Here is a 72,089-nt window from a genome sequence, read left to right on the forward strand (position 1 = left end):
ATTTTGAAGTCTTTTTCTTTTATAATCTTTCAGGTTTGCATTAAGGTATTTGGGCACACAAACTGCATTAGCCCATTAAATATGGCGATGCAGGAGCGTGAAGACAATTTTATAATGCATTATATTTTTTAACACACTACCGACATCCAAATAAAATAAAATAAATATTTTGTAGACTTCTCTTGAACTAAAAAAAAATTGGTTATTAGGTATGTGAAAGAATCTGCATACATAGTGAGTAAGGAAGAAGTGCATTTAGTAAATATTTAGAAGATATATATATATATATAAAGATATGTATAGATATATAAGTATATATCTATATAATAAATTTTTCTAAAGTGCTCGGGTATTTTGTTTTTCGATAAAGTGACTGGTTACTAAGATAGTGTGTCATATAGTGTGTGCAGCTTTGTTAGTATACCCTCAATAGTGAAAAGTGTTTCTAAATGACATTTAGTGATAGCTTTGCCAGGAAGAAAAGGAGACGTGATGATTTCCAGTACAGAAATATAATAGTGGCACTGTAATTAAAAAAAAAAATATCAACGTTTGACATCAAACAACAATGAATAAAAAGCCATAACTATTTTTTTGGTTATAAGCTACACAATTTTAAAAATATAAAAGGGTGCGTATAGTAAACGCGCGTTAGAAGTTATACTTTATTTGCTTTGAGACAATGAACTCTTTTGAAATTAACTGTCACCAAAATTATTTAAATAATTTCTCAGTATTCAATATCTTTGAAATGTGAGTATATAATAATACTATATCAATACGATAAACAAATAAAAAGTATTCATGTATTTAATTATATGTTTGCATAAAGCACAATTTGTAGAGTCCAGTAATTTGTAATTTAAAAAAAACTAAATTATTTTCTACTGGAGAATTTTGAACTACGCTCTTTTGGCTCGTTAACTGCACACTTTGACCACCGCACTACTATTTTTTTTATGTTATTTTTTTGTATGTTTGGCAGGCTGGTGATGTTCATCACCAACCAGCCAACCATCCCCCATTTATTTATTATTTCTTTTAGTTCGCCAGTTTAGCGTGACATTTTTATTGACGTTGACTAATCGATGAGAAATTTAAACATGTACAAATGTACACCCATGCCTTACCCGGCACTCGAACCCAGAACCCCTCGCACCGTAAGCCAGTGTTTTTTTAAAATTTATAAAATTTTTTTAACTAATTAAAATTTAATAATAATTATTTCAAAAGCACTTATGTCTTTGGTTCAAACCCAATGAGATCAAAAAATAAAAAAAATGGCGATATTCTTCCTCCATGGAAGCCGCCGGCAGACTGACCTCCCACCAATAATGTCAAGGTGTATATATATATAACATCGGTAGTACGACGTCACGTCCGTCATCTTGTTTACGTTTGCTGGAGACCAACATCTTGTTTACGTCTACTAGAGTGCGCTGCCGTCATATTAGTTTAATTCTTACCCACTAGATTGAAGTAATAATTTATTATTACTGAAGAACCCGCCATCTTGAAATTTGGATGTCAACTTGAAATTGTGTAATTATTTAGCTAGAAATTCGGAAAAATTCCAAAATACATTAAACAATTCTGCATTTAATATACTGTTCCAATCGATGGATTCCTGTCCTCGGTTTGATTCTTGGTTATTGACATGTGTAAACAAATATTAAATATATTTTATATTCTGTTTTTAATTACCTTTAGCAAAGTTTATTAATCATTCACTCTAAGAAAAACAACTAATGACAATATACCTATCCGACGAATTAAATACGTTGCCGACAAGCCTAACATTGAAGTCTAATTTTTTTCAATACTTAGATTAACTTCTAAACCTTTCATGTACAATGTCATACATATAGACCAATCGTCTTCGGACCACAAGACCGGGTCATGAACAATGTCAGACCTATATACCAGTCATTACCGGACTTCATAACATTCTTCGTCGCCAGCTAACATAACATATTTCGACAAGTCAAGACAAAGTCTTCAAACTGTCACACCTAAAGTATCATAAAATCAATAACAATCAATTAGACCAACGTAACATGTTTTATGCATACGAAATGACCAAGAGACCTTGAAATTATTTTACCAACACCAAGTTGCTTTGAACTAGTAAATATTCAGTCACTACAGATTTTACTACTCACAATCATCGGAAAGGCAGCACAATCAGAAGCACAATCGAAAAAAGGAAGCACAATAATAGAAAAGAAAGCACAATTGGAAGCACCATCGAAGAAAAGGAAGCACCATCAAAGAAAAGGAAGCACCATCAAAGAAAAGGGAGAAAAGGGAGTCGAACACAACTTATTTATTGTTTAGTGGATTTTTAACTCTGTCATTCTTCTCGTGTTTTCTTCCATTCTTTCTCAAGATAAATTCTTTGCTGCAAAACTTACACCTGTGTCCTTTCGATACAGCGACATACACCGAATCAGGATTCATATTAGTTACTGAGACTAATGCCTGTTGCAAACTGAGAGTTATGAATTAGATCCATTACTTAAATAGAATTTATTAAATATTTCATCAGCGAGAGTTAAGTTATCTCATACAAAAGAACTTGTTGCAAGTAGTCCCGATTCTTGTCAACAGATGACGCCACGAGTTGCTTGCAGGTAAATATCATTTAGTTATTTTATGTGGGATGTGGGATGCTCACTAACGATCGTAAAAGATAAAAGGCTTCGCTAGACCACAAGGAGAAAGTAGTTCGTCTTGCAAGTTAGTGCTTCTCAGTGGTACATGGCATATTATTTGACTGAGGACTGGATGTTTCATTACAATTTAAAATAATAAAAAATGTTGTGAGACACACAACACAAGGCTACGAGACTTCAAGGATACATGGCTCCAACTGGCTAAAATAGCTCCAGTCAGCGACGAAAGTTAACTTATCTCACACAAAAGAACTTGTTACAAGTAGTCCCAATTATTAGCATAAGATGTCGTTACGTGTTGTGTTGAGTTATAATTTATTTATTTTATGTGGGATGCGGAATGCTCACTAACAATCGCAAAAGAAGGATGGCTTCGCTAGACACCAAGGACAAGGAAGTTCGTCCTTAGTGATAGTGTTTCTCATTCGTCTTATCACATGTTATCAGACTGAGTAATGATTTTTTTTAAATTTCACCTGATAAAAATATTACAAGTGCTGATTTAGTGGCATAAATTCACAATTTAATTGCAACTCTGGATAAAATGGCATGTCTCATTAGGTACACAATCCTTCATGCAGAGATCGGTTTCTCATAAATAACCAGAAGCCTTTGGAGAAACCACGGGAATAATCAGAAGCACACGGAGAACACCATCATAATATGTACAAGAATAATTCTGGAGCACACGGAGAAAACCATCACACGTTTTACATAATAATATAAAATCACAGAAACGATAAAAAAAAAATTCTGGCTTGTGCTAGAACTCTATCTTTGTTCTACAAATGAGAAGTTCACAAATTATAATGCACCAAGTCTTCGCAAATTTCATGAATGGTGTTGAGCGTAAATCCTGGACTTCATTTGTTACAGTTATCGGAAATTTTCTGGGCCAACGAAAAGCAAGAAATAAAATCATGTTGAACAGGTAAACGATATGCTTAAAAATTTCAAATACCTTGGATGTAACATGAGTAATGAGGTGCACTATTTACACAGCCACCTGGACCGTTTTCCTGAAAATGTAGGAGACAGCAGTGAGAAGCCAGTTGAAAGAGTTCATCAAAATATTAAAATTGTGGAGGAACACTATCAAGGAAAATGGGATATGCACCTGGTAGCAGATTATCGCTGGAGTTTAAAAAGAACTGTTCGAAGATATATTCAAGAAGTTCACGAAAAAGAGACTTCCGTGGCTGAGATACCGATGGTGGCGGGCCTAACAGCTGCAGAGATTTTGGTTGATGGCATATATCGTCACCAGGAACCCTGATGGCAGCGACATCGACGATGGAGATCCCCATGACAACGACAAGGACAGCTCCAGAGGTCCTGATGGCATCGGAGCCAACAGCTCCCTAGAACCCGCTGTTGGTTGTACCTGTTGCCTAGTCTCTGCAAGAGACTTCAATGTCTGCATTACCGATAGCAGAGGAGACGTCGACACCTGTATTTACATAGCTTTGGCGAATTAAACATTTTGTGAGGCATTTTCAGCTCCTGCTTCAGCCGTAACTAGCTCAGCTTTTTCGTCATTTTGTACAGATGTTCTGTCATTGTCAACTGTAAAATCTCTAGCTCATTCAACTGTCAAGACCTCGTTGATTGAGCCTCCAGCAGTATACATTATAAGTACAGTACTTCCTGTGCCCATGATGAAGCAGAATCTACCGACTAGTAATCTGTGTAGGTACTGTGACAAAATATTTAAATATCGACAAAACGCAAGAAGTAATAAAAACCATGGATGCTGAAGGAACAATAATCGTGTAACATTTCCATGTGACAAATTTAGTGTAAATTTCACACGGAAGTGTAATTTTACTAGAAACTGTAGAAGCAACGTTCATTTGCAAGCTGTAAATCGAGGAATTGCTGGTAATGGTGAAGGACTTTAACATCTACAACAACTGCATCATCATATAATGAGTTTTCTAAAGACTTACTGAAATCAACTGCGGTTACATCTTCAGCGGGGGTGACGACATCGCAAACTACAGCTATAGCAACGGAATATGATGGTTCGCTGTTGTATCAATGCCGCTACTGTAGTAAACGTTTTGAACCATGATGAAATACACGAATCTATGAAAATTATGGCTGTAGAAGCCATCTTGACCGTGTTAAATTTCTGTGTGAGAAGTGCGGTGTACAGGTTGCACGTAAATGTACAACTACTTTTAAAGACGAAATAAATATGACTTACTTAATAGCATTCCTACATAGGTACATTAACAATTTTTGTTGTCAAAAGCTTCACTATGGTATAGAAAACATTAGCATAGCTGTCCTTAGAGTTAACATATATATTGGAGTAAAATTTCAATGATAAAATAAAGTTGTTGGAGTCAGATGCTATCGTATTCTGTCTTCGTAACCCAATCTATTGTGCCGATTGTATACTTTCAAGCCGAATGTTTAATTAAATGTATCTCATTTTCGTTATTTCTGTGTCATCAATTCTTTATACGGGACTGAAGATTTTATGGTTTAGACCCTTTCGTTCTGGATAAAATATTCCTCAGGGATTCTTGGTCCTATGGTAAGTTAATTGGTCTTAATGCTTGTAAATGTTTATATCCATACTATGGGTACTGTATTTTGGAGTTTCTTTTCTTGTCTGCTTGTAATAAGTCATAATGATTTTGAAAGATATGACAGGTATCGACGAAGGTCTAATGTGTTGATACACTTGGTTTATATGCCTCGCATGGCTTGTTTGAAATTAACGCCAAATATCGAAAGAGACGGACTCGTGGTTCGGATATGCTTGGTCTATATTACTAACATATGGCTTCGAGGTTCGGAGACACTTAGCATATATGCTTGTATTTGAAAGTCTTGTAATCATAAGGTACATCGAATACAGCCTTCATTGTAAGCATAGTGATATCCTGTAACATATTTATTTAGTCGGTAGGTGTCCTTGTTTGCAGCGAGGATGATTAATTAAATATTTAAGAGCATCAATTAATTTGTGCATCGATCAAGGGTCAAAACAAGTACGAAAATTGATGAATTAATAAATATATTAATAGGTAATTTTTTTAAATTATTTTAAGTGTTTTTTCCGCAAATATAGGCGAATAGTTACAGAATTTCAAGATGGCGGCCGAGACGAACGACAAGATGGCGGATGCCATGGGAAATTAAACTAATGTACTCGAACGGGTAATGAATAAACCAATATGTTGATAGCGAACGATGTGTGCACTAACACTCCTTGTAGCTTGTGCTGAAATCACAGGTGGTGGACATTACATTATTCAAGATGGTTACCTCAAGCACACGAAAACAATATGGGGACCATGATGTCGGAATCGAAGAAAGGGACTGTGATGCCGGCATTCAATATTATGGGCTTCAGGAGACGAAAACAAAATGGTGGTGGTGACATCAGAATCCTAGATGATGACCTAAGCAGATAAATACAAAATTGTTGAAATTATATCGTAATTAAAAATGTCGAATATCAACATGTCGGGATGTTCTTCAATAACGAAAAGTGCAACATAAAGTGTCGGGAGGTTTATGGGGACGTAAATGTACCGATAAATGCAATGTAAGGAAGTGGCACAGTCATTGGCGATGTTCCCATAACATAATGTGAAAAAATAGGGTTTGAGACACTCAATTACGTGATGGTAGATTTCAAGATGGCGGAACACATTATGGTAATCGAGTTCAAACATCAAGGTCAAAGGTCAAGTAAAATTTCAAGTTCAAAGGGCAAGTTCAAATTTGTATCTAAGGTCATGTTCAAATTTCAAGGCCAAAGCCATAGGTCATTGTCAACAAAGGTCAATGTTAGGTCAAATTTAAAAGCTCAAGTATAATGTAAATTTCAAGGTCAATTTTCAATTTTAATTTATAAGGTTCAATGTCATTTTAAAAGGTTAAGGTCACACTCAACTACAATGCCTGCCCAAGTACACGACTGATTTGTTTAAGTAATTATTTTAATTAATTAAAATTCCCATTAAAAGAAGAATAATTGCGGATTTTAAAGTGGTGGCCATAACGAAAATTGCAACACTAGGGGATTGGGCGCTAGATGTCAAGATTGCAAAATTTAAGGTCAAAGGTCAAGGTCAATATAAAGTAAAAGACAAGTTAAAAGTCAAGATCAAAGTTAAAGGTCAACCTAGATGGCCGCCATGACATCAGAGGTTGGTCATTGACACCATGTCCTCAATCCTAACCCTGGACCCTGTGCCCGGAGTTGCATTTCTATACTACTCATGAATAAACTGCAATTTGGTAAGTGGAACACATCTGAACAGAAGACGAAACCATATGCTACAATAGTTTATGCCAATGGTGCCGCCAGGATATAAACTGGTGGAAGTAACCAAAAGTATCGTTAAGGTTCCAGTTACTATGAAGTGCACACAGGAAGACGACGTCAGAATCGTTAACCACCAAGGAAGCTTGGTGAATTTTCGAAACGATGAAATTAATTTCGTTTGCACTTGAAGCGATGGGCATAAAGTTTGTGAGATCGATCATTTCTAAAGGAAATCACATTGTCGTGCAAAAAACTAAATCTCAACCAGACATCGGTACATTAACATCTAATAGCATAATATTTTTTCTCAGTATTAGACAAGTGCAGAATAAATATGGAAGACGAAATTATCAACGTGTAAGAACCGGTCATTTTTGATGACGACATTACATAAATGGAACTGCAGGTGTACCAGCCTTTCCTGTTTGGGCCTAAATACTACATTCTGAAGTATACATCGCTGTGCAACACCAAGTAATCTGTACTTTACCTTTGCAGTCATTTTTATGTATAGGCCTAAGAGATACGCTGACAAAGGCAGATGACATGCATCCGACAACAAAGTTTAATGCCCAGCAATTGTATTCTTCAGTTAGTCGAGCGCATTACATAATATGTACTCAATGGCGTCGAGGTAGACCAGACGAAAGATGTGGACATTACATCAGCAATGTAAAATTTCCTTTCGCTCATGCCGAACGAACTGTCTTCTTCAAAGATATCAGTCTCCAAAATTCGAAGTTTGAGTTTCGTTGTCCATGCTTATTGGATTCGCTGAAGACTACAAGCGTATAATCATTAATTCCATACAGGAGCTCATACTGCTTCTAGCAATACACACATTCATGCAATTGTCGCTACTGCTGATAATTTCCAGGATGTATCCCTAACAATACAGTCTATTGAGTGGATACTGCTTAACGTCCAAGTGAGAACGTTGGAACGTATTAATATGCTGAAGAACATAGGAAATTGGAAAAAAATTGACGTACCATTCTCATCCTGAAGCCTGGAAATACATTCTATCTTGCTTCAAAATCAGCATATACACTGGATAGTAAAGTCCAGCTTCGCTACGGAAAAACCGGGCTTCAGAATGGAAGACAGCTCAATGCAGGAGTTAACTGCTCCGTGTTCGATAACTGCTATTTATGTAATGTACAAATATTTTTAAACAGCGAAAGCTACCTATACGTTGACATGAACATGGACTTTGAAAATGGAAAATTATTTCTCACATTTCAAATGTATGCCAAGTTTCAGCAAGCATACTATAGCCGCAGATATTCACAGATTATGAGTCACTCAGTTTCAAGAACAAGGCTCCGTAAATGGTGTTTGACGTTTCCAAACAGGATGATCGGATAAATTCAAACATTATCGACTGTAGAATCGAAATATCTATGTGCGAAAATATTCCACCAAATTGCTTATGTTTTTTTACTGATACTTCACGATCGACTGCATAGTACAACTGCCGAGATGAGCTTGTGAATTTTCTCTCACAAATAAAGGTGCTTTTAGCGAGATTTTTAGTTACGGATGAGAATTCCTAGTGTCCAGATGAACTGCAACCTGCAAGGTTTTCAAAGCCAAAGTATTCGTCCTCAAGGAAATTGCCGTCGCCTCCGAAGGCAGGAATCGAACTCGCAGCTTCCAGCCTCTGTATCCCTGGAAACTACTGGTCAACAAATAAATTACTATGAAAATAATACTATTGCCTGGAGTGGGATGAAGATTAAATTCCATATCAACAAGGGAAAAATACACTTTATGTTTTGCTACTGCAGAATCCAAGTGGAATCATTTATGTATTTCGACTTTAGCAGAAGAAATGCCTGAGCAAGTTTGTGATTGTAGATCTGCAGATAGACTGTGGCTGTCCTTACCTAAGCAAGCTTAGTGCAATGAATGGCGAAAAGCATACGACAATTTGTGCCTGTAAAAACTTGCTGCAACTGCGGAAATGGCACTCGCAGTGTGAGTAAAGCCTACATATATAAAAGTCATGCAATTGTTCGTGCCTTCAGTTGTCGTACGACTTGCAAGTAGATGATTTTGTTTCATCCTGCCAACGTATATGTGAGCGTAAGACCGCAGCAGTGTCAGCAGTGTCAAGTACAGTTACTGGAATGCCGGATATCTACTCACATATACAGCAACTGTCGATGGAGATGCTCAGAACTGGTGGTTTTCACAAGTTCCTGTGTCCTACGAACCGACTCAGCAGCTGGTAGATTGCTGCGAACCTAGAAACTAGGCCATCCATCACATGAGACTGCACACGATCCTTTCAGCCAGTATAGAAGAAAACTTAACTTGGATGTATTGCAACCTGTTATGACCTGCGATGTATCTACACAGACGACAAAACAGCATCTTGTCGTAGCTGTGTCAATGATCCTGTCTCAAAAAGCACCGATTCAAAGTTTAGGTGCAATCGTGGTCGCAGACATCGTCGTTCTTGTCTCACCGAAGTTGACGTCACCAAAGAAGACAACCATTTGGTTACCTGTGTTACTGTTCCTGAGATCAGCGAACTAGTTGGAACCGGAGTTGTTGAGATAGTAGCTAAAGTCGACAAGGAATTTCATTCAGTGTTCATGACTTTGCTTAAGAACATGGTTATGGCCTTAACATAATATTTATTTCTGTACTTTTTAAATATTTTCTTTTAGATTAGAACTATCTGTGTTTTATTTCTAGAGTTTTAAGGTACCTACATTTCAATATTATAAAAAAATATTTTAAAAAGTCATTTTTATTCATATAGTATGCATCAACCGTGGGTATCTAAGCGAGGTCCAACAATAGGACCCTCAGTTCACCTCTGACTGTGGTACAATGTCGATGGGCTCTCTTCAGTGCATTACCAACAATTTAATTAATGTTCCAATGTCGAGCTTGATGAACAGTTTACCATCAACAATGACAGCAGAGACCTCTATGGCAGCGACATCGATGGCGGCGGAGATCCCGATGGCATCTTTGCCACCAACTTCAGAGGTCATGGTGTTGGCTGCACCCAATATTCCAGTTGCTGTTTCGCCAGAAAAGGAGAAATCGGCAAATGCTGTTTCATTGGTTGAGGATTCGTCAGCAACCTCAGAGACTTCAATGAATGATGGACGACCATTGACATGTTTGAGGCGTCAGTGCAAATACTTTTATGCAACATTCATCACAACTTCAAGTTCTCTTCAGTATGAAAGAGGTGTATGCCGAAATAATACCAAATAACATTGTTTCAGTGCGTCAAATGTAATAATTAATTTAGCTATCAAGATAGTATAAATCGACATTATATACGCACTGGGTCAGTTAAGTGCAAGCAAGAACCTGTTTATAAAAATTAAACTGTGTGGTGTTTTGACTTGGGTCTCATACCAGTCACTACAAGTGTAGAAGTGAGGCCCAGGCGATGAGACTCTTAAGCCACCTCTGGTTGGGGGTGTATGTTGGATCTACTAATATTACTCATCTCACATATTATTCCGGTATATGAGAATTCTAGATAACACCTTGGCATCAATATCATCATTAACTTTGACATGGTTCGAACGCCTACCATCAGCATTGCAGACCCTTATGGCAACGTTGCTGAAAGCTCCAGAGCACCCGTTGTCAACGATGGCGACGACGGTGCAGATCCTGTTGACAACGGTGTTAACAGTTGCACCTACTCTTCCAGTATTTCAGGAGATTTCAACGTATGCAGTATTGACCTTGAATAACAGTAACAGACCTTGAATACTTTCGTGACTGGCGTTTTACCGGTGTTGTAATTATTGTCAAAAGTGCCAGTGACATCGATAAAGGAAGCAGCAACTGATTTTGTTCCATCACTCAACTGTGTGTACTGGGACCAAATAAATAACTTAAAAATTCGTGATTAAATAATACACAATTGTAATAATAGCAAGGAATGCATTAAATATAGTTGCAAAAGGTTTTGCAGTCAATTTATACGCTACGGAAACTTGAAAAAGCATATGTGGTTTGGCAAAGCACTGGCTTTTCATTCATCAGAATCAAAATTATATTCTGTGGAAAAATATAAGCAAATATTTGTAGTGCAAATTGTCATGCTGTTTACCACTATCCTTTAATTTAAAATTATTCTCTGTGTGAAAAATGTGGTGTACCAATTAGTCGACCGGATAACTGAAACGACATGTAAAGGTATACAAAGGACACACTTCAAAATCTAAGATGAATGTATAAATCGAGAAATGCTATTGATTTGTTTGTTTATTATCATGTGGTAGAGTAGAAATTATTATGTTATTAATTTTTTTTAAACGTATTTTTGTTTTATTTCTGAAACATGTCACTTTTCTGTTATTTTAAACTAAATTACATTTTTTTTGTATTGATGAAGGATCGAACCAAGCACTGTATAGGATCCAGTCAATCATTATCTTAACAAGTGAGTTTTTTTATTTTTTTAAATGTTTTTCGAATTTTTTGCGAAGAAATGATAGATTTTATAGTGGTAGCCAATTTGGTCGACAATATGGCGGTTATCAATGATAAATAATTACTGCACTTTAGCAGGTAAAAATTAAACTAATATGGTGGCAGTATTCTCCAGCAGACGAAAACAATATGTCGGATCCCAGATGGCCACCATGACATCATACTGGATCATGATATTCCTTGGCATTAGTGGTGGGAGGTCAGTCTGCCGGTGGCTTCTGTGAAAGAAGGAGCGGTCACCATTTTTAATAGAAATACCTCCCCGGGTTTAAACCGAATACTCCATTTGTTGAGTACATTTTTTAAAAAATATTATTTAATATTTTTTATTGTTTTTTTATAATTTTTTTCTAATAAAAAATAAGAATTTTCGAGATGGCAACCATAGCAAAAATGCAATAGTGATGTCATTATTTGCGAATGGCAGAATTGAGGTTATTATACTAAAATATTATATTAATTTCAAAATTTTTCCTGATTTGCTAGCATAAATATACAGATTTTAAAGATGGCGCCGTAACGAAAAGCAATGCTAGAAAGTTGTGGGTGCGATTTGAAGATTCTGGAATGATCTAAAAAATAAAATGGTGGAATGTTATTGACAACAAAATGGTGGAATCCAAGATGGCGGAATACAAAATGGATGCCACGGTCAAGGTCAAGGTTATCTAAGATGGCCACCGTGACGTCACAATCCAATATGGTGGTGGACACAACGGCACCACAGCTTTAAGCTTGGCCCAGGAGCCACTTTTTTAGACTACTAACTAGTCTTAGATATCGACAAAAAATGGATCTACGAAGTTTGTCGATTAGGTTTCTGTTGGGCAATGTCAACTTAAGGAATGCTGGCATAATAATTACACCCACCGCTTTTGGATTCGCATGACGGTATAGCAATAAGTAATATAAAGAATATCCTCAAGCTCGGAAATAAGCCAACACTAATCAAATAATATTTTAAAATATTTTATTAATAACTCAAATCATACCAATGTCAACAAAGGGTTGAATAAAAAACTCTATACGAAAATACAAAGAGAAGTATAATATACATAGCATTTTTACAAATACTTAGTTAATAACCTATAATGGCAATTTTTGCCATACTTGTCATGCGATCTCTGCACTTTACACATTGTGGCGAATAAAATTTACTACATGATAATTTTAGCATTCTGCTTTGAAACCTTTACCCTGTGCTGGAATCACAATAGCGGGAACAGCTGCAATGCGAAGGCCGTGATATGGGTTTTCCCCGCGCTGCAGACAAGAAATAGACATTAAACATAAAATGATCCTTGGCATTACTACTCGTAAAGCAGTCATTAATATTTACATAATTTTTTCTACAACGGAAAAGTTGCAGATAGTGGTTTTCTTAAATTATAATTCAACATAAATTTGGAAAAATCACAGTGCTTGGAGAACTTTAAATATTTCACAGTATATTTAATAAACAGAACCTTACATAAATAAACTCTATTGATTAAAGTTTTGAAAATTCACCAATCTAACCAACTTTCTAAAACTAAATTATGACTCTCATTTCCGTAACGCCGCGCCCGCGACGAGACAGAAATTGCATTGCAGGTCCTGCTGTCGGGAAAGTCCGTCGCGCCCACGAATTTCGTGGAGCCAACGTCTCAGAGTGTCTAAGGTGATTCGTAATTAACTTATTTTATTCGCATCGTTTCCGTAGCGCTATTTCAATTCCAGTGCAACAGGAGGTGAGCATGTATACTGCGATATCCAAAGCAGTTGTTGAGGCGAAACATTTTACCTGCTGTATGCAGATAAATACTTAGCTTAAGTATATTTTACCAAAACCATTTACATAGTTAGGTTCATACACATTTACTATGTGCTAACTAAATTGCACACTGCGATGTGAAAAATAAATTAATACAAATTACTACAAAAATGTTCACAACAACCTGTTCACTCCACATTTTACATTAACAAGAGCGCAGGAAAAAAAAAAACAGTTTTATGCTACAAAGCAGTTTCTGATTAAACAAGCAAACTAAGAACAGATTAAATTTAATTTCTTTTTGTAATAGTTTTAATTAGATAACGTATGTTTTCTTATGATTGTACACACTAAACCAACTTTAGAAATTTGTTAAAGAAATGAGTATTATTTAGGGGCAAGTATTTTTCATGAAAAATCTGGCTGCTCATTAGAGATTGCAATAAGGATTACCTGTGCTGTAGTTTGATATATGTGTACGTCCGCAAGAAACGCTATTGTCTTATTTAATCGCGACATTTACGACGCGTTTTCTTCCCTACAAATGGCTTTATTAGTGCACCGAATATATGCTGCAATGTATTAATACACTGCCGATCTAGAATATTTACAGGAAATGCACATGCCCCTAATGATACTAATTTGAAGCCATTATTGAATAGTGAACGAAAATAATTTTCGGAATAGTTCAATGTATGGTATTGGGTATTCTTTAAAATAATTCCTTTTTTGAATTATTTAAATTATGATGTTGCAATAATAAATTGAGAAATCATTTAGTTTTGGTTTTAACACTAAGCTATGTGAAAAACATTAGGGTTCCATAAAATGTCATAAAATTATTTTTTAACCGAATTAACGTCTGTAGTAATGTTATGAAAACTTTCGAGGACTTCACGGTAGATAAACTTTCTGCAAATAAGGTATAAAAAATTAAACACAACTTGGTTTGTGATTTAATGTTTCCTAAAGTCTATAAAATACGCAGGGAAATTTTTAGCCGTTTCAAATTTATTTAAACACAAACCTTTTATATTTCATTACTAATATTTAGAATATTATGAAGCATATTTTGGCTCTGCAAGTGTTTGTAAGCTTTTGTTAAGTTGGTAATTTTTATATTTTTCTAATAATAATAATTCATAGCTTTTGTACTAATATATATAATATTCCGTAGATTTGATATAAACTTAATTATTTATAAAAATGATACGGTTTTTTCCCATTTTTAATACTGTCATTGGAATATTATTTTTTTTATAATTTGAGTTTCCAGTAGCCAGGGAAAACTACAACACTTTCTTGATACAGCTATATCCAATTTATTTTTAATTAGTACTACTATTAAAAAAATTTCCCTTTTACAAATTCATTTAAAACCAAAACTTTGAGAGATAGTTAGTTATCTCTGTTTTGTATGATCATGTATGTGTATTAAAAAGTAAACATCTACCGGTGGATCTAGAACACGCCTGCCAAATTTCGTTTTCTTAATGATTTCCAGAAATAACTCCCGGCCAATGCCGGAAAAGTTACTTGCTAAAATAAATAGCCGACTCATTCCTTGATACACCTTAAGACTGAGCTACAATCGATACAAGTATTTTTACATTGCTAGTAATAGCGACAAGCATAAAATGGACATGAACTTAACTTCATTATTTTTTTTCCTAACTTGCGTGAAAAAATGCTGCTATTTTTTGGTAGTAGTTATCATTTAAAAATATTAGAGTTTTTCTGAATATAATAAACAAAACCTCATTCACTTATAAATTAAATGAATACATATTTTTCTCTTCGTCGAAAATGCGCTGTGATTTTCATAACGTAGATACATATATAATTTGAACATAAAATTACTAAAAAAAATAATATTCGGCACAATATATATAACACATGCATTTTCCTATTGAACAAAGACCGTAAGACATTCAGAGTTCAGATTGGCCGGAAACACAGTTTTAGTAATAACGCAGTAGTAAACAAGAGATACACTTACAGCTAAGTGTACTTGATACTAATACCACGCGTGTGTAAATGTTTATGGTAGCGTATGATTGTTATATTTATGCTTGTTATATTTAATCACATGTAATTTAACTGTTGTGTTTAATACTGTGCTGTGTTAGTGAAATGCTGATGTTTATTGTGTCAACGCCTTAACTGGTCATTGTGTGCGCATAAAGAATGAAAAAGAATGAACACAAAAGTAGGTAACACAGAGCTAATGAACACAGAGCTAGTGAACACAGAACTAGTGAACACAGAGCAAGAGAACACAGAGATAGTGAACACCGAGCTAGTTAACATAGAAAGTGATAAGAAGAGCTACAGAACACAGAGCTAATGAACATAGAGCAAGTGAACACAGAGCTAGTGAACACAGAGTTGGTTAACATAGAGTTAGTTAACACAGACCTAGAGAGATATTGAAACTGCGCAGAAGCGAAAGTGAGGGTAATATCTATAATGTGTCTACAAATACGAGACACATTCGCTTGAATTATTGTTACCAACAAAAATGAATACAAAAATAAATAAATGGACCTTTTCTTCCATATAAACATAAACAAAGAACCAAATATTATACACACTGCTCAACAATTTCTATGAAAGGAATACTCAATAAATAAAAACAAATTTGAATTACTTAGTCGTAAAATGTTATCTCTACATTTTAAGGATTATGTTTTAACAAGTGACACTTCAAGACGTAACCTTGTTGTGATTGTGCATGAAACTTGCTGTTCCGCAACTCAAATTGTACGTTAAAATATATTTAAAACTCATTATTTCATAAAACGAGCGCGTTTCAAAATTATCAAATGATTTTTACGAACACTAGACTAAAATAGAAATTCCACATGTAAACAAACCACGAAACTTTTTAAATTTCAAATCTCTGCATCAGTTTTTCATTAAGATAAAATCAGTGCTTTCCTTACAGCACTATTGACATATCTTTCAAGGTCCCAATAGGCCAAAAACGCTCTATCTCTTAATTTACTTTATGAAAGGGATGTATCCAGCTACCTGTAAATACTAAGATCCAAACATAATTGACAAAATAAAACGGAAACAGAGTTATTTATGTACATGGTACTCTTTTCTTAAAATTGTGATAAATTTGTAACAGGAAGTGGTACATTGGGGAAAAAAATTATTTTATAATTTTTGTAGGGAGAGGGTATATTTTCCCCTTGATTTCTGACACATAACGCAAATCATGGTAAATGAATTCAGATGAAATTTATCACGAATATAATAAATGTAGTTAAGATAGATTTAGGAAACTTTTCAACTCGACAAGTCCCATCATTTCCACAGGGCAGACACTTTTGCTTTTACTTACATCGCTCGGAAACTATTCAAAGTGAACAAAGTTTGTGAACTTTTATATAGTATATCAAGTATGAAACCACTTTTTATAGTTTTTAAAATAATTGAGTAAATAATTAACAGATAAAATTACTGCTGACTATACCTGTTTGTGTTGCATTTAATCGTTAGAAGTCAATCTAATGTTCCACTGTTATGAAGTGCATACGTATTTACTTATTAAGTTCGTATGTTCTAATATAATAACTTACTAAATCAAAACTTAGGAAAATAAAAACATCCGAACATTGAATTCAATCCGAGTCTAAATTACATGTTACATATTACAATAATCATTTACTCAGTTAAAAAAAATAACTCTCCGATTTTAATGTATATAAGTGTTTATGTAACAAAATGCATATTTACAAATCAAGTATTATATTATTATTTGTCATGAGTGTTTATTTTATTCTGTAGGCTGATATTGGGATTATATAACAAATATTTAGGATTTTTAAATAATATATAGAATAAAACTTTGTTTTAAAACGATAAAAATGTTTGCACTGGTATCTCCTACGAATTCTTAAGCTTATAAGATAATATATGTGGGCCTTCATCCCTCAAATGCCCTTTTGCAAAATGTCTAGAGCTTCTGTTATTTTGTTTATTAATGATTTGCTCCTGGACAGATTCACCTCACCCATACACAAGCAAGCCAATTAAATGTGCTTAAGGCCTTGTCATGCCGTCAGATTTTCGTCTTCAACTTTATTTTACAGTAAAGTTTGAGGGTTCATATATACTGTTAAATATTTTCAACTTAAATGTACGAAGAAAGTTGGTTACAAATTATTCAGGGATCTTTGTAATATTACGGTTAGCTTCGCAAATTTATGGAAGTCTAGTTCACTTGATATAAACATAAATTAAAAATATATTACCATACTACGAAAGCATTAAACAAATTGTTTTATCTTCAGCAGAAAACATTTTATTCTTCTTCTGTATTGTTACCTTGTTTCCAAAAGAACAAATAACTCGGAAGTCGGAATGCGGGAAGTTTTGACGAATATCTCGTTTTGAGATTACGAAGAGCTCTTAAATTATTTTAGGTAAAATCTTCGTTGCAAATTCCGTAGATTAACTTTAAATTAAACATTGTAGGTAGACCATTTTTTCATCAAACATTGTTCAAGTAGCTTCAACCATGTTAAACCCTCTCACATTATCTAAGTTTATTATTGGACTAAGCTAGTTCCACCTTTTTAATTTTTAAATTATTTTAAAATTTAAATAATACATTACAGTGCTGGGTGAAAGATTTTATTGTATTATATACGTGCATTTCTTAACTTTTAAGCTATACTTAAATTCAAAGGATATTAATTGTCTTTACATAGTATAGTGAATGTTCTAAAAATTTAAATGTTAAAATACATAATTTTCTTATAACAGATATATTAATTCAACATTCATACTTCAATAAATTTAGGTCTTTTACCTTTTTAACTATTTTTATATCACACTATCTTCACCATTTTACAGATTCATTTAGAAGAAAAAGCAAGCCATTTCTTTTTTTCCCTGATTGAATGATTCCGTCATTAATATAAGGTATTTGAGAAAAATCCTATTTATAAAAAAATTGCTGCAATGTTAAGTCATCTAACTCGCCAAACAAACATGGCTGCAGTGTGTTCATTTCTCAAACAATATTTCAAACACTTTATTGGAAGAGGTTGGAAGTGAAATTTTGACAGTGTGACAGGGAAATTACTGACTTATACAAATTCAGACCCTTTAACATTTGAGTTAAGTTTTTTTTGGAGAGGCTGTGTCAAAACATTGTACCTTCCTTGTTTTCACTAGCTCTGGGTTTTACATAGCGTGTGGGGAGAACTGCGGGCCGTTAATAAGAGCACAACAGATGTATACGAGCTTAAAATTTGATGTGGTCCTATAAGCTCGCATTTCTTAGTTTCTTCCCCATTCAAAATTAGTATTGTATATATTGAAATTACAATTCAAACGAAAAGGGCTTCAGCCACTAAAATCTTGGCTCTGTCAGTTAGCTGAAGAGAGAAACAAGCAAAATCCCCAAGTCTATAATAATTTTACATCACTTGGAAGTCCTTAGGTGTAACGTAATTGTAATACTGTTATATAAAATATAAAAAAATTGTAATTTTCGTTATAAATGATTGTATATTCTTATAATTGCTTTGCTGAAAATTTCCACTATAATGTATTTACCATTTATTCATTTTTACTGCTGTACGCATTGGAACGGTGTTCATCCCTGAAATGAGACGTATCGCTCTTCAAACTCATTCAACGTAATTGCAAAATAGAAGATAATTACAAAACATGTATACGCCATTTCCTGCCTTCACTAAACGAGGATTTAGCGAAACTATGACAAACCGCGCTGTCTACTTTTACGAAGCCTTATATTTTCTTTATTAACTTAGGAATATCCAACCGTGAAGTCTTTGAGGTAACATTATTGAATATGGGTAAACACATGAACACATTTGCTGATTAGTTTCACGAAAGGACAATGTAGACACTCTTAACTGTGTGCTGTATCATCTGTTGGCCCACGGTTCACCCGGAGACCTCCGTGCCAATACAGTCTGTCGAAAATAGAACGTCCCAGTTATAAATTATAAGAGTATCAACTGCAAGCGTTGTAGGGTGTTGGTTCGAGGTCACAATTAAAGAGTTACTAAAACAGTTTTAGATAAGCGCGTGCGAGAGTACTGCTGTGTTGTTTTCTCGCTTGCCGCGCCACCTACGCTAAAAAGCGACTACTGAGCGTGTTCAAGATTTTAAGAACACGTTTCCAAATGCGTCAATACCGGCTACCGTTGATACATGCTTTAAAGCCAGATTACTATGGTGTACGTTGTAACTTTGCACTTCAAGTGTTTGAGCTGGAACAGACGTGACGATAGAGCTCATTTTCGCTGGCCTCCGCGTTCATCTGACATAACTACATGCGATTTTGTTTTCTTTTGGGGCTTTATGAAAGATCGTGTCTACGTTCCGCCGATACCTAATTATTTTCTAGTATTGAGACACAGAATCGAAGAGGCTATTACTTCCATTAATCTGGACTTGTTAATCAAATTGTGGGAGGAATGGGACTTGAAGGTTGGATGTGTGCCGTACAACTAAAGGTGAACATATATAACATTTCTAAGATAAACTAGGTATTTTACCTTAAATTAGATGTGTAACTTGTTGTAATTAATATTTTTGAAACTGGGACATTCTTTTATGGACACCCGCAGAAAACCTGCCACTGAGCAAGTGTCGAACCACGAGCAACTTGCTTGAGGATCTCATCAGTTCAGAAGCCAATGGACACGAGACGTCGCGTCGGCCCAAGACTGCTGAGTCGGCCTTGCAGGTCACTGAACTCGTGGTTTCGCCAGCGTTTATTAGTTCTTGACTTTCGAGTGAAGTTACAGTAAAGACAAGCGTTCATGTTTTGGAAATGAGATCACTACACACAACTCATTTGACGTACTGGCTTCTAATCTTTACTGACTAAAAACTTTATTATGCAAAACTAGCAGCTTACAGGTCTGTTTTAACAATAGGGATAGTAGCGAAGAAGACGAAGGAGATACTAGCTGCACGTATGTAACCATTCTATGTAGTTCAATTTAAAATAAAATTTTTTTTATAAATTTCACAATTTTTTTCCTTTGCTGTAACCAAACTATTTTACCTTATTTTATGCTGTATGCATCAAAACTAAACTATTGTTTTAAATTTAGTTTTTACAATAGGTGTGTTTTAAAAGCTTCCTATTATTTATCAAATTGTTTAAACAATTATAGTCATATTGTTTAACTAAGTTAAAATACTATGCACAATGCTGGATAAAAATACGTACTTTAAAAACAGTCATAGTTGCCCCTTAATATTATACACATTTTAAAACCAAATTTTTACCTTTTTTTTTACAAATATTTTTGAATCAGCTCTATGGTATTTAGGTAACTGGTTTGAATCACCAGCCCGAAGACATATCTATGGCTAACAATTACTAGTCAACATTTAAAAATTTAAAACTGACATTAAATTTATTTCTCCTGACAGGTATATATCCTATGTTTGAAATTTCATTCAATACAGAGCTAAATTTCCTGTAGAAAAATGTACGTACAGGTTAAGCTCTTGAAATACAGACTACCAATTAATCAACCAATCAGCGCTACATGTTTGAAGCATTAAAACGACAATTACAAAACTACAGTCTGCGATAGCAATCAAAGTAAACCATTGAGGAACATCAAAAATATTTTTTTTCTTTGCAAGAAAAGATTTTAAAGACAGATTGAAGAACATCACACACTTTGGATTTTAGTATCTGGTAACAGGAAATATATATGTATTTATAGGTAATCAATTTTTCAAATAGGCGGACAGAGAAGAAATCGTTTTAAAGCTGACAAAAAAGAAGATGATAAGTTATTCAAATAAACTATTGGCTTTTGTTACATACATGTCTTTGACAGAGGTTATATTGTTAGGTTATTAATTAAAACAGTTAAATGATAGTTGTTATTAAAAACTAATAATAAATTAGCTCATGTGTTGTCTGTCAGCTTTGCACTACATACAGAACAAATTTCTTCATTTCTCTTGTCCAAATAATTATAATAATTAACATATACTTTGTCCACATCATCATAAAATAAAGGATAGTGAATTACGATAGTAAGAGAGTGGTCGTACTGTTTCATCTCCACCCGCCTAAAATTGCTGACACATACAGATAAGAGACTTCAATCTTTGCAATTACAGGATAATCTAGTTAAAGGAAAATCACACCACTGCTTATCTAAGTTCAGAAAATAAAACATTTTTGTTTCCGTTTTACAGGTCACATCAAAATATTTTTCTTCTCAGCACAATGAATACAATATATTTAAATTCATTCTATAATTAAAAATGATATGTTTTATTTCATTTTTTAAAGCTGTTAACAAATCAACAATCACGCATTGTTATCTTCCTGAGACCACAAATTGAATGTACGATAAATAATAAAGATATCAATATCAATTTGTACCCAAGGTCACAGTTGTGGCGAAAACCTCCTACAAAGACTTTCTATATTGCTACATCATTGCACAAGGTCACCAAATTTTTTAAAACTTTAAGTAGTACATAACAATAAACCCATGCTTAGTCTTGATAAATGATATGTATTGTTTATTATTTTTTAATAGTTACATATTGCTTTCTAGTCTTAATATGATATGTTAAGTTTCACAATTTTACATGGTTCAATAATTTCATAAATGTTTTACATCTAAAAATTAAAAACATTACTTTAATTAATCTACAGACAGTGCTTCTTCGTAGCGCCTTCCAAATACTTTTGTAGCCCTATATTTATAGTATATCTGCTAACACTTAATATAATTTAATTTAATTTATTATATCTTTACGTAATGTTTACAACTATGGATACAGCAATAAAAGGATTACGTTACGCAATTAAATTATGATAAAGATGATTTTATTAGGAATAGTTAAGTATATTTTCCACCAATTTGTTTTAACATGTTTTTTTAACATCATTAAAGAATGAATATGTTTTCAAAGAATTTAAATTGTGAATTCGTTTACTTCAATTTGAACTTAAATTATACCATGTTAAACTTATTTAAAAGCACTTAAATTTATGGAAGCAATGGTGACATAACATGCATGTGGATTTTGTTATCCTTGAATATTTTAATAGAGAATAATCTCTATGTGCTCGGATAGTTTGTTGTTTGATATGTACTAAGGATGTGTGAATTATCTTTCATTCTATAATAAGTACAGAGATTAATCTTGAGTTAACCAATAACTTTACTGCAAGTGCTCCATAGTAAAACAAATGTTGGGAAAATCTATAATCGTTAAGATGTGTATCACCAAAATATTTTATGGCTAATAAATCTTTAATCCCGGGAAAGTGACTTCCAGAGATTAAAAATTGAAATAAATTAATTTTTATTTAATCAATACCCAAATAATTTCAATATATAAACGCATACATTAAATTCGTCCTTTTTGGGAACTGAGTTTTAAGGGCAGTTAATATTTTGAAAATAAATTTAATTAAAGTAATGAACTGTCCTCATGAAAATTAAAATTGGTTCTTTATTGTCTATAGAATACACATTATCTTCAATTAATTTAATTTATTTTGTACCTCTGATTGCAACATAAGGCTTCTTGCAATTATAGATAAATTAAAAGACGACATTAGAAGATAACACAGCATCATTGAATTAATATTCTGGTAACACTTATTATTGTTTAGTAGTAGATTAATTTATTATTATAGTTATGTATTTTATGTTAACTCATTAAAGTATAACTAGGCAAGAATATGTTTCTTCGAAATTATTGGTTAACTTGTAAATTTAACCTGCTTAAGTTCTTAGCTGCGTATATAAAATTGCAAGTAAACTACACGTTTGGCGGCCAGATTGAAAGATACAATTATCAGATATTTAAAAGCTGCCAAATAATTAGCCTTATACTTATAATAATGCACTTTACCAGATTGCATTTGTGGAAAATTTATGCTGGATAATTCCAAAAAGTTTTAAAATTTGACATGTTAGTTACAAATATACACTTTAGTCAAATGTGCCCCTGGTAATTCATGCGAAATCCATGAAAATGTCTTATTTATCAGTGAACTTAACTCTCCGAAATTAAACAAAGGATTTAAAAATTGAACAGGAGAAAATTGATTTTCAATAAAATGCATTCATGTGAAGAAATATAAACTTTTTAAAATTTAGAATGCATTTTTGTGTTTTATGTAACTTTAAGAAACCATCTGCTAATGATGATAGCCTACAGAGAGATCATAATAACACTGAAAGGCGTTTTTTACACATGGTACCAAAATAGACCTAGAATTATGTTAAATTTATTGACTGTAATGTTTTAATTTACGCAGAACCAACTTACTTACTTCACTAAAACTTGGACATATAAATAGCTGTAAAAATTTATAAACAGAAAAACGTGCAAACTGTGAATGCAATGAACTTTCATTTTAGTTCTGTTGGTGGAGCTGCAAATTCGTTAGTGTGCAACTGTCATATGCAGTCAAATTTCATTATAACTCTTGTGTTGGGATTGCATTTTGAATAACCAAAATGGCGAACAAAAAATGTATAAAATGGCGAAAAATATGGTGGATGAATCGTCGCAAAATATGGTGAAAAAGGTGGCGGGTAAGATGGTGGATGATATGGCAGCTGTTCGGATTGACTATTGAATCAATGACTGTTCTGTTGTTACAGTTAACAGGTTAGTAATTGAATAAAACATCCAATCATAGCTGTATAAAGGCTAATATGGTATCGTTTTTTTTTACCGGAAATAAACTTGCTAGGAAGAAGCATAAAACTTCGAGAATAAAGCAAGCAATGTTAAACAACCATGATAACAAGGAATTATCGTTAAAATTCATTATAACCAAACAACTATTGCTATCCTGATGGGGAGGGGGGGGGAAGGACGTGGGGGAAGGTTCTTTCTTATTTTGACTTCAATTATTAATGCGTAAAAGATTGCACACTCGTTACCTCGACGGGACTGACAACATGCGGCCTGCCCTAATGCGCTCCAGCAGACAAGAACTGAGCCAAACATGGCGGCCGCAGCAGCGGAACGGCGCCACGGCGAAGCACTGGCTGGCGCACCCCACGGACAACAAAACTGTCCACGCCGCGCGCGGCGGCTCTTGTATCACATGGTTCGAGGACCGAGTGGCTCTTCGACGCGCTCGGGAAGCCTAAGATTCTGCCCAACCTTCACACGATATCTTGCTTCTGATGCTTTTGCGTTATAAATAAATATTTAGAGTTGGATTATACCTAACCTTGATCTAACCTCAAAACAACGCATATTCACATAAATTAAATTCTTCTTTGAATATTATCAACAAGGTTAACGTAAATGAAATTTTATAGTTTCAAGGCCACTCTAAAATTATCTTTAGAGGCTGTAAACGACATTTTATAGCTACTGCCAACTAAAAACGAATATAATAAAACACATTTGTAGGTGCTTCAAACAACATTATTTTAATCTCCTAATACTCAAAAAGTTGTATATATATTATGTTTGTGATGCAATTGTAATATCGAGCTATTCGAGTGCCAGAGAAACGTTTTGCTCGCCGACCCCGCTAGCGTCTAACGACAGTATTCGCGCCGCAGTCTCCGCTCGAGTCTGTACCTATGCGCGTCTGCGCGTTTCAGAACTTGATTCGTGCGAAGTTGTACTCACTTGGTGCGTCAAATAAATAAAACATTTCTGAACCCTCTCCTCACCAATACATCTAAGCGTCGTTCATCTTATTAGATTTTAAGTCGTGTCACTCATTTAAAACGTATAAAACAAACTATTACCAGTTATTACATGTTTGTAATCGAATAGTGCTATCATACAAAACAGTGTTATTTAAATTGAAGAGTGATTATGAAAACAAAATACAAGGCTTAATTTTGAGTAAATGTTTAAGTGGCAAATTAAAATCATTTTTTTTAAATTTATGTAGAAGTTTACTCTGTGAATAATGTTTTGCAATATAGACCATACAATTGGTGACCTAAAATTTGACAAAGAGTATTGATCACTCAATTTTCCTTTGGAATGATATTTTGAAATTTCATTTGTGATATAAAAAGTTTTTTTTTTAATTAAAATTTAAAAAAACTTAAATTGATACTACCCAAACTATATCTGTATTTTTAAAAACAATATGTTAGTGCATTAATGTTTTCAATGGTCATAACGCTGACCTTCAAACATAAAAATTAATTTGCTTTGGAAAGTTTCTAATGTTACGCCCCGAGCATAATATAAAATATTTCGAGCCCAATAATTTTGCCGAAGCATTTCATACAACTCATTACTGAAAATGTTTTCACCAGTTGTGTCTCGAAATGATAGATATAAAATGAAAACATAAAATACATTGAATTAATGTAGGCTTTTTTTAAATGTTCAGAAATATATGAAGATTTTTTTATAATTGGTATAAATTTCATAAATTAATTATTGAAAACCGGATTTTCAAATTGTTTCCTCTACTTTTTGTACAGGCTACCACATGGTTTATTTTTCTAACTTTAATGCTTCGAATGTCTAGTAAAAAGTTAACAGTCGAAGAACTGTACACTTTTCCGCTAATTCCGCTAAAAATGTGTTTTAGGAACATACCTATATAATAGAAAATAGTAGCAAGCATACTATTTGGTTCTATGTTGGGTCAAAGGTACAAGCTTTGATTACCTACTCACACACAAAAACCATTTATGAAGCGTTGTCTCGTTAGTATCAAACTGTTTTTTTTTTAATTTTAAAATTGAATAGTTGTTAGAAGCTTACATTTGGGATGTATTACTATTTAAGAATTTTGCAATATATTTAGCATAATGTTTTGGAATGTAATAAACAGCTACTTTAAATTATTTGTTAACGGTTTATTAAACTGTGTAACCTTACACGAGAAAACTCAATTCATTACATATGATATAAGGTTTTTTCAAACTTAATCAAAATTAATATTAGAAGAGTGTTAGTTATGCTTAGTTATTTTAGCTGATTTGTGTAAGACTAGAACTAAAATTTTGGTAGGGAACTTTGCAGTTATTTCCACTAATCAGTGCGAGTTTTGTACGGTAACAGCAGCTTCGACACAAATGCGATAATGATTTGTGAATCTAGAAACAGTTAAACGCATGGCATCTGAATGGTTCACTTTAAATTTTAAACTGTTTAAACTTAAAATTTAATAAACAAACAAATATAGAAAATAAATTCAAAATATAAAAATAAAAATGTACGAGTAAATATATGTTCAGTATTATTAGCTTCTTTAAATGTGACGCAACAAGGAACTGGTATGGTTAGGTGGACGGGTTCTTAGAAAATTATCATTTTGAAAGGCTTGCTCTGTAATGAAGAAAGTAACTATCTCGAGAAATCCAGTTAACGGTAGTTCATAAAGTTAGCAGTCGAGTTCAGTGTACAGATTGCTGAGAATACAGCCTGAATTAAAATATTCTTTTAATTATTAAATGTATTGTATTATTACTTTAGTGCCTCTGAAAACAATGAAACCATGTTTTTCGAATCAGAGCATAAATGAACAAAACTGTTGTGCTGAATTTTTTTGGGTTCAATATTTTTGTGCTGTCATCATTTGTGGGTTATTTTTCGTTCTCTTGTGTTTTTGGTAAACTATTGTGTTTGTTTCGTCTTTTAGTTTTTTCGTGTTTTTGTCTCGTTTCACCTGTTGTGCTGATTTTTTTTTGGTTCAATATTTTTGTGCTGTCATCATTTGTGTTTTTTTTTCGTTCTGTTAAACCATTTTTCTTTGTTTTTCTTTGTTTGTTGACCATATTCCTGTTATTGAATATTATGTGGTGTTTACATCCTGTGGACAACAGCAATTTTTTGCTTAATTTGTGTTTTTGTCTTTTGTGTTTTTTGTAGTTTTCTTCTACAGACATACATGTGTTTAGCAATGTCGTATGTCCAAAAGCTTACACCAATTTATGCACTCCCATTGCACAAATCTTTCAAAGATAATGAACAAAAGAAATCTATTTACATCAAAAACAATGTTATAGATAAATAAAGTCTCACCAGTATCAATCTTATTACAAAATAGTGCCAATTCTGTTTCAAGAGTAGCGTTTTATTAATTATGAAAACATAGTTAAGTTTAAAAAATTAAAATTTATTGAAAAATAAAAATATTGTTTATAAAATGCAAGTTTATATAACTTCTTGATATAAATATAATGTCACATTTAGAATATATCTAGTTTCAATTTTTTTTATTACTTTGCAATACACAAAGTTACTGAATGAGAAAGCAAGCCGTGTCTTTTTTAAATGAAATTTATCATTTGGAATAATATAATAAATTTTTTCACAAATTATAATACGTGTGTTTAAATTGTGTTAAATAGAAACCGAATTTTTGTAACTGGATCTGCATAAAATATATACATCAGATTGATTTATTACCACAGACTATGAGATTAATATCCGGGATTAATAATGTGGACAGTCATTATGTTTTAATGGAATCAACGTATTCATATACAAAAAATACTACTGAGAGAGAAAAAATTCAAAATTTTTATTAAATCATGAATTATATTTATAAAAAAGCGTCGAACCAACAAATAAAATAACATGTGATTACCAAAGTTATATCATTAATTAACTTCTAAAATTTTCAATAAAAAGTTTTATAAAACCGTTTAGTGTTAAGTAACTATATTTGAAATTTTTTCTTATTTTTGTCAAAGTTTAGCGTGATTTTGAATAATATATCATAAATAGGGACTACAATTTAGGTTTTTTTTTTTCAGTAACTACTTTTGAAAAACTAATATTTTGATAATAAAGATATTTATAATATTTTACTTTGCAAGGAAAATGATCTAATCAAAAATCACGGCAGGTAAATGTTTGAACATATTTATCTTAATTAGTGTAATTAAAGGATTCCGCTTATTCTTCAAGAAATCATGGAAATCTTTCTCCATGATAAAAAAATCTTTACATCTCTGGTGTTAATATTTATCCACATTATATTTTTAATACAAATAAAACCCTCTTAAATAATTGTTTTAAAATATTCGTGAAAAAAATTATTCTAAGTACCAAACTTACTATATTTCTCAGAACTGCTAAATATTAACTGATACATATATTATTTTAAGATTAAAATACTTTGTGCAAGTATGTACACGGCCTAATAAAAGTTAAAGACTTAAAGACTTATTTAAAATAAAATTACCCTAGTTTTACCTGTTTTAGTTATTGTTTAATGAATATTTTGTGAAAAGTGCAGATCATTATTTATATATATATATATATATATATATATATATATATATATATATATCCAAAAACACTGTAATAAAACATTTCGGTTTCAAAATACAATTATTTTAATCTTCTTTACTTATTATATATACATTCTTTTTATAGTATAAAAAATGTTGTAAATTCTAAAACATTAGGTTGATTTCAGTATAAATTTTTTTGTTTCAGAATTTCAAGACCTGTAAATTCATTTTGAAACAATTTTAAATATAATTTTTATAATATTTATTTTTAAATATATATTTTGAAAAATATAGGGAACATACAATTAAGAGTATTTGTAGGTTTAAATGTTAATATAAATTTTGTTGATAGAGCTAGCGATACCGTATAGGCACCAATTAATAGCTTGTAAAAAGGGCTATTAAATTGTGTTCATAAACTCATTAGCTTAATCTACAACATTTCATTTATATTTAAATACGCAAAATAAACTTTATGGTTTTTTCATATATTATTCAAAATGTAAAAAAAATTCTTATGTAAACATCTTAGAATACTGGAAAAAATATTGATACTTAAATCAATCAAATAATATAATATTTACAACATTTTGTTTCTTAATAATGTAGGTTTTCATAATAAGTATCAAAAATTAAAAAATTATATCTTGAAAACTAAATGTCGTATCAGAAGGTTAGATAGATATATATCTGATGATCTGCACTATTCACAAATATACATGAAATGATAAGTAAAAAAATACAAAAGTCGGGTAATTTTATTTTAAATATGTCTGTTGTCTTGAAATTCTGTTAGGTACTGTATGTCATGTATTTAATAGTTACTAGAGACCCGCCCCGGCCCCGCTAGGTTGTGATCTACCAATGTGGCTTCATTTAGATTTAAAAAGCAAGTTCTTATAGGTATCAAGATCCTCTACATTTTCAGTGTTTTAAAATTTAATTTACAGATAAATACAAAGCAGGTAGAGTGCGCTGATAACACCTATGTACCTAATTTCAATCATAAATTAGGAAGGTAAAACAGATGCACAGAAAAAAATTAGGTACCTTTTAAAAATAGCGCGCTGAAAAGCACTGTGATGGATCACGCATGATATGGTAAGAAGGTCAGTTTCGATCTAAGTTAACCATCATATTTTATTGGATAAAGATTAATACTTTGTCCGTCAGAATAGCTCCGCTAGTAACTAATTATTTTTGAAATAATTTTGAAAAAAAAAAAATGAATACTGTGAGTTATCGTTAAAAGATAAACATATATGCCATTGCGGAACTTTCTGTGGGCATTTTTAAGACCTACTATTCTGTGGTAAATATTATGTATCAGTCAGCATAAGAAATCGTAAGCCATGTAAGCGCCCTAAAACTCTTTTTTTAACTTGATTAAAAAAACATTGAGGTTTCTCTTAATTAAAAATTTAATATAAATACAAATAAACCTTCAGGGCGAAATACTCTAAAAAATGGTGAAAATTGCATTTAAATCTCAATTTAGTTTAGAAGAAGTGAGCGAACAAAGAGACAGGCGTGAATAACAACTTTGTTTTGTAAATTTTAATTTAAAGAAATATAAACAAAAATATATCTGAAAACATATATGTGTTAATATGCACACTTATTAATTAAAATATTATTTGAATAGAGATACCTGATCCCACAAGAGTAAATTTATATTTCCATTCGATTTGGTCAATTGTGTAATAAAATAAAACAAAAAAATATTTTGTCTATTGAGTAAATATTTGTTAAGCGACACCTTAATATCATGCTATAACTTAAACTTCTTTGTTAAATACTGGCAAACTTGCATAAAAGGGTTTTGCGGTGTATATACATACATTTCGGCGTTATTTCGGTTTTATTACATTCGCTATTAAGTCTTGTTCATGAACATAACAGGTCAGTCCAGGATATAAATAAGCCCACATTCTAAGTTGTAGACTTGCTGCAGATGTCAGATGTTGCTATGTGATTTTTAAACAGAGCGTGAAATTTTTTGTTGCCTTTGTTTGGGTTGTGTGTAAGCTGTGTGTATGCACCATATACAATGCAATTAATTCTGGTGACTGTTATGCCATACACCGAATAAACAACTACATCAATATTTCATTTTTGTTTCATGTGTACCATGCTGGGCATATCTTGCATACATGAAGTTTGACTGTTAAATCTTCACGAAACGGTAGATAATTTTTGGTGAAAATTTCTTTTTTTTTCCCATCGTTCAAGTTGGCGGCCAATGAAAAAACTTTTTTGGTGCACATAAGGACTTTTTGAATGAGGTAGGAAAGAACTTCGTTTACTGTATGGACGTAAATATGAAAGAATAAACCATTAACTGAAATAAAAGTTAAACTAATCAACAAGGAAAGTTATATTTAATTTCAAACAAAAACAAACTTTAAATTAATGGTAAAGTACTTGTTCAAAAATTTACTTCTTCGAATTCCAAATTTAATGCTTACTTTCTCTTTAAGTTACGTATGGTGAATTTTTAATAAATTTTCAACAGTTAATAACTAAAATATATCATCATAATTAACAAATAATTACATTACCTGTTGAAGCCTAATAGCATTAATTAAGGTCAAAACCTGTGTGCAAGATTATCTCAAACTCTAAATGAAAAGTGTTTGGAGAAACAGTACAATTTGTTAAATATTTCTAAATAACTGTTAAATTACTGAACAAATTTTTTGATAGTAAATGAACGTTCGATTTTAATTCAAAAATTGTAAATAGCACTTAAATATCCTTAGTAGGTACAACGGTTCCAATCACAAAAATTGTTCTTAGAAAGATAATTTATTGTTAATTCAAACAAAGCCACAAATTAATTTTTTTAGTCTTGTTCAGGATTTTTGTCACCTAATGTTCTTATTTTATAGAAAAATATTGATATTTTTTAAATCCATAAGATACTTAAATTTTTACCATTATTCAAAATAAAACACTCAAACTATTCTAATTTTTCATAAACTTATTTTGTTTCATTGTGTACCAATTTCCAGATATTCCCTTTTTTGTGGTTTTTCACGTCTCAGAGAAAATAATTTTCTAACTATTTTCGAATTATGATATATTTTCTGGCCGATTTTCAACGTATTAAATATAAATAAGCTTTTATAATCACTTCAAGAATTCCCGTGGTGTGAAACGATAAAAGAGTAACATATACAAAAAATCATGTGCCCGGATACTTTAAAAAAAATGAAAAATAGTCAGCAGTTATTTTTTAAAAATAAAATTAAGCCTCCAATTTTAACATAAAATTACCAGCAAAGCAAAAAGAAAGCTAAAATACGAGTGTATGTAACACAGTAATTTTTTTTTACTACATAAAAATTCTCCTACGCAATGTGGTTTTTACTTTAATGGTCATAAATTCATATAAATACTAATATTTCGTTTATTTTTAACGCCTTTATCCTTTTAGTTTCAAGGTCATCATTAAAAGGAATATAAACAACCAATAAAAATCAATTTAAATGGGGTTAGCTAGTTTTAAGCTCTTGATTATATATTTTATAATAATTTTGTCTTTATATTTGATTTTTTACCTTTTTTTATTTGTGTTTTGAATAAACAGAGATAAAGCATATATGTGCATTCAAAATAACTTTAGTAGTGTTTTTGCGTAAGTAAATATAAATTGTTGGGGTGTATTTATAAACTATTAATTTGTTTCTTCGGATATCCTACAAATGGACCCATAAAGTTTCCCTGTAGAGAAATCGCAAGTCACTGCATGTTATAAGAAGATGGTTCTGTATATACTTTTTGGTCATATATATTTCGCGATATTTAAAAAAAATTAAAAATGTGGATTATATTATTACTGGGCTTTATATTCATAAACTCACCTAAAATATTTCTTATTGCGTCCCTAAATAAAAATTATCTCTTAATTAACCAAAAGCACACAAACGTGAAGTCAGTTCAGAAATGACCTCTAATTTACAACGTACAATATAAATAAACATTTAGGTTTTCAATAGAGTATGTGTAAATAGCAAATTATTACATATTTATATGAACTATATAGGTTGATATGTTTGTATAGGAAGCTCGTTGCTATGTTTACTTCAATATTTTGTAGGTATACAATTATATGTTCAAATTTATTCACAGTGTTATTGATCTAGAGGCACTGAGTGAATGCTGCTCACACAGCTGGCTTAGGTAAATGGTTGCAAACTCAGCTTTATCTAAACTATTATCTAAACTAACCCGCTATTTTTGAGCAATGCGGCAACGATAGTTTCTCGCACCACACAAAGAGGTAAAACTACCGTTAAAATAACATCACAAATAACTATCACTCGCGTTTCTTACAACAAACTTAGTCGATTTATAACTGATACGATCCACGGAAACGGAGCGTTTCTGTTATGCGTGTTCACAACGTACGTGTTTTTGCTAGCTATACCTATTTGCTACCGGCGGATTTGACACGAGGCATTGCTCAAACACATCCGTTCACAGCGGGGCACAGTTTCGTCACTTTTCACTAATTCTCGCTAAGCCGTTATGTTTATATAACATGACTCGTTTTGTGTCCGTGGGGTTTTATAAATATTTATATAATACTTCATTAACAACCGTCAACAACTTCCAATATGGATTATAAAAATATATTCACAATAACTTACATCTATAATGCATCACGGACCAATATGATCCAAATATTGAGGCCACGTTCCATGTTAAAAAGTCACACAACGCTAAAAACATGGTTATAGAATATTTATAGAGCTTGTTTAGCCTCTGACATTTAAAAATATAGAGTTGTGTTTTTAACAGTATTTTCTATTTTGGAGAAAAGTAAGTTTAAACACGTACGTTCAAATTTAGGAAATTCCAAAAGGGTTAATATTTTGGCGTGATCTGTGTCAGGCCTTATGGAAATTCGAAGAAAGGTTTTGGAACCTAACCTCAATGTTCAGTTTATTACTCATATTTGATTTATGGCCAACAAGTTAAAAAAGCACGCACAGTCCTTACAATTATTATTTTTTGTTCTTGGTTATAATTGGCCAGGTTAACATATCATAAACAAGAACAGTTCACCCAGGCATGCTCTTCAAAGTCTTAATATCTGATGCACCTATACCGTGAGTTCAGTTGTAATTTTATTTGAGGAATAACATTGAGGTTTTCTAAATGATTTATTTTTGAGCACACACGTGAACAAAGCTCATCAGATACTTAAAGTTTTGAATTCTGGAAGGGAACAACGTTTACAACTAAATGTAATCAGAATATATAGGTACGATCTTCAACGAAAACAAGTTATTTTACAGACGTAAATTACATTTTGATTTCGAATAGAAGATTTTACTATTTTTTTTCTGAAATGGGATATTTCTTGGAACAGGATTCCAATAAATACCTGGGAAAACCATTCATTGCTCCGTTAACTTATACCTACACAACTTTGACATTTTTTTTTTATCCTTGACAGTGACTTAGGTGGTAGAAACAGTTCACAATAAATTCTAGCCTAATGTTTGTATCAGTGCTGAAGAATGCCCGCCCAATTGCAGTCAGAGCATGGCGGGCATGCCTCTGCACCAGTCATGACACTGACAGCTGTATTGGAGGTTATTTTCCTATTTGGCGCGTTCGAGTACTTGATTGCAGGGAAATACGTGTTTGAAAAAAGTGGTTCAACGGAATTATAACGAACTATTGAAATATCAGGCTAGAGACGTTTATGCACATTGTATAAAAAGGTTTTTTGGATTCATATTATACAGTTTTTACCAAATCAGTTGAACAATTTTGTAGTTTAAAATAGTTTAAAATTGAGTGCATTTATATTATCAGGTTTGTCGATAGATATTGGAAAATATTATATTTGAGAGATAAATTCAAATATGTTCAGTTCAAATTGGTGTTACAAATATGTGAAGTTAAAGTTGGCATTAAAAAAAATGCGTAAGTACTCCCCTGCAATGAGTTCAGGATGGCGCCCGACCGGGATACTAGGCCAGGTACAGAGAACTACTCCTCGGGCCAGCCCAGGTCCTCGCCCACCAGGTCGTAGAAGCGCTGGTTGTGCTCGGCGAAGAAGAGAGGACTACTCCTCAGGCCAGACCAGGTCCTCGCCCACCAGGTCGTAGAAGCGCTGGTTGTGCTCGGCGAAGAAGAGAGGTCTACTCCTCGGGCCAGCCCAGGTCCTCGCCCACCAGGTCGTAGAAGCGCTGGTTGTGCTCGGCGAAGAAGAGAGGTCTACTCCTCGGGCCAGCCCAGGTCCTCGCCCACCAGGTCGTAGAAGCGCTGGTTGTGCTCGGCGAAGAAGAGAGGACTACTCCTCGGGCCAGCCCAGGTCCTCGCCCACCAGGTCGTAGAAGCGCTGGTTGTGCTCGGCGAAGAAGAGAGGTCTACTCCTCGGGCCAGCCCAGGTCCTCGCCCACCAGGTCGTAGAAGCGCTGGTTGTGCTCGGCGAAGAAGAGAGGACTACTCCTCGGGCCAACCCAGGTCCTCGCCCACCAGGTCGTAGAAGCGCTGGTTGTGCTCGGCGAAGAAGAGAGGTCTACTCCTCGGGCCAGCCCAGGTCCTCGCCCACCAGGTCGTAGAAGCGCTGGTTGTGCTCGGCGAAGAAGAGAGGTCTACTCCTCGGGCCAGCCCAGGTCCTCGCCTACCAGGTCGTAGAAGCGCTGGTTGTGCTCGGCGAAGAAGAGAGGTCTACTCCTCGGGCCAGCCCAGGTCCTCGCCCACCAGGTCGTAGAAGCGCTGGTTGTGCTCGGCGAAGAAGAGAGGTCTACTCCTCGGGCCAGCCCAGGTCCTCGCCTACCAGGTCGTAGAAGCGCTGGTTGTGCTCGGCGAAGAAGAGAGGTCTACTCCTCGGGCCAGCCCAGGTCCTCGCCCACCAGGTCGTAGAAGCGCTGGTTGTGCTCGGCGAAGAAGAGAGGTCTACTCCTCGGGCCAGCCCAGGTCCTCGCCTACCAGGTCGTAGAAGCGCTGGTTGTGCTCGGCGAAGAAGAGAGGTCTACTCCTCGGGCCAGCCCAGGTCCTCGCCCACCAGGTCGTAGAAGCGCTGGTTGTGCTCGGCGAAGAAGAGAGGACTACTCCTCGGGCCAGCCCAGGTCCTCGCCCACCAGGTCGTAGAAGCGCTGGTTGTGCTCGGCGAAGAAGAGAGGACTACTCCTCGGGCCAGCCCAGGTCCTCGCCCACCAGGTCGTAGAAGCGCTGGTTGTGCTCGGCGAAGAAGAGAGGTCTACTCCTCGGGCCAGCCCAGGTCCTCGCCCACCAGGTCGTAGAAGCGCTGGTTGTGCTCGGCGAAGAAGAGAGGTCTACTCCTCGGGCCAGCCCAGGTCCTCGCCCACCAGGTCGTAGAAGCGCTGGTTGTGCTCGGCGAAGAAGAGAGGACTACTCCTCGGGCCAGCCCAGGTCCTCGCCCACCAGGTCGTAGAAGCGCTGGTTGTGCTCGGCGAAGAAGAGAGGTCTACTCCTCGGGCCAGCCCAGGTCCTCGCCCACCAGGTCGTAGAAGCGCTGGTTGTGCTCGGCGAAGAAGAGAGGACTACTCCTCGGGCCAGCCCAGGTCCTCGCCCACCAGGTCGTAGAAGCGCTGGTTGTGCTCGGCGAAGAAGAGAGGTCTACTCCTCGGGCCAGCCCAGGTCCTCGCCCACCAGGTCGTAGAAGCGCTGGTTGTGCTCGGCGAAGAAGAGAGGTCTACTCCTCGGGCCAGCCCAGGTCCTCGCCCACCAGGTCGTAGAAGCGCTGGTTGTGCTCGGCGAAGAAGAGAGGTCTACTCCTCGGGCCAGCCCAGGTCCTCGCCCACCAGGTCGTAGAAGCGCTGGTTGTGCTCGGCGAAGAAGAGAGGTCTACTCCTCGGGCCAGCCCAGGTCCTCGCCCACCAGGTCGTAGAAGCGCTGGTTGTGCTCGGCGAAGAAGAGAGGTCTACTCCTCGGGCCAGCCCAGGTCCTCGCCCACCAGGTCGTAGAAGCGCTGGTTGTGCTCGGCGAAGAAGAGAGGTCTACTCCTCGGGCCAGCCCAGGTCCTCGCCCACCAGGTCGTAGAAGCGCTGGTTGTGCTCGGCGAAGAAGAGAGGTCTACTCCTCGGGCCAGCCCAGGTCCTCGCCCACCAGGTCGTAGAAGCGCTGGTTGTGCTCGGCGAAGAAGAGAGGTCTACTCCTCGGGCCAGCCCAGGTCCTCGCCCACCAGGTCGTAGAAGCGCTGGTTGTGCTCGGCGAAGAAGAGAGGTCTACTCCTCGGGCCAGCCCAGGTCCTCGCCCACCAGGTCGTAGAAGCGCTGGTTGTGCTCGGCGAAGAAGAGAGGTCTACTCCTCGGGCCAGCCCAGGTCCTCGCCCACCAGGTCGTAGAAGCGCTGGTTGTGCTCGGCGAAGAAGCGCCGCAGCCGGGCGGAGGCGCGAGGGTCCACCCTGGGGTGCGGCCGGCCCTTGCTCTCGCGCAGGCACTTGTCCTGCGTGTCGTTGCGCAGGCAGTAGAAGCCCTTGGTGCGGTTGAAGTAGAAGTTGTGGCGGCCCAGGCGCGGCTCCAGCCCCAGGAACGCCTCGACGCGCTCCAGCTCGGGCAGCGGGTCGCGGATCAGCTGGTCGCCGTTGACGACGAGCAGCTGCGCGCGGTCGAACACCTCCAGCCAGCGGTGCGTGAAGGCGTGGTACAGCGAGATGGCTATGGGGCGGTAGGCGAGGTTCACGGAGCCGTCGGGGCGCAGCGCGAGCTGCTCGAAGGAGCGCGGCGCCGTGGGGGCCGTGGCCGCGTGGCTGCGCAGCTGCAGGTAGTCGGACACGGCGCGCGTCAGCGGTTCCCGAACTATCAGCAGCAGCTTCACGCTGCTGTTCATGGCGCGCACGCGCTCCGGCACCTGCAGCACAAGCCACCACACTCTGCAACTCTGCCCTTCTCCCCTGCACCTCGCTACCACTAATGTGGCACTGCTGTTCATGTCTAGAAGCCACGTTAATCTCTGACTGAACTACGTGCAAAGTGGGTAGTGGAAGCTACCTCTCACCAGAGTCTAGCTTGTCAATAGAAAATAACACATAATTTATTTTGCAGTCTTCTATCGATTACTACATAAACGTGAACCCAGCGTGAAAACAACGTTAACAAGGCACAGCCGTTTATTTTTGTTTATAAAATACTCTTCTGTTGGATAAAATTCTTTAATATTAACTTCAACTAACACATTGTTTCACCTATTCAAGCATATAAAACGGTAATCTTATATCGTATGTTATACATGTAAATCGTTAAGTAATAAAAAAGTTGCTAACATATATATATTAACTAAGGGCCTAATCACATTTCTTGCCAGCCAACAGTTCCAAGGTAGTTGGAGTGAGGCTCCCTTATGGGCGAATCCTTCTTCTTCTACCTGCTCCGCCCAGCACTAGTAGCTCCAGCGCTTTGAGAGTAGCCTCATGTTGATTTTTGTGGTGTAAATGTTTTCCGAACCTGAAAATCACTCAGTGGTTCCTACACTGTTGTTCTGTCAAGAGAGTTTGTAAACAACGTAAAGAAAGATCCCTCGTCGCTGAGTACCACTGGTAAATACATTTGACAATTGTCAGATTTCATAAAATGGCACAGACTCTATGATCTCCGTCATACGGTAACACAGACATACACCCAACTGTGCATTAAAATGTTTATTTAAATTTAATATTCCCTATGTTGTAAATATTTTGTGGAACATAGCTGAATTATATTTAACAACTAGCTACGCAAGGCACAGTACCTTTTTAGATGTAAATAGACGTGAAATGTAAGAAACAATAAGCTTGAAATAGGTATTTCCAAAATTTTCTAGCTGTGTTTAGCACTTTTGTCATGAAATAGAACCCGTAAGACTTTATAAATAATACCAAATAATCTTTTAGCTAGTTTAATTTAAGATAATTGTCATCATATGATTTTAAAATGAGAAATAACACTAAGAAGTGAGGGTATTTTGTTTGTGGATTTTGCAGTCCATATGTATCTTGTTTTGATTCTTTCTCCCTTTCCTACCAGTTTGTTACTAAAACTCTTTCCTCAGACAAAGAAACCTTTTTTCACTATATTGTAAGATAACTTGAGATTTGAAGATTTATTTAGCAATAAGTCTGTGAAGGCGTGTTTGAATGTGTGTAATTGTCGACGCAGCACCGAGGTCACTGACCCCCCTCCCTCCTAACAGCATGCATTCTCTCTCGCCACGCGCCGAGCTGACCGGCAGTTGTGGTGCGGCGAGTTCAGGAGAGCCCACAGTGAGGTGGCAAGCTCCAGGGATGGTTGTTTCAGGCCGATGTCAGGCCAGTTCAGCAAGCCACGAGTCTCTGCTAGAGTAGGAGCACCCAGCGAGCCGTCCATGCACAGGGCAGAACAGTGTTAAGAGAATGAAGGGCATTACCTACATCACAAGTGCGACGATCACGAATCCCCCTCCCCTTTCTAACAAAATTTCAACTTCTACCCTATTCCTTTTCTTCCAGTGGAAACACTGTTGGTGTCAGATAACGAAGAATGATCTCTTTTCATTTTGTGCCATTACAATATTTACAGATGTCACTGTCATGTCACTAGTTAGCGATGTGACTAGGTGTATATTCAACAATGTTTTTTTTTGCTTTAAATATTGTTAGTGTCAGATTAAACAAATAAATCTCTTAGCTGATGACATGCTCAAGTTAGTTATATGTGAGGGACTTGTAGGAAAGTATGGTGTTTAGAAACAATGTGTCATTCATAGTTGCAGTTATACGATTTCAATATTCCATCTACGTGATGATTATTATACAAATCGTGTTGTTTTTCTGGCTTGTGCATCATCCGTATATTTTACTTTGTTTTCAGTGATAATTATTTTTAGAAGGAGAGAAGTAAACTTTAAAGATATTACAATCCATTATTGGTATATTTTTTGGGTAAGGTCTTTTCCATATTCCTGACCTTTTACGTGTACTTTTTCTGAAAAGTAAATTAGCTCCATAATTTATACTTAACGTGGCTTGTAATACTTTTATATAAAACACATAATAAACACAGAGATACATCACTATTTAATATTTTATTTTCCACATAAGAAGACTGTTAAGGTAGACGAATAAATTTGAACAGTTATTAAAGCCATTAAACTAAAAATGGAGACAGCATGCAACAGTGTTTTCGCTACTGCTTTAAAACGAGAAGAAATAATGCATACCAAGAGAAAACTGCTGCTTCTCAGAATGTCTACACATATATAATTAGAAAATATCAATTCTAATGTTCAAAATCAGTTGTACAAAATAATTTTTTACAATGGGTTCAAGCTCGTTAATGCGCCGTTATGTAGCAACAAGGTCGCTGTTTTGATCTCTAATATCCAGTAGAACCAGACTTATCTGGTGGGTCGGACAGTGTTATAGTCCGGACAGCTCACCGCTCACGGGCCGCATCTGGGCCACGACTTCTTTGCACGGCCCGTCTGGAGAATGTTTCAAAAAGTAATAATATGTATATGGCATACTGTCAAGTATTAGCCGTCTTTATTTGCATTCGTGTAGAATAAAGTTTAAGCTGACAGTGTTCAGAAGCTAGAATATTCTTACGGAAATAGGCGTCTATAAAATATAATTTCTGTTTAGTCAATGTTATGCGTAAATTTTTTATTGTATTTATTTAAATTTTCATGTTTTTAACAAATAATACATTTTAAATAATTTTTCCGTTACTTTAGCACGTGAAACATATATATTGTTTATTACCTATACTTAACGTGCTAGACATAAATATATTTTTAATAATTTTATAGTAATTAATACACTGTAAAAACATTTTTACGTTTTCAAGGAAAGTCCTTGGAAACTCAGTTACCAATGATACCCCTTGTAAAACTGTAAAATTGTAACATTTTACACGGTATAAAGCTCTGCTTTTCCATTTTGCAAGTGATATCGTTGGCCACTGGTTTACCAAGAAACTTCCTTGTAAAAGTAGAAATAATGTTAACACTGTATGTGTCTGACCAGATTAGTTTGAAACAAGAAATTAGTTAGGCATCACTAGTTTGGATGATCTCGTCACCTTATGGGGTAGAAAAAGACTTCTTAAGACAGCATTTTTGGCCACCAATCTTTTATTTAGTGGGATATTACAAATTATGCTTCGTTTAAGGATAGTAAACTGTTAATTGGATGGCCTGAACTTAACAGTAACATGTGTTACTAATGGTTTCCTTTTTGAAGTCACCAAAGCTTAGTATTAAATTAATATTTTTGAATGAAACATGTAATAAGACTGTCAAAAAAACTTTGTTACCGGTACTGTAAAGATCTAAAATTCTGATATCTTCTTTACAGAAGGCCCAATTTAAATATAAAAAATTCAATATTATCTAATCCATAAAAACTTCTGAAACCAATTGGGTGTCTTAATGTTCTTTAAGAGTTAATGCTAGACTCGCGTGACATTTTACATGTGAGGATGACTAAACGGTTAATCTACACACTTTCATTGAGTTCATACCTTCCGCTCTTACGCGATAACTCTTGAGTTCATCTGTGACAACAGGTTTGAAGCGCATATTTCTGTGCGAGAAAGTGCTCTTAATTTTCTTCACGAAACTTTAAAAATTTTCATTTGATTTCATCCCTGTATCTTTCATCTAATATAATTTTTAATTGGGCTGCAATATGAAGTACAAATAAGTTATGCAATTATATGGATTGACAAACCCTATCACCTTGCTTTGAACTTTTATTAAAGCCTACACTTGTTCTATAGAGTAACTGTTACCCCGAAAATATTAGTGACACTATCCTGGACGTCAAGTGTGGATATTTTTCAGTAATACGAAACGATAAAATGGGAAAACATAAATAAAACTGAAAAAACTATGTCATGAAAAATGATACGTGTTGAGTATGTTACACATAAAATATTTCCTTTTAGGCCTATAATATAAAAAAATGGAATACTTAATTTGACAAAAATTTTAACACTAACCTAGTAGTATATATTTACAACTAACCCTGGGAAATGAGATAAACGATTGGTCAATAAACTTTGTTTGGTTTTTGCAAACATAAAAAGCACGCATGAAAGTGAGTTAACCGAAAAATCTCATTTACTTTTACGCTTCATTGAAAACTATTTTGATAAAGTAGAACTTTTTTGTTAAAACAACTTTGATAAAGAGCAGACACATCTCTTTTTTTAATATTATTTAATTAATTTTTTCTTATAGTTATTGCTTATCACAATAAATTAATTAATCACTTGCTCATCAGTCGTTATTTTGGCAACATATTTCATTAATTACTATTTAATATTTTTAATGAAACATTAAGAACCCTACATTAATTTTACATTTTTAAATCATATTTAATTTACGAATCATTCTAATTTTCATATTTCATTTATAGTTTTGTAATTTATATATTAAAAAATTCATTTATATCTTTTTATCATTTGCAGGTAGTGTAAAAACTATTTCGCGGTTTAATATTGTAGCAATGTAGACTTGAAGCACACATGCTTTTGATTCATTATGATGATTGGACCACAGTGCCCTTGATGACTCTGAGCCAGTAATAAACAAGAGGAAGTTGATATTCAATCACGTGTACCCCGCCAAAGGATGTGACCTCGTTATCAATCAATGAGCATTCCCAAAAGGAATATGCAAGTTAAGTCCAGCCGGAATTGATATAAAACCTCAAAATAATGGCTCTATTCATAAGTGGCTCTTTCAATACTTATTAAATGATTCACAATTTATCATTGTATAAACAGACTGATCTACAATTTAAAGTTAAGCAGAGATCAGTTAATATTCCAGTTAATTATAGTTATGAATATAATAAAAACAATATTTTTTTTTGTTTTTATTTATTTTTAAGCATATATTTAAAATGTTTTTAAATCACCACCCTGCACCTAATTATCACGTAATCTACTGTGACAACAAATTTTTGTTACGCAATTAAAATAAAAATAAAATATCATACATGGTATACTTTTGGAGAAAAAAATCACAGCACGACTTACACGGCAAAATTTTTAATCGGCTAACTTTGACTGTTCACGACGTAAACAAAAAATTGTTATGCTAAGTTAATTTAAAAGATGCCTCTTTTAAACCTATTTTTCTCTTAATCAGTGAACTATTTTTTTTATAGTATAAATAGTAGGAGTTACCGAATTGAAAATTTTTGCCGCATAAGTCGTGTAAGAAAATGTTTTCAATAGCAGTGGTCCCAGTAGGACTAGTAGGAGCGGGCACCTCGGGCGTGATGAAGTAGCTGGGGCTCTTCTCGATGGTGATCTGGTCGCCGAAGGAGTAGGGCATCTTGCGGCGGTACCACTCCAGGCCGCGGCTGTAGTTGTCGTCGCGGTCGAAGAAGTGCGCCTCGCCGGCCGCCTTCTGCACGCGCGGGTGCAGCGCCAGCATCTCGAGCAGCGCGCGCGTGCCGCACTTGCGCACGCCGATGATGAGCGCCTGCGGCAGGCGGCGGTGCGTGCGCGGGAAGTGCATCTTGCCCGGCGGCGGCGCGTCGTGCTGCCGCCCCCGGGCCGAGGGCTCCGCCTCCACGCTGTACACGGCGCCGTCGTACAGCACGTGGAAGGTGAGGAAGAGCGAGGCCAGCGTGGCGGTCAGCAGCGCCGCCGCCATCTTGGGCCGGTACAGCCGCGCCGCCGAGTCACCCGGCCCCATGGCGGCTCGCCGCGCGGACCACCATCTGCAACACGCGCCCGCGCGGCCGCGGTCACCCTGTCCGCTCTCCCATACCGCAAGGCATCCGCAAACTATTTCTTACAATCATAAGAGTAAGAAGAAGTTATGGTTTGCAGACCTTTCTGACAAAACCATATGTCTAGATCATACATATAGCCTATATAAGAGGAAGTGACTCTGAAAAAGTATTAAGTCACTGTGCTGCTACGGAATCTCAAAAACAGCCAAAACCTTTTTTTTCTGGCTGTTGTAAACTATTTTTTTGACGTTACAACGTCTAATAAATCGATGAACGACGGCTGCACGCACGAAAAAGTGTCCCGTTGCGCACATTGTTCCGTTACGCTGTGTGCCGTTACGCTATGTCCCGTTACGCTCATTGTTCCGTTGCGCTGTGTTGCGTTACGCTGTCGGCGAGTGCAGTAATAATAGGTTATGTTACAATTGACCAAAATATTATGGTGATTCATATAATTGATGATAGATATTTTATTACAGTTTATTTATAGGAAAACTTGTTCATAATTATATTTAAACTTTATAGCTAAACGCCAGTTTTTAAAATAAATTACAAGTCATCTACACGCGAACTGTTTCGTCGACTGTTTATAAAGTGATATCAAAAGTTAATGTGGTTTTCATTCCTTATTACAACAACAATTTCGGCAGTAAAGGTTAATTATTCTTGCATTTTAAAAATCTGATTACTCGTATAATTTCAAGTATTTATTCTTTTATTATTAAAATAAAAATTATTCAATTTTATTCATAAAAGTATGCAATCATTTCATCAATGTTTTTCTATGACGTTTTCACGTTAAACTATCGTTCGTAAACCGACTTCAAAAAACAACCAATATTTTTTACATTACCACCTTATAAATATAGAACAACTTACATTTTAGAAACCCCAAAAAATTAGGTAAATTTCACTGAAATTAACTGTTAAAACAAATACAAGTTGTGGAACTCTTGACACTCGTCAACACGACTTATCGCGACCATTCAGAGTATTTTCTTCGACAGATACCTCAGGGTCCGTAGTGGCTAATGTATAGAATGCCAGTAAAGGTAATAACAATTTAATTTAAGGTTTATGACATTTAGTTGGCGTACTCAAGTAATGTTTTTAGTGTCATATATTTTGCACTGTAATGTTTGTTCAAGAGTATACTTGCGCTTTGCCTTTTGTTGCTGCTACTCTAATTACGATAGTATAAATGTTGTTTTAGAATATTGATATAGTAAAGAATAAGTGTCCAGCCCTTAATTAAATTTGTTTTTCTCTTGAACTATACATTTTGGAATTAAGATGTAGTGTTCGGATTTAGTGAAAAAATTTTTTAAGAAGGCACAAATTGTTGAATTTTATTTTAATGCCAGTATATAGATTTTCCAAGCCCCATAATTGCTTTTTAACTGAAGGCAGAATAAATTCTTCTTAAAGTCATTGAAGTGTTTAGCCCGTTGATATTTTTCTTGATTTTTCTTATAATGTTTCTTCACAGCTGAAGAAAACTCGACCACTTTTTTTCAGGTAATCAATTCTAAATTTTGAATGATCTTGATCAATCTTGATCTTGTGCTGTTTGTTAATAAATGTCTGGTACGGACCGCGGCTCGCTTATTTTCGAATCCGCTGCACCTCTTAATATGTGTATCAATATATTTTGTATATCTATGCATTTCATGTAATAAGAAATGTTTTAAGGTTAAAAAATAAGAAAATATTAATTTTAGTTTTATAAAGCATTTAATTCTTTATATTTTTTTCTGTTTAAAGGATGGGTCTCTTATGTCAAGCTGATTTGTTTTTTTGTTTTTTTAATTGTCTTTTCTATATATTGGATACACCTACTTCCGTAAATTTAACACTATAACACTCTTGCATTCGTTTTTTGGTCACAATTTTTTAACGTATAAATACTTAGTTATATAATGATTGTAAATATTTGGGTAATGTGTTACTTATTATTTTCACTTGCGCAACGTTTAAATACCCATTATATCACAATTATTAAAAATATCATTGAATATATTTGTGACAGAACAAAAAATGCAAGAAAAGTAAAGTGCGAAAAGGCAAAAAGGCAGATATAGCACTTAATTAATACCGACGAAGAGAAAACCGTAAAAACAAAATGACATTTAAAACCTAGCATTAAGCCAAATGACTCATAATAGTTACGTGCTAGACTGAATATTTTAAAGAAAACTTTACGCATTTGTTCCATTTTTACGAAATTATATTATTTTAATTCCTAATCGTGATTTTTATTATGTGTGTAATAGTTATAACTATTTATTGTGAATTTTTGCGTCAGATATTTTCAACACGTATATTATAACATAATTATTTAAAGGATGCTGTAATAAGAAAAAAATCCAAATTTAAAAAGTTAGGATGAATTTAAGTTTTAAGATTTTTTCAAAATGTAAAATTTTAGTATGGTACTATACATGTCAATAAAGCTTAAAGGGTATTTTATATTGGACGAAATATAGCTTTCAATGTCTCCATTAAATAAAATAGCGAGATAACTTCTAAAATATTTTAAAACCAGTCACACTATCAATGGTTGTTACTGGACTGAGCTAGCTAGTAAATTTAAAAATTGAAATTATTTTAAAATTAAAACATTGCAAGGTGTTGGAAACCAATATTCGATAATCTGACGAAATGCCAAAGAACTCATTTTATTTATTTATACATTTATTAAACACCGGTCAACAGACATAGTAATAAAAAAAGGCTAGAACTATACAAATAAAAAACAAAATAAATTAAAAAAAAAAAAAAATTAGAATCAACGAAAAACAAAAAAAAAGTGAGGTGTAAATGCTACTACTACTAAAAAAATTAACTCAAATGAATTCATTATTAAATTTTCATTCAAGATATATGAACTAATAAAATATCATCAATGGAAATTGGAATAGAATATGGCGTCGTTCAGCATCAAGCAGCTTTCACTCTCGGTCACGAGGCGCGCTGCAGGCGCGTGGCTGGACGACCGCCTCCTCAGGGGTGCAAGAGGTTGGCATCAAGCAGCTTCCACTCTCGGTCACGAGGCGCGCTGCAGGCGCGTGGCTGGACGACCGCCTCCTCAGGGGTGCAAGAGGTCGGCATCAAGCAGCTTCCACTCTCGGTCACGAGGCGCGCTGCAGGCGCGTGGCTGGACGACCGCCTCCTCAGGGGTGCAAGAGGTCGGCATCAAGCAGCTTCCACTCTCGGTCACGAGGCGCGCTGCAGGCGCGTGGCTGGACGACCGCCTCCTCAGGGGTGCAAGAGGTCGGCATCAAGCAGCTTCCACTCTCGGTCACGAGGCGCGCTGCAGGCGCGTGGCTGGACGACCGCCTCCTCAGGGGTGCAAGAGGTTGGCATCAAGCAGCTTCCACTCTCGGTCACGAGGCGCGCTGCAGGCGCGTGGCTGGACGACCGCCTCCTCAGGGGTGCAAGAGGTCGGCATCAAGCAGCTTCCACTCTCGGTCACGAGGCACGCTGCAGGCGCGTGGCTGGACGACCGCCTCCTCAGGGGTGCAAGAGGTCGGCATCAAGCAGCTTCCACTCTCGGTCACGAGGCGCGCTGCAGGCGCGTGGCTGGACGACCGCCTCCTCAGGGGTGCAAGAGGTCGGCATCAAGCAGCTTCCACTCTCGGTCACGAGGCGCGCTGCAGGCGCGTGGCTGGACGACCGCCTCCTCAGGGGTGCAAGAGGTCGGCATCAAGCAGCTTCCACTCTCGGTCACGAGGCGCGCTGCAGGCGCGTGGCTGGACGACCGCCTCCTCAGGGGTGCAAGAGGTCGGCATCAAGCAGCTTCCACTCTCGGTCACGAGGCGCGCTGCAGGCGCGTGGCTGGACGACCGCCTCCTCAGGGGTGCAAGAGGTCGGCATCAAGCAGCTTCCACTCTCGGTCACGAGGCGCGCTGCAGGCGCGTGGCTAGACGACCGCCTCCTCAGGGGTGCAAGAGGTCGGCATTAAGGCGGGTGAGGTTAAGCGGGGGCATCGCGAAGAACAGATGGAATCGACACGCACCCGCCCGTGCCGGCAATACCGGCTTCTTTTTTAATTGGTTCCGTGCGAAGCTATCTGCACGAGCGGCCGTAAATTACCGCTCTAATCACCGAGGGGCGTACCACGAGGATCAGAGAATGGAAATAAGAATGCCGGAGCAGTCTGAGGCGTCCGGGGCCTCCACAGGCAGTTGCCCTGAAAACATTTTTCTGTTCTTTTTCAAAAGATTCGTTCGTAAACCAGTTGTCAAGAAAATAATTTGTTTTGTTATAAGATATAGCCTGTATTGTAATTTTGTACAACACATTAATTTTGTTTATTTAGCGTTTATAAAATGTTGATTATTTTCTACGAAAATTTGCGTATATTATATTTCATTTGATTTTTCAATAAAACATAAATATTTTAAACCAATGACAAGGTAATAGAAAATTTAAAAATGGACCTTTTTTCGTTTCATTGTGCTTATTAATGTGCACAATTAATGCTAGATAGTTATTGAGGGAACGGTTTAAAAATTATTTAAACTAATGGTGGTACCACAACCACCAGTTTAAATGCGAATACTATTTTGTAGTGATGCATTTGTTTTCATTTGAATGTACGAATTAAAAATACAAAAATAAGCAGAATGTTGTAGGGCGGTTATGTATCAAGTGGCATTCTTTGTAGCTGTAACTTAGAAACGTCGTGCGATTGTCTAAAATAATTTATTATGTAGCAACCTAGCAACATACGTTAAATTGTTTAATGGGATGATAACCAATCAATGCAGTAGTGCATTATAATTCGCAATTTATAATTGTTTGAAGGTACATTCACAGGTACAAATATAGTAATAGGTTTAATGTTCAAAAACGATATGATATTAAAACATTGTACATTTTTGCAGCAACAACTATTGTGTATAAATAAAATTATATTTTAATTATGCATCATAAAATTATCCCCAGCATAGACAAAACGCAATTTTACTATTCTTGGACCCTTAGAAAACGATTTCACATTAATTTGTAGAATTTTTACTCCAAGAATTGTAGCTTTTCTTCCAGACAAATACAAACAAAAGACTTAGCGCATATATATATTTTTCTATACCTTAACATGTAAAATGATAATACATTTTCTCTAATGTTTTGTGCGTGTTTACCTTTCTCTGGTAGCTCAAATATTATAATTCGTTCTGTCATTTGCACTTTTAATATATATAATAAATTCGTGTCTAAATTTTTAACATAAAAATTAATTAATTTTTATACATCGTACATTTAAAACCAAACGTGATTTTTTAAGTTTATAATCAAGTATATTTATAGTTTATATTCCACAAGTAGACTAATGGTGGTGCTCATACACAAGCTTTGGTTTTTTGAGTGCTATATTTATTTTAAATCGTAGCATATTTGTGAGAATTATGTAAATAAAAGAGACGAAACAATAACTAATAAAATTTCAGCACATCTTTATGGCTTTGGAACGAGCAGGTCGTCTAACAGAATCACAGGTGTCACAATATAACTGTCAAGTGCCCACGCACATTTCTTGTAAAATGTACATAAGTTTCTTCATGTTGTAACAATAAAACTGACCAAAACACAGAAAATAATCCAAATGCAGCCAATGTCAAAAGATAAATGGATAGACAGCACACAGAATTCCGAGAAGCAATTCGTCAGAAAAATATCACATCACAGACGAACACAGCGAGCAGCAACGAAACAGTTGCCAGAAGAACATTAAGTACAGACAAAAAACTACCTTAAACAATACAGCGTAAAACAGAACGAACCCAACGATTATACTGTACAGATAAAGGGGACAATACAACGACAACATAGCAACGACAATCCATGGCTATGGCATATGTCCCAAAAAGGATTTTAAATCAACATTTTACAATTGCAGGAAACTTTCAAAGAACGTATGTACCTGTTATCTCCGGTTATGATTTTTGCTAATGGATCACATGTTTCATGTCATTTTGTATTAGAAAGTTCTTGTAATTTGTTCACATTTAATTGATGATTGCCTTCCAACTAGACCATTGGAGTTTTTTTTTTTGCAAATGACGTAAAGGTTACTGGTCAGTCCCGCGTGTGGTGTTAATATGCAAACGTTACCTAATTCACGAAATGCTATACTTAATTATAATTTTTTTCACGAAGCCCTGGATTCCCGTGTAACCTTCGGAGTTGCTGTCCTTCTTTCGTCGGTCATCCTACTTTTTTTTTCGAATCGGGGGCGAAACGGCAACATCAAATGTCGTGACCTTTGACCCGTTATCTGTTTCCCCGCGCGGCAGTTTATTTGCATGATCTCTACTTGGCTCACGACTGCCAGTAAGATCCTTCCTTCGCCCCTCCCCAACCATCCTAACCCCTTCTTCACCCCGTGCCCATCGCAACATTGCGTGGTCACGTGACTCCTCCCTCTCTCGGGCCATGGCATGGTTCCCAGGGTGGGGTTAGCTCCCGATCAGTCCCGAACTTAGCCGAAGTGCAACGCTCGCTCGTGCTACTTCGCGGTTGGAATGAAACAGAAAACACAATCTTGGAGATTTCATTCATTTTCCACGAGTTAAAAGTTTGTGAAATGTTGACCAAACCTAACCAATCTTTTATTTTAGTTACTATCACCACCTAGTCGAGCGAAAAATAAAAGCATTTAAGCAATAATTTTAATACTTCACAATAACATCTAAAGATGCCGATCACTGTGGGATCTAACCCCAAGTCAGTAAATAGTATCTTTTACTATCCCCCCCTCCCCCGGTCCAGGGTAATTCAAATATCCACATATCCTGAGTTGATGCTCGAATTTTGCACTTTCGGAATTATTGTACATATTATATATATATTTTTTTTGGAAGATCCAGAAGATAATAATTTAGCTGAAGGGTTGTTTTTGGTTTTCAACTACCGATTGTTAAAATATATTTATTCATCTCCGAAAAAAAAAAAAATCCAAAGGATTTTTCGAGCGCTTAACCAAGTGTGTGTAGACAACTGCCCTTCTCTCCCTCCGACACTGAAGCTCATTCCCATTCCCAACGACCGATTGAATACAACTAAGGTTGTTTAGTTGCTTTCATACCCAGACTTTGCAAGCCATTGAATTTTGAACATAGTGTGATTGTTATTCATAGATTGGATTCATTGAAAATTGAAATGGTTTATTGAAAGGCATTACGCACAGTATTCAAGTTACCCAGCTAGTTTTCTTAAAAAAAACTGATAAAAATTAATTTTCAATAATAATTTCATTTAAGGATATTTTATTGAATCCTTTGACGTGAAAAATGTTTCTGTTAAGAGATTAATTACATTTAAAATTTAGACTGTAAAACTACTTTAAAAATTAATAACATCTCCAAAACGAAAATATTTGACAATTAGAAGCATACGGTGCCTTAAGACATGAGCGTGTTTATCACGTTTTAGTGACGTCATGTGCCATTAAAATGATTAAATACAAGAAAAAAATGATATGTGATTGTGGTTTGAAACAAATAATGATCCCGGTACCACCTCCAGAATTCTGACCCATTTTAAAGGGACAGTTTCCATCTTTATTTTGCTTTAAGCAAGACTCACTCAATGACTCACTCAATCACTCACATATAGAAATTCTGAAATATTTACTTCAAATCTTGAAATTCTAAACTTGGCCACCTTTTAGATTTTGGGATATAACTAACGGAAAAATTTAAAAAAACCTAATATTATTATCAGGAAAAAATTAAAAATGGTAGTCCAATTAAAACTTCAACGCAGACCTTTCTCCCAATGTCTATGTTATATGAATAGTATATAAATATATATAAATTACAATTTCGCATAGAATTTGGCAAAATCTACGATCTTGGTCCTTTGACATTTTTTGTCTTATCTTTATCAGTTTTATTTTAGATTCAGTTAGAGTACATTTTTTCCACATTCTCTTATATTTTTCTATATTTATGAGGCAGATAAAATTATCAAATTTGTCACAATTATGGACGTTTGCCGTGCCAATGTTCTTGCCAAACTTGACGACTATTTGCCCTATATATATTTATACAAATTGAATTTATACATGTTTATATATAATATGTAAAGACCTTATAAATGCATTTTGGGGAATAGCCTCAAACGAGGTTAGATCCCCCAACGACGAGTGGAAAATTAAAGGAAAAGTTTTCTTCGGTACTAAACCCCTCAAAGAATTGGTATTTGTGGGCGAAGCTCCTAACGAGTGGAGATTTGGGGGCGAAGTCCCCACTGTAGGGTTTTGGGTCGAAGACCCACCCCATAGAGCCAAGTGAGTACATAGCTATTATAACCTAATTTTTTTATAATAATCGCTTTATCATGTCTATAACTGTTTATAAAATTGTAAAAATAGCTCTTAAAGTAGTTTTAATTCTCAACTCTGAAAGGAACTGATATTTGTTAAACAGATTTGAAACAACCGTAGCCTTCATCGTAAAACTGATTTATTTTAGGATTTATTTACAGAAAACTGTATAAAAAAGACTTATTCACTAAACAGCATAAAAATATTCGTATAAATGATTAATGTATTCTTGACGCTTGTAAAGAAACGCATATATGTATGTATTAAGTTTAGTTAATGGCAAATAACACCACAATTTAGTGATATTAAGCCTTCTTTACAATTATTTTTGTTGTTTTTTTAATGGTTTGAAAATACATAGTAGTAATATTCTAAGCAACTATAATTATTTTAGTACTATGAATAAATAAATGTTTGAAGGGGGATAATAATTAACGTCTAGTCATCATAAAGGGAATCAGAGACTAAGTACGAGGGTTGATGAGACAAGAACAGAGGAATTGTGAAATAAATTGGTGCAACAGGAGTACCCAGAGAAAACTAACCAGATCGTGGGATCAACCCATTCCGAGCCAAGCCTAAAATAACTGAAGCCGATGGGACCGGCAAGTACATATATATATATATATGACGTGTAAAAGAATGACATTTTAATTAACATAGGTCCAAGACTATTTAATCTTTCACTAGAGCCGTTAACCTGTGCAATGGATCTCAATATCTCTTACGTGCATGATATACAACACTTAATATTGTTACAATCTACTCAAATTCATATGAGTCATATTTTATAGATGATCCAGAGAAGGTTCAGACATTTATAGCTTAGTACCTAATATTATACAAAATATTAAAAAGAGCGCGTTTAACTCCATACATGCGATAGAAATGAATTTTCTTGGGCTATTCTAACCTCGATTTGTCAAGTACAGTATATAGTAAGGGATAAAACGGCAGACAGAGAGAAATAGAGAAGAAAGGCAAATTTCTAAAAATTACACAGCGCGGGATTTTTTGGCTTTCATTTCTTGTTCAAGTATTTAAGTATACTGACCTATTTTGTGTTTAATATAAATTTGATTGAAATAAAAATAAATCAACAAAAAAGAATCAACAAATTCGTTACTCACTTTAAAATAAACGCTCATGATATTAACAATTATTGATCAAACAATAATGATTAATTAACAATACATATTATTCACTGTTCAATTACTCACATCATAAAGTAAAACTGTGCGTATTACAGTTTCTTCAAACAATTCTGCCATTTGGAACCCACCAAATCTTTGAACGAAATATGAAATTCATAACAAATAGGGTTATCTATGCGGGAAATGCAGGGACTGTCTCAACAGAGCTCTCTACGCTGCTGGTTGAACAAGGAGGAAGGCGAGGGTGCTGGTAGCAAGTATAAATTTCAAGGCACTGACATCTGACTGCATAGGATACGCAGATCTATTTTCTGAAACAAATGCATGCGTACAATTTCTGTCTTATTTTGTCGTTCATCTATCTCTCCCGATAGTATTTTCGTTTTTGGGCCGGGGACGAATCATCGCACAAGAAACGAGAAAAGAAACGAGCCCAGCAACGTCTAACGCAAATTACACTCTTTACACCTCTTTGGCTAAGTACCTTATATCTGACCTTTTTGCGTCACAAATGTTTCATAACAATGTTTCGCGAAAAGTTACATTAAATTTTGGCCTTGAACGTTTACTCTCATCGCACCCAAAAAATTTTCACTTCAAAAAATACCGATTATTAATAAAAACTACTCTGATGCTGCATGAATTTGAAATTGTTTGGTTTGTTAAATATAAATATTCAGCTGCCAAAATTAGAATATTTAATTAAAACTGTAATAATGTGTCTCACTTTATAGCTAACAGTTTGTATTTTTTTTTACCATGTCGACAAGGTGTTTCATAAAGTATAGGCATCCAGTGTATTCCTTTGCACGCGTCAACAGCTTAAGTGTTAAACAGGGAAGCTTCCAGACGTATCTTCGTTGATATTTCTGCCTCCCCTACATGTTCTGCACACGCACCCACATTTTCGACGCGTGTTTTAGACGCACCCTGTATTTGCTAGCGGGAGTGACCGCGGGCGATGCGAGGATTGCTAGATCGATCAATCCTGCTGTGCCGCTGTGCGCGAGACGGTTTGACGTGTGTCACACAGCGAACGGCACGATGGGTTTCAATTCACGTTGCGGTTCAATAAGGACCGTATTTACCAAAAACGATTCCAAAATAAAACATAAAAAAAAGACTTCGGGGTGGTTTTATTGGGAAATTTTTTAACTTTTATCTTGATAAATTGGTATGTGTTTTTTTTAAATGAGTGGCCTTCAACCAGTAGTTATTAAAAGCATTGCCGAACTTCAGTAGCACAATTGGACGTTCGCCGGTTTTCCGTGTGATGGTCTCTGGGACTGAGTTACGGGTGGAGCAAGAATGTAGTCGCAAAATGTTTTTACGAGGCGTGTCCGGAAAATTAAGTACCGTTTGGTTATCAAACATATAAACTCACAAAAAAAAAAAAAGGTTTTATGAAATTTTTACGGTTTTTTATATACCTACATCACATTTTGACATAGTCGCCATTCAGCTCCAATAACTTTTCGCAACGCTCTACCAGTTTATTTAACTCTTCCGCATGAAAGTTCGCCACCTGGGGATGGAATGGACGCCTAGGCCATAGGCATCATGGACTTCGAATACGCAATACGTGTAGCCTAAGTACAGGCGCTCAGTAAATATCTCCGAAAAAAGTTTAAGCAATCTCCGTACTCGAGTTGAAAAATGATGGCTACAATTTTTTGGGACGAAAAGGAATTCATTTCGGTTGATTTCATGAAACGTGAGTCAACAATTACACGTAATGTACAAACTAACGATTGTCAACTGGTTTAATTTCCAGGCGGCGATCTTCTATGCAGAGCGGTTAAATAAACTGTTAGAGCGTTGCGAAAAGTGTTTGGAACCGAATGTCTACTATGTGAAAATGAGATGCAGATATTTAGTAAACTGAAACATTTAACTTAACCTATTTTTCATGAGGGTATTTTTAATGTCCAAACGATACTTATTTTCCAGACACGCTTCGTATATGTGGAACATTGCAATGAAATGTGAGTCCCGATTTCAAATTCGTTTTGGATACAGAACCATTTTAAACAATTACTATATTGCGTATCTTCTGATAAATAAAAATTATTCTTTAAAACATTTTTTTAAATATACATTAAAAAATTTAAAACTATGATATTAGTCCCGAATTAATAAAAAAATTACTGCGTTAAAATTACGCAGATGAATTGATGCGATATTTTTAAAAAAAATATAATATTTGCAAGCTATGTTCATCATAACACGCTATAAAATGAAAGTAAGTTTAATTGGACGTTTAATTTTGGGAGCAAATAAAGCTTTTTATGATGCTCAGCTTGGACGCGCAATCCATCTCATCGTTAGTCCACGGTCGGCGCCTACCAACCCTTGTGGGACGGAGATGTGGCGAGTTGGAAACAATAACTCGCCATTAAAACCCACCCCCTCCCCCCTCCCGCCCAGCCCGCGCGGGTCTCTGCGGGGCCGGTCTTCAGGTCAGTCTCGACCGGCAACTAGAAAACAGCTCCGCCAACTTCCCGGAGTAACATTTATGGCCCCGAGCTGATGAAAAGCTTGGTGCCTTGGTGGTGGACGACGCTCTACAGTTGGTTCACTCGGAAACGAACAATCCTGAAAGCCCAGCATAAGGCTAGCTCACAGGCCGAGTTGGTTATTTAATTTTCGCTTGATTACTATTAGTTGAGGGATTTTCCAGTTTATTTATTCTTATAGTCACCTACCATTTGTTTTCGGTTACGAATTTTCGCACCACATTTTTAATAAACAATGGTTTATAGCTGTCTGGTCTCACGAGGAGACACTTGCAATCATTTTTAAAGCTCTTTTTATATTATTTACTAATATCTATTAAGAAAATCTGAGACGTAAATCAAAACGCAAAAGAGCTTCAGTAACCAATTTACAGGAAAACGCCTTCGCATAGTATAAATGACAAGAAGTACAATAATACCAACTCGGAGTGTGTGAATGAGCCTTAAGAGTGTGTATATAGTCCCATATAGAGTGAAAAAAAAACTGATCACTTTCATAGAATCACTTGAATACTGTTGCCGTATACTATTATTCTTTGAACAAACGATTTATATTTTTATATCATACTTATTGTAAGAAACATATTAAAAAATTACCAAAAATAAGTTAATTAGGAGAATAAAAATAAAAGCAAACAATAGTAGGTAATGCCTTAGGTTTTTTTAAACAAAAACTGACAAAAACTGACATTGTCACAACGATGAATTATTTTCAGCGGACAAAAAACTTTGCTAGCAACCTTCGCATAAGGCTCCGTCCAGTGAAAGCGTTTTATGAACGTTTTTATTAACCTACTTTCTATATACCTCAGCCATGTGTTGAATTAAACATTGCAGCATGCGTCGCTCACGTGAAGCTGCCAAATAGTCATCACTCCTATGTTCATGAACTAAAAGTTACATTTTTCAGTGGCCATTAATTGGTTACTTATAAGCTAAGGTGGGGTCTCATACGTCATTATGACACTTTTTTATTTTATCTTATAGTCATAACTATTTGTTAAGGGCTATTTCGGTAAATTTAACTATACACCTATATTTCATTTGTTGTTCTCTCAGTTATATTTTCAACAGATATTAACTAAGTGTTATACATTGGTTGTAACTTTCGTGCAAGTGATAACAATTACAAACATTTACTCTATTCTTACGGCAATTATATTACAATTAATTAATATATTTTGAAAAGGTTTTAAACAGAACAACAAATGCGAGTGTGTGATATTGTTAAATTTACAGACACAGCTCTTAAATAAGAGCGATGACAAGAAAAAAAAATTACATGGACTTCACCTTAAGACTTGGAAATACTGTTTTTTTATGCCTAATTGGCAGGGAGTTGTGGATATGTTGATTTATACCCTGCTGAATCGAACACGGAACCTTTAATGAATAAGCAAAAAAGTGCGACCCGTAATTGGTAATTGGTGTATTTGCCTTTGCTCGCTAGATGACTCATGCCTGACAGCATATTAAGATTGCAGCTAGCATGTACGTACAAGCCAGCAAGCTCAAATCAAGCTAACACAAGCTTACATCAAGCTGAAACTAAGGTTGCCAAGACAAGTCAGTATGGCTTTGCCTTTTTTAAGCTTATTGGGAAGCTGAAAAGTTGAAATTCTGTGTTGTAATCATCAAATATTACGCTTGAAAGAAGCTTTGAATCAAGTTCGATGTGGCGAGCACGCTCTCTGCAAGCTCACCGAGAGCCTAAATGCTATGATTGTAAAGACCCTGTCACAATGTCAAATTTTTATTTCCAACTATGTTTGACAGCAAAGCTCGTGGGGGGGAATATTAGAACAAAAGCGGCTTTCAAACTTCTCTTCAACATAATGTCTTTGAGATAACTTGGAACATGTTTTAGATATTTTCAATAAAAAAAAGTTATTTATAAATAATGAGTTGATATATTGTTAATACTATTGTGGCGGCGCGGCGCGGACAGCCTGGCTGACGTGGCTGCTGGCGAGATCTCCCGCATCACAACCCCCCCTCCCTCCCTCTAGCAGGGCCACGACCTGTCCCCCCCCCCCCCGAGCACGTGACGTCACCGCGCCGCCTCCCGGCCCTGCGGCGCCCAGCGTCTGGAAGAGCAGGGCACCACTTGTTCCCGCGGGCCTTCGAGGGCACTTACAGCCGTGCGGCAGGTGCAGTTGTTGTTGTGCTTGGGCAGTGACACCAGCGAACTCCTGAGGCGAAGTAGTGTCGCAGCGTATGCGAGTAGCTATAGTTTATATTTTAAGGTATAACTTGTCTCATCCTTAGATTTCAATGTGCATTTAAATGAGCATGCGCTGTCTCTTTTCAGTCCACAATATCTTACATCAGCGCTGTCCTTGTTTCTGCCTGCCTTGTTGCCAGATCTACATCGGAGAACATAGAATATTTAGACACAACGTTTGTATTACAAAGAGAAGATTTTTTTCTTTTAAATGTATCTGAAATATTGTATTTTGTGAAGTAAGATTTGGAATAAATTTTGGAAATACATTTCCCTGTTGTACTTCATAACGAGCATCATTTGATAATAATCATTATTTAATTATAAGGAGTGGGAATCGAAGGACGCTACCTCTTTTAAACCGTTTTTTCCAGCAATATTGGTGTATAAAACATGATTGCTCTCTAAGCACAGCTAATAATATTATATAAATTGCTCGCTATTTATTGTAACGGACTGCTAAAAATAGTTTTATCATGTAAAAGAAAAATTGGTATTAAGTAATGAATTTTTTTTTATTTTATCAGAATGATTTGACTGTGATACTACTTAAAAATTAAAATGTTATGGTCTTAAATAATGATAAACAGTAAAATTAAAATAATTTAAAACTTATTGAATTTAAATATAGTATACAAAATAAATTTTTAATGCTAACAAACCGGGTAGTATCAATGTGGCCACAGCGGTAGCCATTTGTTCTGCTGCAGTCTAAGCGTGAAACAGACTATAGTCGTGGATAAGTGTGTAGGCGCTGTTAGTGGAAACGTACCACTGGACAATGAATTTATTTGATTTATTTGGTTATATTTATTTGGCGGTTCGTAGCATAATTTTAAAATCAAAATTTGCATCACAGTGGCAGATGGAATACTTTATCTTTTCATTATATTTTTTAATATATTGATAGAAAAACATAAAAACTCGTTACATTGTAAAACATATCATGAGTAGTTTTAAATTATTGTAAATAAAAATATAAAAATAGTAAATAATTATAACTTTACAGACGACATTTAAGTTAACAAACACGATCATTATTTAAACTTCAACAACTTTCATCTGTCAAATGAGATTAACTATTTTAAATACTAGTTTAGTAGAAAACGTCCAAAATCTCCATTTTCACTGGGCACGATTTCGATTTGCCAATTTCGTCAAACATTTAACACATTTTAGAACCAATCCTTAATGTAAGCTATTCGATGGAAACTCAAGGAATCCAAATTTTGAAACAAACGTTGATGCACCAGCGATGTTTCCGTTGTCACAAACATGTGTTGTTATTCGAGCGATTTTATGGGACGGTGCGACAACAGCAGCTAGACGAGAGGGGCACGGTCTTAAGAACGAAGTATTTCTAAATATATTTATAATATACCGTGTTCTGAGCATGATTTTAGATTTGTTCATAACATAACTATATATAATGGATTTTAAAAGTTTTTTTTTACTTAACAAGACCTAATTTAATGGTATTTATGAACTTAAAGGCAGATTATTACGTACTTCCTAGCATCCAATGAAAGAATGAAATGATGTAATTTATTTTTGAATCAACCGTTATTATGTAGTTTTTGTTAAAATTCTTTGTTTTTGTTTATGTGTCTTAAAACAATATAAAATTATTATTTTCTCTAAATTCTGAAAATTCAGTTTCCTATGGTTTTTGTAAAACTTTATTTTTAATGATTTAATGAATGATGTACTGAAATTAAATAATTCCAAATTGTAGACCACCTGATTTCATGATTCTGGTTCATGCTACGATTGGCATACCAATTTGTCTTTAATTTCATAAAAAACTATTAATAAAGAACTTGTAATAAAAATTCTTTTACAAACAAAACGTTAGAGTACAAATTTATTAAATTTAAGGTTAAAAACTACGTAACTTTATAAGCGAAACAGTTGAGGAACCACCCCCTTAAGACACGGTGTTGCAGGGCCTTAAGAGGCCGGCGTGTCGGGCGGGCGGCGTACTGTTCCAGGCGCCGAGCGCCGCCCGTGGCTCGGCTGCGGCAGTCCGCGCGGCTAATTAGCGCGGGCTGCTCCAATTACAGGCGCAGCGCCGCGCGCCTAACAGAATACACGATGGCGTCAGTGCTCGGGCCCTGACTCCACCCGCGACCTTTGCTTTCATTTCGTTTTTTTTTATGAACCTATTTTATGTGGCAAATACAATTATGATGAAACAAAACGTATTTAAAAAAAAAAATCCTAAACGAGAAAAATTTCATTTGTGTGAAAGTTTTTAGAAAAATTACTATACAATGTGTTTCTATTTTTAGGATGGCTAAGGTTTTGCATTTACTATTTTTACGTTTACGTCATAACAATTTTATTAAAATAAATTTAATCAAAGTATATATTTTTCAAAGTTTCTCCTATGTCATTTTTTTAGCTTCCTTTACTGATATGTCTTGTCTACATTTTTTTTTAAATTTATAATTGTTAAAATTTTTTTGTATCTTCTATGTTTCAAATGTGTATTTTTATTCTCTGGGTATTTTGTTTTAGTTCGCGCCGTATTGTTGTATTTAAAATTTATTTTAAATAAAATTACCACTTTAGAAATCATGACCTTGAATTTTTTTATGAATGAAATATTATGTACAACTGCCATTTTTTGCGTCTAGTTCTTTCTCAAAAAAAGATTGACATTTTTTAATACTTGTCTGGCAAATGGCTTAATACCAGCAATATCCGAAAATTTGTGTGAGCGAAGCCACGGGTTATTACCTAGTTATGTTTATCTCTCTCTGAGACAAAAAGATTTCTGTATTGTTTGGAATGATTATCAAGAATGAAGTGATGATTTAGTGTTTTAATATAATTGGAAATGTTATAAATGCATACAAATAGAAATGCGCAATCGTGTGTTAAATACAATACCACATCGTCTCGAGGTAAATGTGTGTTCAAGACAATGTGATATTGTAATGGACTGGAAGCTATATAAAACTAACGAAGCTAAACTATCAAAAGTAGCAATAAAAATAAGGTCTTTTTTATGTATCATTTTATTTCCTGAGGTTATAATGCATATTTTTGCACCCAAAATAGTTCCAACTCTGAACAATAGTAAGTGTTAAGCCATCTGTGTTCATGACGCTTAGGAACTGTTAACCAGCGTTACAATGGTTGCATATTTAGGGTAACTGACAGTTCTCTGTGACAATTAAAAAAAAAATTACATATCAAACAAATAGTAACCTACATATGTTACATTTTAACCTTGATATTTTACCTTTTACAAATTTGTAAGATTTATAGATGTTCACATAAACGTCTTGTGAAATTAAAACTGTATAAAAAAATTGTCGTATAGACCAACATAATCCTAATGAATTTTTTGTTCATTTGAAAGACATTAAAAAATAATTTTCACTATGTAAAACGGCTGGACAATTACCTGCATCCTGTTATCTTCAGTAACGTTTATAAAAAAAGGCCACCCTAATCGCAGCCACAACACCAGTGCGTCAAACCACAACATTTAGTTATGACAAACTGACGTAAAGAAACGTGTTGGATAAGCAGTTTTTTCTTTCTTTTTTTTCGTGGATTGCGAGCGAGGACATTATTAAACGGGAAGTATGTATGCAAACTTTAAAATCCTCGAATTTATATCTTGATAAGGAATAAAATAAAGCTACATGAATACAGTTTTCACTACGGTAAATATAATTTTCTAAGTTGAAAGGAAGTCCACCCAATGATCATGATAAAGAAAATGGATATATGACTAGTATCACAAACGGCAAAGAAAAAAATATATTTTTTTTTGTAGCAGAAGGCTGTGAGAAAAGAAATATGTGAAGTAGATAGAAAGGAATGAGTTACTTTGAGGTTACAGTGGACTTCAAAGGAATGAAGGACTCGCGACATAATGAGAAAATGAGGACGTCAAGTCGAGGCTTTAAACAGGACTGATTTTGTCGACAAAGAAAGTGGGTATGAAGTTTCGGTGATGTATAGCTCACCCATTTTTCACCTTTGAGGAATTTATATACATCTCTGCATAACATATACTGACATCGGTTTCGACTGCTTTGATGATGACGTTTTAAGATTTTTCCCTCAGTTGTCATTTACTTTCATTTTTAGTTATTACAAGCGATCTCAGTTTGTGTACTATTGACATATACAAAGAAGAATTTGTATACTATTCCCTAATTTTTTTGTTTATTCCCTATCTTAAATTGCACTCAAATATGCATTCACCTTTCCTTTCACTGTTGAACTATGAACACATCTGTGTTACTATCAAAACTTTATATTCTTGATATAAAACCAGTAGTATATAAAAGTTCCTCCTGCTACAGGTTACAGGTTGTGGTGTCGCTGGTGTCGGTGCTATCTTCAATAATGACGACACGGTGGCCAACTTGGATGACCTTGACCTTGACCCCGGTGGCCATATTGGAAATGCCATTTTGTTTTTCCCCGTTATCTTTGATTCAAGAATCTTCGTATATTTTGTTATTCCGCCATTTTAATTCGATCACTTTACGCCAACTTATTACGTAACTTTTGTAATTTTCGTTCCGCTCGCCATCTTGATCTATAGTTTTCATCTGAAAAAAATTAGGAAATATTTTAAAATTCATAATAAATTAAATTAAACAGATTTTAATATAAAATATTCTTACATGTTAAGAACTGTCTACCATCTTGAAAATCCATATTTTAATGCTATATATACGGGAAGAACTTTAACAATTATAAAAAATATTAATAAATAACATTTGAATTTAAAAAAAGAACTTATCTCTTGGAGTTTGGAGTCCTCGGTTCGAACCTGGTGAGGACAAAATAAAAATGGCAATGGATCCTTCCTCCACGCAAGTCATCAGCAGTCTAACCTCCCACCATTAATACCAATGTAAATATTACAACATCTAGTATGATTACATGGCGACTATGTTGTATTCGTCTGCTGGATCTTAAATATTTTTTTCGTATTCGAGATTGCGGTTTTGATATATAAGTTTAATTTTTGCTTGCTAGAGTGCATTATTCATTTATTACCTTGGTGTCCGCCTTCTTGACATTTTTCCATTGGAAATCTGTTACTTTTAAGTTTAAAATTTGAAAAAAAAAAAATAATCAAAAAATCACTTATTAAAAAAAGATTGTTTCGATCACCTTAATTCAATTCTCGAACAGTGATAAGAGTAACTAAAGCTTAAAATATAATTAATTTTTGTTTCCCATTTCGTGGAGTTTATTAATCATTCTCTCTACGAAAATAGACTGTATACAAGATACCTGTCCGACGAAATAAATATGTTGTCGCTGTGCCTACCACGGAAGTATAGTTTTTCGATGCATGGAATACCATCTAACCAGTTCATGTACAAAGCTTAACATATAGACCAAGCGTCTACGAACAACGAGACCAATCATAACCTGACTACAGTCTTGACACGACACGACGCGCATTCGACAAAATAAAAGAACACAATACACACAATGAATATGCAGTGCACACACATGACGCAAACTGAACATACAATATACACACGACACGCAATGCACACTTTGGACGTACATTCACGTGAACTCAGTATAAGGTAGAAATGATAGGTTCGAGAAATAAAATCTCAAAAAAATTACTAATAAAAATATTTATTTCATAATGTCTATTCTACTACAATAAAAATTAAATAAGTAGCATATATAGATTTCTGCATTTGCTACCCACGAATCAAAGCGAGTTGGGAAGCCCCACCACTTGATGTAAGATCGTCTATTTCTTCGTTTGAGAATCTTCTCCACCAAGTACGTATCGTGATACATCGTAAGCTGAATCTCTTCGGCATAGAAGACACCACGAATAGGTTTGTGGTCTACATCTTCAAGATAGTAGGTCCTAGGTTCCGATTCGCAAACATAGGTCATACGGAAAAGTTGGGGACTCCAATTTGCAGTGAAACCTTTCTCAATGATGACTCTCTGCTTAGAGATTCGCACAATGTCACCGACGTTAGCTATACGCTTTCGTGGATATTTCTTCTTCGTGTTGGAAAACACTGTTCAAAGAAGGGGATCATCCTTCACATCTTTAGGTTTCATTTTCCTGGTAGAATGCACAGTGCAATTGTTTTCGCTTATTGGTTTTGTCAAGATATCCAGTCACTTGTAATTACCATTAGCGTGAACTGTTGCCATATCTTGGTGCGTAAAGTTCTGTTAAACCTTTCGAACAACAGAGACTTTTACATTACTAAATGTAAAGTAGTGTTTAATGCCCAACTTTTTCATCAAAGTCTTGAAGGTTGCATTGTAGAATTTTTAGCCAAGATCAGTTTGCAAGTGCGATGGTACAATTACATCACGCAAAATGTCTGTCATAACCTGTTTACATCAGTGGCATTATTTTATTTCACAGTTCTGGTCCAAGTGAACTTGCTATACACATCGATAACAATCAACATGTACTTAAAACCTTTATTTATTTGGGAATATGGTATCATCTCAACAATTTCCGCCTGGAATAAATCATCAAGTCCACGCACTACAACTTTGCGCCGTAGGTATTTTCGTTTTGCAGGAACGTGAATTTTTCGAGTGATTCCGGTTCGATTCAATGTATGTAGCCGGCTTCCCTCAGTTCTTCTTGCGTGAAGACTATTTCGTTTATGTACCAATAGTTTCCTGCACTTAGCAAAGCAAGTAAAAGTCTCAGCCTGTCGATCAATTCGTTTGGGTTGTCCCAATACACATAGTCAAAGTTCTGATCACTTTAAAGCTTTCTTAAACCTTCACCATGTTTTGCTAGTTCACTGAAGAGATTGAGAAGAATGTCGATTTTTCATGATCTTCGTCTTTCAATATGCCATTTTCCGGATCGTTATCAAAAAAAGAGGAATAGATAAGCTCTAGCAGTATTTTGTACTCTTGTAGATTTATGTGAGAATTGCCTTTAGGCTCCCTGCGAAAGAGTGTTTCGTACATACCCGGAGTCCCGTGTATTTGGAACTCTTCTACTTACTGGATATTTCTTAAGCACTGAGGAACAACCTATTATGTTTTCTGTACAATCAGTAGTTCGTGTCATTATTGCGACTAGTGAAAAATCTCAAGTATGGCCGAACCATTGCATTAACTTGGTGTTGGCGATTTCGTAATTTTTTTCTTGTGCATAGACTCTGTACTAATAAATTCCTCTTCTTCTGGAAATGATTTATATTACCTCATCTTTGCAGTAGGCATCTCGTCAAAAACTTTTGTATTCACATTGAAAGTTGGTTCGTCCTTATTTTTGAGTTCGTCAAGACAACTACTGAATGGTTTTAATATATTTTCATTTCAAGACAGCAGCCCGGACTAACGTCATTCAATATGACAGCCGGGGTCAAGATCAAAGGTCCCCAGCGGCTTACTGGTGTACCTATGTTAGATGGGGAATTTAAACCACCTTGAGGACATTCTGTTCTTTAAATTAATTTTTTGGATCATTTATAATTTAATTTTTTTATTTTAAATTTTAAATAAATTTAAATAGAATTATTACAATTTTAAAAAGGTTTTGACAACTTTTTTCTCAAATTTGGACATGTTGGCTCTTTAGGCGAATATTTAATACATTTTGGCCACTTTGTGGTAAATTTTGAAGGTCAAGGTCAAATGTAATGGAAGAAATTATCCGATATGACCGCCGTGACATCACTACCCAAGATGCCGGATCCAGAAACCGAAGTCTTCTGAACTTTTCCTAACATTGTCTAAATTGGATCCATCTCTTCGCTCGAGATCCAATAGCGGGACATACTTTAATATACAAATAACCCATTTATAAAAATTTTAAAATATTTTTTAATGAATTTATTGGCAACCATGAGCAAAATTCTCGAAATTATAAAAGAAAGATCTTACGATGGTTCCCTCTTAAGCTGTTACAAATGCCTAAAAGTTTGAATGTCTATAACTATTAGTTATAACTATAACTATAACGTAATATCCTGGAACGAGGAAAAAACCCCTGCTTAGGATAATTTTGCACATGTGGGTTTAGATACTATTCAATTAAAAAAAGTTTAACCATTTGTTTGTTTCTAAACTTTTTGAAGGCCATTGGACAACTAGAGACATCACCAGTTTGCGTAGTGATACGAAGAGTCTGTATTACCTACTTTTAAACTGCGTTCTCATTGAAACGTGGGTAGTTTCATATCACACTGAAAACAACGAAACCAATAACCACATAACGAAATTTAAACGAACCATTCACATGCAGTCCGGCCGGAGGTTATGTGCCAAAACTCGATGGACAATAGACACCAAATGCTTTGTAAACGAGTGTGAATGGAGCTCAGCCTGGTACCAGAAAACAGCGTGACCTTAGGCGCTCTCTAACAATAACTCGATATTACGTTAAATTATTTACTACGGGCCACTTACGTCACGACCTATCGATCTTGTCTTTTCTTGGAAAACCTGTACGTGGGGCGCACGCGGTTTAGTTTCTCGGAAGGATGACAATCAACCACGACAACACAAAATAACGTTCTGTTTTATTCATCTGACCTTGTCGTCGGGCACCACGACTATTACAGTCAGCCTACGAAAAAAAAAACAAAAAAAAAACACGTGAGCGATTCTTTTAGTATTCGCTAGAGATGTGTAACATCTAGCGTCAGTAACGAGAAAATTAATGTGTTCTCATCTTGCAAATACACATATAATAAGAAACTCGGACACGAAATTTAACGTATAATTATTTAAAATAATACTGAGTGGGATAAATATATACGCAAATTTTGTTTTCAATTACTTTTCTTGACACGATTCTCACTTAGTGCCCACACCCGCCGCTAAAATATTTTGCTGGAGAAGCTTCGTGGACTATGGTATCGTTCAATTTGCAGAGCAAAAGGTTAAACTTTATAACGAAACGGCTCCGATAAAAGCGAAAAGTCTTGAAAAAATACTAAACCGTGGATTTGTACCCATCTAGTCAAAATTCAGAAAACCGTCAAAACTTTATAGTTTCCATTTGGTTTTGTGAAATTTGGTTCGCAACATTCTTACTGTGGTTGCACATTTCCGTTCCATACGACTTCCTTTCCATGCAAGTAATGTCTTCTACCAAATGCCGTATACCGAGAGCTAAGATTTTAGACATAAAAAAAAGTGTTTTGGATATTTTAAAATATCTTTGGCAATACAGTCACTACAAAATATTTTATGACTTCCTCATAATAATTTTGTAGCCTAAATAAAACCATTTAAAATTGACAACATTATTTTTCTCTAAATATTTCTTTTTTGGGTTTTCTGTTTGTAAGAAATCATTAGTGCACATTTCTGCCATGTTGGAAAGAGCTATTTTTCGGTCGCTGTCCATAGAAAATTCCGATTTGTTTGGCTTCGTTTTCACTAGCGCATGCTGACATCCAGACTCTTTCAATATATTTTCTTGGAACACGCCAGTAATTTGTTTCTGGTTTTACCCAAACGCTTGCATCCATTTCAATCAGTAAAAAAACAAATGACTAGTTACTATTCAAAATCATATTTCCAAAAGGTAATATGGAGAGCCAATATCTTAATGTCTAGTGGAGAGTAATCATTATTTTGTTATTTTCGCGATATGATTTCGAGACTGGATATGAGATGAAACACTGACAAGTTAAGTTTCTTTCAGGTACACGCCTACTGTTGGCACACGAATAAAGGTAGTTTTGCGTGGAAGTCAGCGTGTCCAGAATGACATCTCTTACAGACAGCCGTCAGTTACAATAGAGATCGTTGGTGACAACAAACGTCATTGCAGTTAAATGAGTGTTCAGCATTTTTCTTTCGCGAAGAAACGGCTGTGCCTAATGATCAGCGCAGTAGGTGAATTGTGAGCAGTGAATGGTACGCATAGGCTGTTGATCGAGTGGGCACCCCCCTCCCCCCAAGAAGCGCACACGCCCGGAAATAGCCGCCCTGGGCACACGACCCATGAATAAGTAAGTTCAGCCCCTGGGACTCGTTCCACTTGCTGACCGCTACACGCTGCGCTCATTAGGGGCCGCGCTCTGCACATCAGCACCGAGGGAAGAAAAATGAGTAGGCCGATTTTACGAACCCCTCTTTTTGCATTGCAAATATAATTAAACATGATATTCATATAAAAAATTGAAATTATTTTGATACAACATAACTTAAGCGAAGTGCCACAACCATTTCGTAGTTTCATTGCAAAGAAAAGTAGACTTCACGTTGATGATAGGACTTCAGTGATCTTTGTCAAACTCTTAACGACCGTGACCCAGTTATAAAGAGGAAAATGTTTTGGTTACCTAAAAACGTTTAACCTGCCAAAATATGTGATCTTTTTATCCACAAATTAGCACTCTTAAAATGCTTGCTTACGTATAGACAATTTGAGTTTAGCCTGAAGTGAAATAAATCTGCAAATTTAACGTAGCCATACCTATACGTAAAGATTTGTTTCGTGAGACCAAATTTGCTAAAATTATTTCCGTATATAGCAAGAAATAAAATTTATATACTTAATAAAAAATATTTAATTTGGTGATACATTTCATTATTTGCATTATTATTACTACTCACCAACTCAAAATATTAAGATCATCTAAAGATTTTTGTAAACAAATTGATAAATATCTTAAAAATTACCATTTAAAAAAATATTTTATTCCTTCATTTAGACGCCTTATTATTTAAAGTTGTAAACACATGCAGCTAGTGTCAAAAAAAACTATTTATTTTAACACACATTCTAATGTTTGATGCGAAGTGTTCTACAATCTCGTAGGCAACAATGAAGGTGAAATCTGTTTAGTCAGTCATAAACAGTAAATTCTGCGAAAACCGTAATATATTATTTTTTATTGATTTTTAAACAAAAAATATCTTAACTCTAGGTATATGGCATTTGCAGGGAGTAATTTCGTAAATGGAACGGAAGTCGATTGGAACGGAAACGTGAAAATACAATACTGCCATCTGGGGAAGTTTCATAAATATTGAAAAAAATTGGCGGACCCACGTGATTCATCCATACATATTAACTTTCGTGAATATCAGGGAATGTTCTAAGCGTATTGGTGTGCAAAACTAATATGATATTAATACAACTATCATTTTATACTGAATGTTATAATTTATAGCCATAATAAGAAATACTGACAACTTGAAAAATACGCATTACAATTTTGACAATCCTTATTTAATATCGAAATGCCATACTGGAGTGACAAAATAAATTGATAACTAAGTTTCCTACAGAACTTTGTGTTTAACTGTTAAGGGTTCAAAATAACTTTGCCAAGGTTTTATTGCGCAGTTAAAGTAACGACTTTTATGACTTCTTATATTTTCATTGAGGGCTAGAACCTGCGTTATGCGAACCAGTTCAAAGGTAAAGATCAAATGTCAATGTCAAGGTCAAAGTTCAAGGTCAAGGTGTGGGTTAAATATTTAAGTCAAAATGTGACCGTAACGAGAAGTGCAACGGCGACGTCATAATTCAAGATGGTCGTCGTGACGTCAGTTGCCATCGATCATTGACAATCCCGAGTCGTGTACCAGGGCCAGGAAATACATTAGTAAGCATGACTATGGCATAATTTCTTTCATAGTTAATTTGGTGCGCTCGTTTACTGCAAAATGTCACCAAACATTCTGTGCAGTGCAGTCAAAACAAAAGCCTCGGAATCCCCGCTTACAGATGTATATTTAAAAGCAATATTAGGCAATATTATGTGTACGAAATGGTCATTGGACCAGATTTTGTAAACAAAATTTATGACACATTATTAAATTACCTTTAAATATTATGTATCTAAAAATTCTTTATAAATTGAGAATTCAATATATGAATTTGCCTTTTTCATATAAATTCTTAAATAAAAAAATTGGGATTTATTTCGAATTTACAGTCGAAAATAAGTTGTGACAGTTAAGTTATATGTAAAGAATTGCAGTTGGACCGCGACGTAAAGCTTAAGAACATTTTTATGACTGTTTGAATGAAAAATCTAAGAGATTAAGAGTTATTAATGAATTGATATTTTAGTTGAGTCTGGGAGGATTTAAAATAATTACTCAACACGGGGAATAACAAAGAATTTTTTATTATTTCTTTATTAATTTTTTGGATAAAAACCAAATCATATTGTAATATTGATGCGAAACAAGTTGATTACGAACACGTCCGATTCTAAACCTACGTAAAAACTAAACACACACACACGACTAATTGACTAATTCAAACACGTGTGTGTTTGCTGATCGTGCAGTCAAACAGGGGCCAACCAGGACTCTCGAAATCGTTTCACGTCTTCTGTTTCACGCCTAACCCGTAAGATATAAAATTGAGTCACGAGAGTTCTCCGTCCATAAACTACGTGCCTGAGCGAGGCTGCCGAGGCTAGCGTCGGTAAGCCCCATTCGACAGCGGATATCTGCGCGCCTCGCATCACGCTGGGGATCACAGGGAAGCGGAGGAAACGACGCGACGCAACCAAAAAAAAAAAAAAAAAATACATCACTTTGTTGTGAACATGCGTCTTCTACCTGCTATACATATAAAGGTAAACTGGTGTAAATAGCTTATAACGTTTTGTAACGGGTGTTTCTCCCCGACCCGTCACGTTGCTTTGTTAAGATGTTCCTCGCGCCAGTATGCACACCACCCGCAATGCTCGAAGCGAGGCTCGTCAGAACGCTCATGGTTTAGAGCAGCGGTTCCCAATTTTTTTATTATTTTTTTTTTTAGGCCAGAGAACCCTTTTATTGATTTTTCATTTGGCGGAACCCAAGCTCCTTCAAAGTAAGTTATTCGACAATAACTGTGCCAGCTCTATATGACGTTCGTCCTGACTCACGGAACCCCTGTAACCTTGCCACGGAACACCAGGGTTTCGCGGAACATCTTTTTGGGAACCGCTGCTGTAGCGTCCCCCGCGAAGTTTGCACGGGGCGGTCTCACAACAGTCTCGTTCACTTGACCGCCACGTGACACCGGAGCTTGTGCCTGATGCGCAGGCTGCCCGCACACCTCCTCGGCCATGAAGATCGCTGCCCCTGGCCCGACTGTGTAGTGTCCGGCCGAGAGAGCTACCGACACCACAGGGGCCCTTACCGTCGGCTGGTACACCCCGGAGGAGTGAGCCCAGCAGACATGGACAATCAAGCCAGACTTTGCTCGTGACGTGACGCCTGACGGGCGTCCCGAGTGCTGCACGAGTGTGATCGAGTAGGTACTCTCTCAGAGAGTAAACTACTACTCAAGCTGACGAGCGAGCTGACGGCACGGCCGAGGCAAAGGGTCGAGAGCTGGAGCTGAGGACTGGGCTGTGGTCCGGCCCGGAGTCCCAGCCCGCGCGTGCTTGGAGCTAGTGCTGACAACGAGTAGGACACTCACCGCCGAACTGGTCGGCGCACGCCCTGTCGTCTGCTACCTCATAGTCCGCGGTGGTTCGTAAAAAGACTTGCAGTAACGTTTTGGAACAAGAATTTTAAAAGTTAAGTCGTTGATCTGATGTATACTTTAATATAGTTTTCATGATCGTGAATTCTTTGTTTAATATATATATATATATATATATATATATATATTTACCATTGGCCATTAGTTTCTGTTCCTGGAATAACATCTATAATGATTAATGATTTTATAGTTTAAATTGTTCTTTCTTATAGTGCAGCCCTTTTATTTTTTTAAATTTTAATCGGCTTTAATATTTTATCTCTAGTTAATGCCAAGTGCCGGTAATATGTAAGCACATTTTAAGTGGGAGTTAAATTGATTTTTTTTTAATTATTGAGCAAAGCCATTATAAATTTTACTAGATGTCCATAAATTGTTTTTTTTTATTGTAATAACAGTATGAACTATCGTAATGGACTTAATTTGTTGTAACACTAAACTTGTTTGATATTTTTTAACGTCTCCTCGTACAAGTTTTATTTTATATTTGACATTTTAAAATAAAATTACACATTAACTTGGAGAAATTACTGTGTGTAAACAAATTAAAACATTCTCTGTTTTTTTTAAATTGATAAGAACTTAGAATAAATTTGTAACACTTAAGTTACTAGCGCAGAAGTCAAACCATCATTTGACAACAGGAATGACGCTCATTTCATTAACGTCACGCCTGTGACGTGATGTAATTTTTTCAAATCGTAAATCTGCCATTTTTGCACTGGCGCCAAGTGTGTTTAACGTGATTGCTTAGAAAATTATTTTATCCGCTTTGCGCCCATTGTGTTGCTCCCGTCACATTTTTGTAATTCCGAGAAAAGGAATTGGCAACTTTTGTATTTTTAGTTGGTAATATTTAATCAGCAAAATTTGTAACGATTTAAAAAAAAATGTGTTTTGTCGTTTTATAATCTTTCAAATGAAAAAATATATATATTAAAAATCACATTTTTTACATTTCAACCTCTTACAGGAGTCGAATACGCTAGTGAGGTGTTGATAGCTTGCCAGGATTGTGAAATTTGTCAACCATTTTGTAACCCTTCTTCCTCCTTAATTAGAAGAGGGGTTGCGTCCCCGACTCACTCTGGGCGCGAAGGGAAAAAATAAATATTAAAATCAGGCATAAAAGGCTAAACAATATAAATTCCCCACACCACTGCCCAGGGGTCAGGCCAAAAACTTCAAAGGATATAATAGCAGAGTAACCATTAAACAAACAAGAGGCAAGACTTTGGACGTATGTTATTAAAAAATAGAAATTTGCAAAAATAG

General features: G+C 35.4%; 1 protein-coding gene across 1 annotated transcript; it reads right to left on the minus strand.

Moving 5' to 3' along the window:
* Positions 1–36,726: 36,726 nt before the first annotated feature.
* On the minus strand, positions 36,727–43,092 carry LOC134527391 (heparan sulfate glucosamine 3-O-sulfotransferase 5). The gene is made up of 2 exons (XM_063360046.1): positions 42,661–43,092; positions 36,727–37,275 (listed from the first exon to the last, which is right to left on the minus strand). The coding sequence occupies exons 1-2, from the start codon at positions 43,090–43,092 to the stop codon at positions 36,727–36,729; spliced, it is 981 nt and encodes a 326-aa protein (XP_063216116.1).
* Positions 43,093–72,089: the final 28,997 nt, after the last annotated feature.

This window comes from Bacillus rossius, chromosome 1, assembly GCF_032445375.1.
Source record: "Bacillus rossius redtenbacheri isolate Brsri chromosome 1, Brsri_v3, whole genome shotgun sequence".
NCBI classification, from domain to species: Eukaryota; Metazoa; Arthropoda; class Insecta; order Phasmatodea; family Bacillidae; genus Bacillus; species Bacillus rossius.

Bases quoted from the DNA above. Each gene is read 5' to 3' on its own strand.
- LOC134527391 (XM_063360046.1), bottom strand. From the start codon at position 43,092: ATGGGGCCGGGTGACTCGGCGGCGCGGCTGTACCGGCCCAAGATGGCG. The intron at 37,276-42,660 runs GTGCCCGCTCCT...CTTGTGCTGCAG, and splicing joins GCTACTTCATCACGCCCGAG to GTGCCGGAGCGCGTGCGCGC.